At 39.7% G+C, this 72,089-nt stretch overlaps 1 protein-coding gene across 1 annotated transcript; it reads left to right on the plus strand.

Annotated features, from left to right (window-relative positions):
* The first annotated feature begins 31,643 nt into the window (after positions 1-31,643).
* On the plus strand, positions 31,644-34,264 carry LOC147614764 (protein TOPLESS-like). The gene is made up of 10 exons (XM_086779769.1): positions 31,644-31,754; positions 31,838-31,996; positions 32,087-32,261; positions 32,357-32,486; positions 32,584-32,705; positions 32,868-33,018; positions 33,112-33,221; positions 33,356-33,425; positions 33,568-33,641; positions 33,960-34,264. The coding sequence occupies exons 2-10, from the start codon at positions 31,890-31,892 to the stop codon at positions 34,164-34,166; spliced, it is 1,146 nt and encodes a 381-aa protein (XP_086635895.1). The 5' UTR covers positions 31,644-31,754; positions 31,838-31,889; the 3' UTR covers positions 34,167-34,264.
* The last annotated feature ends 37,825 nt before the right edge of the window (positions 34,265-72,089 follow it).

Here is a 72,089-nt window from a genome sequence, read left to right on the forward strand (position 1 = left end):
CCACATGCATTGCAATTCCCATTGAATTTGACCCTAAATGTGGGACATTCACTCGTGCTATGTGGTCCTAAGCACACCGAACACCATTGTTGCTCTCTCCTTGGGTACATATGGCTATTCTGAGGAGCTCGATTACCCCTAAAGTATTCTTGGAGAGCCTTAGTAAGGTCGGTCACAGACATTTCAGATATCTTGGGCTCCTTGGCAATAGGTTTCACCGTCATTGGCTCGTGCCCAGATACTTGCGAACTAACGGATCTTGTTTCTGAAGACACCTTTTTACCTGCAATCATCAAGTTGTCTTCTAACTGGATTGCATTGGCAGTGACTGCTTCCCACGTTGTAAGACCTCTAATGACTAGGCCATTGTAAATGTCCTCGTGGCGCAATCCTCGGATGAATCTATCGAGGAGTTGGTTATTATTGAAGCGTTCATCGGGAGTGCAGCGAGAATTTAGATGCTTCAATCGACTTATAAAGTCTCTCACTGACTCCCCTTCCTCGCGCTCAGCTTTTTGGAGTTGAGATGCTACCCCCCAAAGCACACCCTCACGTATGTATTCTTTCAAGAACAATCTCTTGAGAGTGGGGTAGTGAGTGCGCTCTTCAACCCTTAAGGTTCGATACCAATCTCCGGCCTTCCCACTCAAGGTTAAGCCTAAGGCTTTACACTTATGTAGCTCATTGTGCTCTTCCAAGGAATCACACACGTGTTCAAAGACTTCAATGTGCTTCCTAACGTCCTCGTTACCACTGAAGTTTTGAGTGAGCTTAGCCACTTGTACTGCCTTGCTTCTAGGTTCTCTCTCAGGCATACCCCGCATGTTTTCCGCAATAGATCGTCCGATCGTCTGAGCAAACGCTGCGAGATCACCTAGGTGAGCAGGCATAACTGGTGGAGGCACTTCTGGGATAGCCTGGCTGATAGGAGTTGGCGTTGGTCTGAGTATGTTGGCAAATGACGTAGGATATGATATGTAGCTAGGCCTAGCTCCCCTTGGATAATGGTTATGATAAGGCGGTCGTGGAGCATACGCCATTGGCATACTAAGAGGCGTAGGAGCTACCTGAGCATGAGTAGCGATAGGTACATAGGGTCGATAGGCACTGGCACGCACTGTTGTAGGTACTGTTCCACTAGGTAGCGGTGTCGTACTAACTACAGCGGTAACAGGTGCACTTTCAGCTATGCTCATCATTGGGGTAGGCATTGCGGATTCCTTAATGGAAAGTTGAGCCAAGGTTGGAAAACTAAAGTTACTACTCGTGGGCTCAACCTGCATTGAGACTCCAGGCGAAACAACATATGAAGGGTCTATGGGACTCACCGAGGGAGTCTCCAATTGTGATAGGGTTGGTTGTTTGGCCTTGCTCGTATCCAAAAACCTCATAGGGCCAGTGGAAACTAGGTCCACTCCCCTATTTTGCCTCTCAATTTGGATAATTCTATGAATCACCTCACATATCATGTGTTGTTGCTCCTCTAGATTAGTGGCGCTAGATGTAGATTGTAGGACTTCTAACCAACCTACATGGTATGTGTAACCCGTGTATAGGTCCGTTAGAGTCTCTGTGTGTAGATCATATTCCCAATTTTCATTGAGAAATATCCCATCTAGACTTGGTGTGCCAAATGGTTCTCTTGAAGTGGACGCAATGTCACTTCTTATGGATTGGCTTCTAGGGACCTCTACTTTAGGAAGAGCATCGGAATGTGGTGGCTCAGTAGGGCCCTCATTAAACGAAGTGGGTAGAATATCCACATGGACACTCTTTGGGAGGGTAGGGTCTACATAAGATGTGAATGGCGAATCTACTACCCCTCCTTCCTCATTTACTTCGCTTGTCGCATGTTCAGAGCGTGTAGCTCTACTAAAGGTCTCTTATAGACGACTAAACATGCTAGATCCGGGTTGTGGGGCCCACACTGGCATGTTTTGGCTTGTCTCCTCAGGGTTCTTGGTAGGGTGTCCTTCCATGGCTTCTGAGTCAGAAGATGAGTCACTATCCACTATTCGTGGATCTTGGGTTGCACTCCCTTGGGTTCCAGCCGAAGGCCAAGATGCCAACGTGGAGGGATGGTGTGAGCCTGCGTAGACTGAAACGCTTTCTAGTGGTTCAGGCTCTAGCACCCGACCAGAACGTAGATACATGTGACGTGGGTACCCTACGTGCGTTGGTAACTACCCTTGAAACTCACACAAGTGGTTTCTTAGGTGTTTCGCACCCCGTTTTTACTTGTTTTTGTGTTGTTTTTAACCCGTTTTCGACCCCCTTACTTACGGTCGAACTTGGACTAGGGCGTGTGATAGCTCGAAACGAGCGTATCGTTTAAAGGGTCCTAGTGTGCTTTACAGCACCGTGTTCGCCTATCTAGAGCTCCTGTAGTCCTCAAAATAGTCCGTTTCCTTTGGGGGAAAGGGGCAAAAGCCTATTTGCTTGTGGAGGAAAGAGTGAGGGCTTTATCCCACATGCTCACTTTACTCCTTGGGGAGTGGGCTACATATAGGGCACGACTTCCCATAAGCTCTCACTTGAGAGAAAGCTATGGAGGCTCACTCTCCTATATATATATATCAAAAGGCCGGGGCCGGGGCCGGGGCCGGGGCCGTGGGTCAATTGGGGTTCTTTCTTTTCAACTTTTTTTCTCCAATTAGAAAATCTTTCCTCTCCACATGTTTGGTTCTTTCTTTGAAAATAAAATTTAATTTTTTATTTTTTATTTTTTATAATTTTTTTATTTTTTATTTTCTGTTTTTTTTTTTGTGAGATAAGTTTTCTAGGGTTTCCTTAGGGTTCAGCCTTGGCCGCGGTGTAGTTCGCACACACAGCACAGATCTGGGGATTCAGAAATCCCTCTCACACGCGGAAACCAGATAACAGAATGCACGCCCACACGCGGAGCGAAAAAATAACAAAAAGAAACAGAAATGCAGAAGACAACTTGCAGAAACAGAGATTGAAAACCACAGAAACACCACAACAGCAACACAGACGCCTTTCCTACAGTAGTGTAAATTAAACTTCACGCAGCAGCAGCCGAGCTGCAAACTGGAGCTTGGTGCAGGGCAACTCCCCGGCAGCGGCGCCAAAAATGTGCGCTTTTGCCACACAGGTCGTAGCTGGGGACTTGCCAGACACCGTATTGCGAGCCACGAATGGCTACAAGCATACAACCAGGGAAGGAAGCTCAAAACAGAATGCAAAAGGTGTGTCACTCACCGCTTAACTGCTGCCTTGAAGGATTCCCGCGTCGCAGTCGTGAAGGAGGAGCCGCCGTCGCCGCTCTACCGCCTCTCCGCCGCCGCGCCGTGCCGCTACACAGTGCTCGATCGCTCTCTCTCTCTCTCTCTCTCACACACACACACGCAGGAGAAGGAAACCAAAGAGATAAGGCAAGAGCACTCTTGTATTCACAACACATGAGAATGAGGATTTTAGGGTTACATTTGACTCATATAGGTGACTTGGCCGTTCACACTTGGGCGCCCATACATGGCCGGCCGACCCTAACCCTTATCCTACTGATATCCAAGGTGCGCCTCTCATCGGCGATCACCCAATCCCTTCATCCTTAACATATGGTGCCGACAAGCCCGGCCCATGACTCAGAATATTTAAATTAATGACATAAAATATAGTACGTCGCAATGTCCGCCATGGGTTAACAGAAGGTCTTCTTATATAATAATGTTGAATATCGTGTGAAGTTCCACTGAAGAGAAATTTCAAGCTATTCAGCAACAAAGACTCAATATTTCGTATATGGAAAAAGAAAAGGATTCTTTATCCATCCAGGACACCAACTCAATAATCAACATATGGACAAATTATTTACTTGTTAATGATGAGAATCAGAAGGTCTTCTTATATAATAATGTTGAATATCGTGTGAAGTTCCATATTGCATATGTTTCAATGGCTTGTGGGACAACATTGTTTTGTAGTTGGTGGTGTATGAGGATTATCTCTCTCGAAGCTAAGTTGGTACTTCTTAGAGGGGCCAAAGTTGAGTCCAAAATTTCCCACATCAAGCCAATGGCATGCACATCCCACCAAACCACCCAAGTTTCTAAAGCTAGAATCTCATTCTTTTGAGCCTGACTAGAAGCTCGCCATGTGAAGCATCTTTGGAGTACTCATCCAACCTCTGATGATGCATTTCTCCACTCCCTCTGTGAAGATGTTTGTGCTCTTCTTGGGTGGTACTCAGACTTGATACATTTGATTCCATCCTCTAATGGCTCACAAGGTACCATAATAGAAGCTCCATCATCACAATCATGTAGCAAATTAAAGTCAAGGTTTTATAAATCAAAATCAAGGAAAAAATTAGGGACTATTTTTATCCCAATGGCTATTCTAGAGGGGTCTTTAAGATTATCGAGCTATTTCACCAAATTTTTTTTCTATCCCCTTCATATTTGTATAAAAAAGCATCCCTGAATTCTATCAACAAAATGTGTCAAATCCTCCTTGAATTGGCCACTAACATGTATACTCACCTTAACCATCTTTGGCTCATCTTCTGAACCCAAATTCAAATCTTGTAAATCATCTTCTTGAACTCTTGCACTCCTAGTTTGGTTCTCTTGTGTGATAAGCTTTTTATGCTAGGATCACAGCTTCAAATTTAGATCGATCATCGAACAACTCGACTTCAGGATCGAGTCTCGTCCATAGATAAATCTTCTTCATTCTATTCTAAATCTTCCTCATTCTATTCTACTGATTCAGCTAGCACCAATTCTTAATTGATCCCCTCGGCTATCAATGTAGTTGGTTGATCTGCATGATACCCTTGTATAATCTCATCAACAATAATCTCAAAAAACAGGTACCAATGAAGGATTAAGACTCAAAAATTGGTCTTCCTCGTCATCTTCAATCTTAGCAACCATACTAATACCCTAAGAATTCAAACGACTAATATCATCTCCCTCACAACTACCCTGGGTAACATGAAGAGCTTAATTTCCTTCTTCCTCCATCAAATGACTATAATTTTAGCTCCCCAATCCTATTTAATCTTAGCTTATTGGAACCAAGGATGACCCAATAACATCGGATAGGAACTCTCCTCATCTTCCAACCTCACCACTATAAAATTGACTGAAAAACTCCTAGAAAAAGAATTCCAGCTGCAACTATTTGCTCCCCTCAGACAATCCCCAATGGCTGGTTGCAACTCTGGCATGCCGTCTTCACTTGAAAAGGTGTGGGATCCATTTTCTACAACCCAAGTAGTTTAAACATGGATTCAAGAAGTATAGTAACACGAGATCCACCATCAAACAATGCTCCTTTGACTAGCTCACACTTAAACTCCACTTCAATGGTTGACACCCTGTAATCCACATCATCTAATGATGTCTGATAAGCATTAGAAACTCTTAGGTCCAAGGCCTCATTAGGCTCTGGCTCCTTGTTGATTCTATTATCAGGTTTCTGATACTCTGTGTGCTCAATCAAAACCCCGAAGCAACTGCTCTATAAAAACTAGTACTAATCCACTTTCATCACCAAAAGGAGGTTCTTTGTATTGTGGTTGCCAAAGTGTTAGCGGCATTTCTGCCCTTATAGAGAAAGAACAACAAAACAGAAAAGAGAACATAGAAAATCACCATTGCCACTACTATCAGGCCAAAATCCATCATCGTTGATGAATCATACAACAGCACACACACCCTCTCTACCCAGTAACTACTCAACAACTAATGTGAATGATCTGAATGCCCCCCCATATAAGATAGGTGGGCACGCCTAACTCTAGCATGCTAGCTCTATAATAAAGTACATTGTTCCACCGTCTCTGACATTCCGTCGTCTTTGACATCCAGTGGCACTGACCTAACTCAGCGGCGGTAAGGTGGCTGACCACTTGTGGGGCTGTCCGACTATGGCCAACAGATGGGAAGCGAGGGCTATTCGGCCGCCAACATATGGGAAGCAAAAATCTCCAATTAATTAGGGTGAACAGCACAAGTATGACAAGGGGTCATTGAGGAAATTTAGAAAGCACCAAAACGGGTGTAGTTTGATTTAATTCCTCTATTCCATGTGCCAAGAGTAGCTGACCTCCCATTGAAGAAGTTGGTTCTTGAAAGTGTTGTACCCGTGTGGATGGTGGAAGCGATTTTGGAAATCCCCTAATTAAGCCAAGCGGGTGTTCATTAGGGGACCAGTCAACTGATCTATATCAAGCTCTGCTGAAGACGATTGCTAATCGTCGCCGCACAGACCCCATCAACAGGATTCCAATTTCGCACCTGAAATGACGTCCGGATTTGCCACCCCAGACTCCACAGGCTTCTTCTTGGTTTCTTTTTAAAGAAGAAGATGTCATCACAAGAATATGGCATTCCCCAATTAATGGCATGCATACAGCCACAAGCTTTCACGCTGCACCCTCATGCTTGTACCATGTATGTGGCTCATGCGGAGTCCAAGGTCACAGCTCCTTGGTATGCCCACATGCATTGCTGGAGCAGTTTGAGTCTGTCCCAGCACTGATGGCTCAAGTGGAAGAATGCCCATGAAGTTGACCACCTTCTAAAGAGTAAAAAGGAGCTAAAGCAATTTCTCATAGATGTTGCCTCAGCCTTGGAATGGTATTCCCAACATCCTTGAAGAGGAGACTCCTTGTTGTACCCTTGTTGTAGAATATGGCATGGACGGTAATTGCAACGGAAACTTCTTGTCTGATGATGTCAAGCATGCAATTGCAAACCTCAAGGATGAGGAAAGTAGCAGTTCAGAGAATGACTCTGAAGCTTATGATGCTAATCCAAGAGCTGACTATGGTTGCCATGATCATGCTGCAGGTATGGTTGTGACTGACCATCCAAATGAGGATGATGATCAGCAGCATCACATTGATTATATCCCCCATATTAGTGATGGTGCATGGCATAAGCTGAATGAGCAACCTGTACCTCTTCCCAATGAGGATGATGCCGTATCAGTTCCAAAAGAAACCCATACCAATGATGAACTAGATGTATGGCACATGTTCTCGCCAAGTGAAGCAGTAGAGGTCATGAACACATGGGTTAAAAGGTTTCTAGATTCGGTCTTTGTACCTCCTACATACGGACATCCGCATGATTAATCCAGGTTGAGTTTTGGCCAAGTGTGGCCAGATGGGCAATGTTCTAATGTGGTGGATGATGATAATGGGATGATGATAATGTACGGGAAGATGACCATCCCCTGGCCAATAGCCTACCAAAGCAAACTTTTCCGGAATCTCCATCATATGCACAGTTGATGATAGATTTCCTGGATGATCCGTAGAAGGCTTGACCTAGGATACTTTCAGTTTGGTTGATGATACCCAGATGGCAATGGTAGCCCACTTGGAAATGCCCCGGATGCATGCACCAGTGGTAGATGCCCATGATATGGCTCATCATGATTCCGGTGGCCCAGACAAAACAAAGTGAAATCAACAAAAGTTGCGTGTCTCCCACATGCTCAAACATAGAAGAGGGAGGAGGAAGATGGAGATGTCTAGGCAAATACACTGTTAATCCAGAAGCCAGTTTCCCAGAATGCTATGATGTCCGAGAATGCTGATAAAGGGCTTAGTAAACAAGCATGGGATTTCTTGGAACAAGAGCAATGTGCCGTGATGGTGGAAGGAAGTGCAAAAGATTCAGAGGAAGACTTCCCATAAGGTATGGCTGCCATGGAGCAGCATGATAGGGTTGAATTGCCTATAGCCAATCTTAAACCTGTTTGTGAGATGGAAGAAGATGCCGATCTAGATACGTAGAGGTGGCTGAACAGCCTCATGGAAAAAGCTCAAGGAAGAACATGATTGCCGGATGCATGCTCAAATGAAAGAGCAGGATGAATACATTGTGGATGATCAAATGAATGAGCAGGAAGTTTGCTTTACAGATGCTCGCATGAATGAGAAGTATGTTTGTTCTCTAGATGCTCGGATGGATGAGTAGGAAAGGTTGCAACATGCACCCATGGATGAGGAAGAGGGTGAAGCAGCGGAGGAGCTGTGTGGTGGCCAAGAGAGTGCAAAAATGCCTTCATAGGTTGAGACCCCTTAGACAGATATGCTGGAGAGCATAGAGGCAACGGAGAAGCTGTGTGGCTGAGAGCCCGAAAAAGCCCTTGCATATCAAGAACCCTCGGATACATATGCCGGAGAGCATGGAGAATGATCTCCAGGATGCTTCAATGCATCAAAACAAGGGTGAGGTAGGAGAGGAGCAGAGTGGCTGCGAAAGCCTAGAAAATCCCTCACATAACAAGACCCTTTGGGTGGATAAGCAGGTGAATACCCAGAATGCAGCTTATGCTCTAGATGGTAGTCCTAGCCATGATGATGGGCTAGTTATGCTGAAGGTTGAGAGAGTATTGAAAAAGCATGAAGGCCGAAATGTTGAAATATACAAGTAAATAGGGTGTGTGCGGGAACAAGCCCTTGGTTAGAGGCTGTAAAAGAGGATGAGTAAATGTGAGAGAATTTGTAAAAAGGTGAGAAGAATCTACTGAGAGAGAATAAAGGGTAGCATGAGAAGATTTAGGAAGTGTGGAGATATTTTGGGAAAAGTGAAGAGGTGGAGAGAATCAAGCAAAAGAGGTGGAGATATTCTGGGAGGAGGTGGAGTGAATCAAGGAGAAATCAGTGGGATTTGATGCTTGGATGTAAACTCTATAAATTGAGGCATTGGCCTAATGAGAATTTGCTAGTTTTTGATTATCCATGCCTAGATTAAGCTATTTACTAATTACTCACTAATTATTTTGTTAATGATGTTGATTCTAGTATTTGCTAATTACATCCTAATTACTTTGTTAATGATGTTGATTCCAGTATTTGATCCACCATACTCATCACATTGCTCTAATTTTAACATGGTATCAGAGCCATGCCTCGAATCCATCATTTTGTGAGCCCATTATCTTGCTAATCATTTTGTTAATTAGGATTAATAGCTAATTATAATTTTTCCTCTTTTTTCAACTCACCTCTGTATTCCCAGCCAATGGAGGAGCTCCCTACATTAAGCTATTTGCTAATTACTCACTAATTACATCTTACTCACTAAATAATTACATCCTAATCACTTTGTTAATGATGTTGATTCTAGTATTTGATCCACCATAGCTCATCACATTGCTCTAATTTCAACATGGTATCAAAGCCATGCCTCGAATCTATCATTTTGTGAGCCCATTATCTTGCTAATTATTTTGCTAATTAGGATTAGTAGCTAATTATAATTTTTCCTCTTTTTTCAACTCACCTCTGTACCCCCAGCCAATGGAGGAGCTCCCTCTCCTTGCACACTTAAAATTAGGCCTATTGCTTCTAACACAACATAGCCAGCTCATAGGTGATTTAGCTCATCGAAACAGAAGCGCAAACCGCCGATGGGATAAGGAGAAATCGCGAATTTTGTCGGTGTCATTTTTTTGAGGAGATTTTGACATTGCTGCTTTATCCAATCAAATTGCTCTAATTCCTCATAGCTCTAGGGGTTTTGGTTTGATACTCCAACCATTCCGTACAAATTGGTTTAATGTAATTTCTGGTAAAATTATGTTGATAAATTTGTGATAATCATCATTTTGCATTTAACCCTTGGTTAATGCCTGTAAATCTCACTCAAATTCAAGATTATTCACAGCCAGAGTTGCATTTGGGAATGTGCATAAGAATGAATGCTATATGTATTATGTATTGGGCACATTATATCAGTGTAAAAATGGGATCAAACATTGCCCTTGTCCAGAATAAGGCAAGAGGTAAGACCTCTCACATAGATTTGGGTTTGCATAGCATAATGATACAAGATAAACATAAAAAGCCGAAAAGAACTATCAACAAAACATTTAAACATGTTGCTCACATGGAGCAAGAAGACCTGACGGACAAGCTCATGGCCCCAGCCATGAAAGAAGAAGAACATCTCCTTCCAAGGAAGATCCACACCAAGAAGAAAAGCTGAAGGAAGACATGGACATGAGAAGAGAAGCTGCCCCAAGAAGACTGAAAGAAGAGACGGACGCGTGAAGAGAAGCTGCCATGACAAGAAGACTGAAGACAAGAGAAGATATGAGGCTCCAAAGAGTGAGGATCCAAATCTCTGAGAGAGAGAGAGAGAGAGAGAGAGAGAGAGAGAGAGAGAGAGACCCCACAACCCAATGTAACCTGCCCCAACAAAGTAAAACCACCTTTGAGCCACTAATGATGTAGGCCACATGGTAGATAGATGTATGTGTGAGCACTTTAGTCAAGGTCGTGGGCAACTATAGTAAGCCTTGGACACATAGAGAGAGAAACTTAGTATAGGGTCCAGGTGTGCTAAGTTAACTTGAGGGGAGGTATGCTAGACACTGGTCTCGCGGACTATCAAGTAAGAGAGAAACTTGGTATAGGGTCCAGGTGTGCTAGGAGTATTCATTTGAGGGGAGGTGTTGAAATATACAAGTGAATAGGGTGTGTGCGGGAGAACAAGCCCTTGGTTAGAGGCTATAAAAGAGGATGAGTAAATGTGAGAGAACCTATGAAAAGGTGAGAAGAATCTATTGCGAGAGAATAAAGGGTAGCATGAGAAGATTTAGGAAGTGTGGAGATATTCTGGGAGATATTTTGGGAAAAGTGAAGAGGTGGAGAGAATCAAGCAAAAGAGGTGGAGATATTCTGGGAGAGGTGGAGTGAATCAAGGAGAAATCAGTGGGATTTGATGCTTGGATGTAAACTCTATAAATTGAGGCATTGGCCTAATGAGAATTTGCTGGTTTTTGATTATCCATGCCTACATTAAGCTATTTGCTAATTACTCACTAATTACATCTTAATTATTTGCTAATACTCACTAATTACATCTTAATTATTTACTAATCACTTTGTTAATGATGTTGATTCTAGTATTTGATCCACTATAACACCATATTGGGGAATATGAAAATTTCCCACAAGTTTGGGACATGTGGTCAAAACTTTGGATTTTCCATAACTTGAACACCATTAATCCAAAATGAGTGGTTTATGGCTCTTTAGATCCCATTTTTCAAGCGCTTTCCAATGATAGGTCACATGATAGGGCTTTGAGAAACTTACAAACATGTTATCCATGTCCCCCCTTTTTTAGTATTCAAAAATGGGAATTGGGAGATTCCCAAATTCTCTAATATGGTGTTCCATAGCTTATCACATTGCTCTAATTTCAACACAGAAGACCTAGGTGATGCCCTTGGATGTCTCTAACCTTGCATCAGGTTTCCCGCATGGTGTGGATATTCCGAAAAATCTAGTTTCTAGTTTTGGTGAAGATGACATACACTAGTTTGACATGTTTCTTGTCGATGAGACGGTGTGCCTATTCATGGTGATATCCTTGCAGAGGTTGATGCGGCTTGGTTTGACACCTTGCCTACAAGAGCAGTTGGATCATACAAATTATGCTTATACACCACATACAGTAGAGCATGGACTGAGTATTCTTGATGAGCCTACATAGCATGATGTAGATGTGGATCAAGTTCTTCATTGGTTGCTTATGCACACACTCTTGTGCTATTTAGAATATTTCTTTGGAGATGATGTGCCATGTTCATTGAGTTGAGATCGAGCTGTTGTGCTTTTTGGGGTACGTCCGCGTGTAGTAGATGCTGGAGCTTCATCGACATATCTTTTTGATGGGCAGCAGTGTTGTGCCTACCCCATGTCTACTCCATGCCAGTGGAGTCTAGACATATTGGTCACAATTTGGCTCTATGTTTTCATTTTGTATGATCATGGCTGGATGGCCTTATATCCCATGGGGTTCCCAACCCTGGCATGTTGCCATGAAATGGTTGCACGAAATGGTTGCACTGTACTTGCACTAGCTACATAGTATGTGCATGATGCTGGCATGACCCTATCATTATGGGTTTAAGTCATCGGATTGGGAATCCGACTCACCGGGCGTGCTAAGTGTTGGCGGCTAGTGGATAGCCGCAAGGAGGTCAGCCACCTTACCGAGTTGGGCCAGCGCCATTGGATGTCAAAGACAACAGAATTTTAGAGACGGTGGAATGTCAAAGACGACGGAACGGTGCACTTTATTATAGAGCAAGCGTGCCAAAGTTAGGTGTGCCCACCTACCTTATATTTGGGGGGCATTTATATCATTCACATTAGTTGTTAAGTAGTTGCTGGGGTAGAGAGGGTGTGTGTGCTATTGTATGATTCATTGACGATTATGGATTTTGGTTGATAGCAGCAATGGTGATTTTCTGTTGTTCTCTCTCTATTAGGGTAGAAATGTCACTGACACAATACTTTGATCTAGATCTTTAGCCAACCCATTGGATCGTTCCCTTTTGGATTATTTGCAGGATTGCTAATGTTTAAGGTGGTGTAATTACCCTAAAGTAGAAACTAATTATGATTCATCCTCTCTCAAAAACATCAAATAAAGATCTTCTAAAGCCATTTAAAAAATCACATTCTAACATTCCTATCCAAATACAATTATAATATCAATCAAACAATTCATTTCTTCACTCCGAATTAGGATCAAAAAAGATAAACATACACTACATAGAGATAATTTTTTGAATGTATCTGATTTTTTATTTTTGAGAATAGCTCTATTGTGCATTTTGATTCAATAATTACATATATAAGATATCCATCCATCATCCTATAACTACTTTGTGCCCACCTAAACTACCCATCCTTCAAATTATGTCCTTTAAGATCCCATGAACATTAATGTGGTAAAAGCCTAATACTAAGGTTAAGGCAAGCCTTAACAAAGCTACACCTCGATGATACCTTTCCAAAACTTTGGGATGACATGAAGAGTTTTCTTGATGACCACAAATAGAGGAATCTTCATGTCACCTCATGTACAAGTTATACTGATAAACCTTGATGTCTTTTAAATATGTGTTTGAAGAAGAGTTTCATTGCAGGTTATTTGGAACTTTACAGTTGTGGTGGATCAATTCATTATATGTGTCAATGGTTTTGCTAAGGACACCAATTCAAACTCGTTCTTGGAAGGAAATAGGTAACAAGGGATGCATGTACCCCTTTAGTTTCCAAGAAATGGAAATAGGTGTGTGGGAGTTAAATGTGTGTTCATGGTGGCTCAACTACCCACTTGGAAAAAGACATTCTATTGAAGATAATGTTAGTACGTTGAGAACACCTATATTCTCTTGCATTCACAACCTTATTTTTACCTAGCGACATTAATTATATGTACTTCATTGTAGGGTTTTTAGAGTATAAAAATTTAAAAAACACACTAGTAGCCGACAAAGATGTGGATTCACAACCTTAAGTGGAGCAAGGGTTTGCAATGAAGAAAAGGCATCAAGACAAGGCAAAGTCATCGAGAAACAGAGATGTTTGAAGCAAGCATTCTTTAGACTTTGGCTAGAGGGACGGGAGTCATGCAACACGTTCATGGACTAAGAGTACTTTCACACTATATAGTAAATGAGTTTTAAGTTACGACCTCTAACATGCACCCATTTTATTTTTTTGTAGACGTGAGCCACAACACATATGTAGAAGTGATTTCAAAAAGTGTCCTTATTTTGGTCAACAAATCTGACTTGTAAGTTGTAATCATTTATCCCAATTTACTATATTTTCACAATTAAATTTTTTAAATCTTATATAAAATACATACTCTAGGATTATCAAGCTTCTTTTGCAAGATAAATGCAAAAGATTTTTCACATAGTGGGAGTCCATGCATTGAGGTGGCCCATTTAATGTGGGCCAAATTCCCCACAAATTTGGGTGTGGAGCTGTTAGATTCACTTGAATATCCATATTGGAATCACTTCTCCCATGAACTATCTTTATCAATGGCACTTTTGGTGGATATTTTTTGCTATGGATATTTATGCATGTCAGTTTTTTTTCAATGCAAACATCTTGGTGGTTATGTATTTCTTGTAATCATGTGCATATAAATATTATCTAAAGGAAATTTTTTATTACAAAAGTGTTATTCTCATTAAATTTGACTTTTATGCATAGAAAGATGCATAAAGAAATTATTTTTATTACAAAAGTGTTATTCTTATTAAATTTGATTTTTATGCATAGAATGATGCATAAAGAAATTATTTTTATTACAAAAGTGTTATTCTTATTAAATTTGATTTTATGCATAGAAAGATGCATAAAGGAATTATTTTTATTACAAAAGTGTTATTCTTATTAAATTTGATTTTATGCATAGAAAGATGCATAAAGGATTTTTTTATTACAAAAGTGTTATTCTTATTAAATTTGATTTTAATGCATAGAAAGATGCATAAAGGAATTATTTTTATTACAAAAGTGTTATTCTTATTAAATTTGATTTTAATGCATAAAAAGATCCATAAAGGAATTATTTTTATTACAAAGTGTTATTCTTATTAAAATTGATTTTATGCATAGAAAGATGCATAAAGGAATTATTTTTATTACAAAAGTGTTATTCTTATATTAAATTTTATTTTATGCATAGAAAGATACATAAATGAATTATTTTTATTACAAAAGTGTTATTCTTATTAAATTTGATTTTTATGTATAGAAAGATGCATAAAGGAATTATTTTTATTACAAAAGTGTTATTCTTATTAAAATTGATTTTATGCATAGAAAGATCCTTAAAGGAATTATTTTTATTACAAAAGTGTAATTCTTATTAAATTTGATTTTTATGCATAGAAAGATGCATACAGGAATTATTTTTATTACAAAAGTGTTATTCTTATTAAAATTGATTTTTATGCATAAATAGATGCATAAATAAATTCTTTTTATTATAAAAGTGTTATTCCCATTGAAGTTGATTTTTATGCATAAATAGATGCATAAAAGGATTTTTTTTTAAAGTGTTATTCCCATTGAAGTTGATTTTTATGCATGAATAGATGCATAAAGAATTTTTATATCACAATTAGAATTCTCTTAAATTCTATGTTTAAATTCTATGAGTATTTGATAAATGAATAATTAAATCCTCTAAGAGAGAAATTTCTATCATTTTATATTCACACGGATTGTAAAAGGAGAATTCAGGAAATCTATCGAGATCGAAATATTCAGATAAATGATTAATCTATTCCTCATTGGAATTCATAACTAATTTAGAAATCAATGAAGTGAATATTCAAAGAAAGAAATTCAGTAAAATAGTAACTGAATTATCAAACCTTTTTGAGAAAGATAGATCAGGAAAAATCTTATCCGACTCGAACCTTGAATCAGACTATGACTGAGACCAAACTCTTTCGTCAGTTTTGAGAAAAGAAGATGTGACCAGTTTAGAAAAATACACTCAAAACTCCCGCCAAATTTGAAACTAAGTTTGAGACCCTTCGAATTGATCTGTGGATCAAGGTTATAGAATTCGAGGAATTCTCGTATGAAATTCAAAATTCCGATCAAGAAGTTTTGGGAATACTGATTCAAGAAATACTCCTTATATTCAAAAGAAAATCAAACTGAAAACTTGCATAGAAATGAGATGTGATGAGAATCAAATAGATGTGAATGAATTGATGGATATGGATGTGTATGTGATGAAAATGGATGTGAATGAATGGATGGATGTGGATGTGTATGTGATGAAAATAGATGTGAATGTGTATGTGAAGAATGGATGTGGATGTTTATGTGAATGTGAAGAATGGATGTGGATGTGTATGTGAAGAATGGATGTGAATGTGTATGTGAAGAATGGATGTGGATATGTGAAAGAATGGATGTGGATGTATGTGAAAGAATGGATGTGGATGTGTAGGTGAAAGAATGTGATGTGACATGAATATATGTGGATGTGAAGTGATAGATATGAATGTATGGATAGATGTGAGTAGTCATACATATGAACGATTGGATGGATGTGGATGAATGAGATGAGATGTGTATGAATGAGATATGATGTGGATAGAAGTGATGTGATATAATGTGGATAGAATGCATGTAATGGGATGGTTATGAGAATGAATGTGGTGGATATGAATGAATGAATGTGATGGATATGAATGAATGTGATGTGACGGATGTAAATGGATGTGATGGACGTGAATAGATGTAATCTGATGTGAATCGGGATGTGAATGAATGAGATGTGATGTCATGTGAATCACGATGTGAGTAAATGAGATGTGATGTAAATTGGGATAGATGTGATATGTGATGTGAATAAATATGATGTGATGAGTTGTGGATATGGGTAGATGCGAGTGGATGAGATCTGATACAGATAAATGAGAAAAGATGTGATGAGAATGGGAATACATATGAAATAAATGAGGATTGATGTGGATAGCATTTTGACCGTCTTGTGAATGAGGTCGTGGAGACCTATCTGCTGATAAAGTTGCAACAGTTGACGGAGAGTTAACGGAGGACGTCTCGCGTAGCAAGGTCGGCTGAGGTCTTGACCACGATTTAAATGGTCAGCCTCCAGTATGGTGGATGAGGGACTAAAGGAAGTGGCCTATGAGTGAAGCGCTAGGTGACCTGCGAAGGATCCTAGAGGGTGTTGACCATACGGTGCTCGGGCTCTGGGTCACCGAAGATAGCCACATGTGCATTGGGGAAGATATTGGAACAAGGAGTAAGAGTTGTTTTCTGAATTCGAGCATGGATGTGGTTGATTGACCTTGCTGGTCCTCAACGGATGAGTCCACGGTTCTTTTATATGGATCTGTTGGTTGATCTTGCTGATCTTCGATGGAGATTCCATTTTTATTTTTTTAAGTGAATATATTGCTGGGTACTATGAGCTAGGAACTATTGAAAAGGCCCCTGAGTGGACAGGTGGTGAGCGTTCTGGTTGCCAATGATGCCATAAGTACACCATTAAAAATTTGTTTTAAAGACAGCTGAATCTGTGAAAAAGGCAATTTCATATTGGGTGGGACTAGTTTTAAGTTTGCATGAATATCCGACTTGGGGGCCTATGAACTCTTTTCCCTGGTACTTGGGACAAAGCCTAACCAAATTCTTAAATGGATCCCATCACTATAGTGGTTGGGCGGTTGGCTAACCCACGGGACTGGATTGGGTTAGGCTGGACTGATGGATCCCTAAAATGAGACTCAATTTTGTTATGGTACGATAGATGAAGTAAATCCTCGATAAAAATTATTCTATGGAAAAGAATCAATTGCTGTGCCTCAATGAGGAAAAAAGTGTTGGTCTCTACAATCCAAGTGCAAGTCTTTTCCTTGATCTGACTATGTGACTTACGGGTTCGGTCAAATTAGTTCTGTTAGTTAAGGCTCTTGACTACGTTAGAGTAAATTTATCCTAGAGGAATCGCCCGTGCTTTCCGGGCGAGGGAAGTTTTTCCGGGTTCGATTTTGGAAGAATCGATAGATTAGTCTCTTGTCCGGATATCCGTCCAAGGCCTTGAGTGAGGGACCCTGCCTCGTGCAAGGAGTGCTACTTTCGCTGCTAGCACCCTTGAATTCGTTGTTGCACAGTGGGGACAGGAATCTTTAATAGGTCAGGGAGATTCACAAAACCTGTTTGACAGGTTGACATATGATGGTTACGTTGCTTATCATTATGCATATATGGAAAAAGTTGTGCAAGATGTTGAACCCACATATTTTGAAGCTGTTGGGAATTTAAATTGGGAGAAAGCCATGGATGAAAAAATGGTTGCATTGGATGCAAATGAGACTTGGGAATTGGTGCCATTACCTGAGGACAAGAAGGCTATTGGATGCAAGTGGGTGTACAAAATAAAGCACAACTCAGATGGAATTATTAACAGGTATAAAGAAAGATTGGTAGCCAAAGGTTATGCTCAAACTTATGGCATTGATTATGCAGAGACGTTCAGACCCATTGCCAAGATGGCAACCGTGATAGTTGTTATTATGCTGGCTGCATCAAAAGGATGGGTTTTGTAGCAAATGGATGTTAAGAATGCGTTATTGCATGGTGATTTGCAAGAAGAGGTGTATATGGATCAGCCACCAAATTATGAAGATGTGGGTTACCTTGAATTTGTATGCAAGTTGTATAAAGCCTTACATGGATTGAAACAGGAACCTAGAGCATCGCATGATACAATAGCACAATATCTTATCACTATTGGCTTTCGTGTGACAGATGCTGATCATTCACTCTATGTGTGGAAGAGTGATAGGGGCCTTGTGTTCATCACAATCTATGTGGATGACTTAATTGTTGGAGGTGACAATGGAGAGGAAGTTGAGAGTGTGAAATGTCTCCTCAAGAAGAAATTTGACATGAAGGATTTGGGTGAGTTGAGGTACTTCCTTGGCATTGAGGTTATTAGGACGACCAAGGGCATATGGCTGTCACAAAGAAAGTATGCATTGGACATGCTATCCAAATATGGTATGGCTGGATGGCTGGTTGTAAGCCAATTTCTATGCCATTAGATTCAAATGGCAAGTTGAGTGCAATTGCAGGTGAGATTTTGGAGAACCCCACTATATATAGGAAGATATTGCGTGGCTTGATTTACATGACAATCACCAGGCTAGATTTGAACTATACAGTTGGATTGCAGAGTCATTTCATGTAGGTTCCTCAGAGTCATTTCATGTAGGTTCCTCAGAACCCACATTTGGATGGTGCTATGTGAAGTCTACATTAGACTATGGTATCTTTTATGTGGCTCGTATAGAGTTGCGCAGGTGTTTGGATACACTGATGCAGATTGGGCTGGTAGTATTGCAAATAGGAGATCTACCAGTGGATTTATGTTCTCCTTTGGGAGTGGTGCTGTGACATGGAGCAGTAAGAAGCAGCCACCAATACTTGCCTTGTCAAGTATATAGGCAGAGTATAGGGGTTCTACGATGGCAATATGTGAGGTAGCTTGGTTGTACAAGCTACTTGGTGATTTGGGGGCTGCAGGTTGACAGATAGGTTGGCATCTATTATGACAATCTTAGCAGTATATAGTTGGCGAGAGGAACCCAATTTTTCATGCACGGACCAAACACATATAGGTCCACTATCACTTCATCAAAGAGAGGTTTTTAGCAGGAGACATTGATCTCATGTATGTTAGCACATAAGAGCAGGTAGATGACATTTTCATGAAAGCTTTGGGAGCAGAGAAGCTTTGCCAATTCTGGACTATGCTTGGAGTACTAGAGATGGAGTTGCGCTTGAGGGGGAGTGTTGAGATGTGAAGCTCAACACGAGCTGACACTTATGATATGCTTGGTTGACTATTTTTTCCACTTACATCACTGGCATGTTTGGTAGAAAGTTAACATGATAGATCTTTGCTAGTGATTCTACTAGACTACAACATCTACCAGCCCACCACTGACTTATGACATACTTATCTTGCCAGCTCACTCACTTAGTGTGTTCACATTATGGACCGCATAGTACTTTATTACTTATGGGTCAGGGATCCATAATAGTTTTTTAGGTTACTCTCATTGATAAACCCACCACTAGTCTCAATGCCATCAAGGGTCTTAATTCTGACTGACCATTAGATGGAGTAATTTTGATGATCCTAAATGGTCCCCATCCCCAAAGTTTTAGCTATTTCTGTTTGTTGCTCCCCATTCAATAGAGTAGCACTAAATTTTCCTCTTTAAGTTCCTTATCTTTCACATTTTGGTCAAACCATTTTTTGTCAAAGCTTCTCTACCATTATCCCCCTATGCATGGCTAACAATATGGTTTCTTAGCCTCTCAACCATATCATTTTTAGTCAAGCTCTCACTGACTACAATTCTTAAACTCAAAATTTTATATTCCATAGGAATCACATCATCAACCCCATAGGTTAACCAAAACAAGGTATGATGTTCAATAAGCACATAACATAGCAATAAGTTTATGTTCCCAGTCCTTTATACTAGCTTTGAACAATCTCTATTCAGATGCTACATCAAATTTATGCATGCTCTCTACCTGCTAGGGCCATTGGCTTGTGGATAGTACGGTGACAATTTTATGCAAACTATCATGAAGCCTTTTATGAGGCAATTACCTCATTGACAAAATGTGAATCTTTGTCACTCACTGTCTCATTGGCTTTTTTGGTAGCTCTAGCTTCCACTCACTTGGTGAAATAATCTATTGCTACTATAATAATGTAGTAAGATCAGGTTTTATGTGTGGCATGACTAATGAGTCCTACAAAATCAATTCCCCATTTCTCAAAAGGTTGTTGGACTATAACTGGAGTGAGGGGCATCCTGTCTCCATGATATGGTATAAAAAATTATTGACACGAGACCTTTAATAAATTTTGTTGCATCACCAAACAATGTGGCCACCATAGTCTTACTTGGTGAAGAACCTTCCATGCTGTCACTTTCCCAATGAAGTGTCCTCGTGCAGTCTATTGAGAAATATGGTGCCATGGAGCACATGGAAAATATGGAGTGAGTGTGAGAAGCCACATCACCTAGTGAGAATTATCCCACATGCAAGAGATGTATTCTACTCATATATAAAAGGAGGACATTTCAAGCATTGGAATACAAGCACAACATCTCAAGTCTTTTTATGAGTACAGGTTTCCATCTTGTAACCTAACTGAACTTGAGTCTAAACCTTAATTTTCACACACTCATGATGAGTTTTTTTCATTTCTATCCACCTTAGTTTAGTATTGTGATTAGTGTAAGATTAGTTTATGATAGGTAAATGTCTTGTTATTAGGATGTGTAGTTAGGAGAGCTCGATCCATGATTCTCAACATGGTATCAGAGCTTAGGTATAGCTCTCTTAGCTTCATTCTTTAGTATTAGAATCTAATTAAGGCTTTCTTAGCCTTGTGAATTAGTGTTTTTTTTTCCTCCTTAGCTTTTGCAATTAAGAGTTGTAATTGAATACCCAAGTAGCAGCCCATGCTAGACACACACTAGCAAGCTATCAAGCAAGCTACATTGTAGATCTAAGTATACACCATGGATCTGAGCACTTAAGAAGAAAAGAAGCATGTGTGTGAGAGAGAGAGAGAGAGAGAGAGAGAGAGAGAATCTCTGCTTTTGAGCACGACTTAAGCCAGGAGCTCGACTGTTTCTATGCTGATCTCTTCTCGTAGCCATGGGAGACTTCGGGGATGTGCAAAGACATGGCCCTCTCCCCCTGATTATACCAAAGCGTAGTAATGTCCAACAGTTAACTGATACGGCAAAGTCACCCTACAGTGCCTGGTCCACCTAAGTATGCTCTACCAGTTATGAAGGGAGAGACTCCAAAACAAAGAAGGGCTCGCATTTATGCCCTTCATATGGGCCAGCTCTTGCGCAGATTTACGACCACCAAAAAGAGATAAGGTTGTATTCAATTTATATATATATATGTATATGTGTGTGTGTGTATATATATATATATATATATATATACACACACACACAACTTGACGGCCATTCTCATGTGCAAAAACTCCTTATTAAGGGATTGTTCATATGGGCCTCATATTTTGTACTTGGGCTTCACCAACATGAGCATCATGGATGCCTTTGACACCATCATGGATGCATAAAATCTTTTCATACACATTATGTACTTTTGCATCTTTATCAACTTGGGCATCATTGAATCCCACAAAAGTTTTTTGTCTGACCATGAGCTGAATATGATCATTGTAAGCGGTTAAATGAGCATGCTAATGCATGTGTGTGAAAGAGAAAAGGATGCAACCAAATGAGTATGCAAGCGTAAGTATGCACAAACAAAGAATAATTTGCAACAAAAATGAAAGTAATAAGAAAAGCTACAATGAAGAAGAAAGAGGAGCCGCAAAAGTCTCATCAAAAATTCATCTCACTACCAATCTCTCAAACAAAAATTTGTTGTGAAAAAACCTACTTCCTACAAAAAGTGTTTGTATCTAGCCTTTGGGACCGAAGATGTACCCAAGCTAGAAATTTATCCGTCACCTAAGAGCCAAAGTAGCATTAAGGGGAGAAGTGCCAAAGTAGCACGTGGGCCAAAGTTGCTTATAGCACATAGGGGAATGTAGAAAGAAAAAATTCAAACAACATTATATAACCAACATCCAACCACCTTAAGTAGTTATATTGCAAACCCTAAATAGAGGGAAGCCATCTCCCTTCTCACACAATGCATAAAGCCATAATCCATAATCTACAACACACACTATGTGTTGTGTCCACACACTGCTAATCCTAGCTAATGTCCACACAACTATGACCAGCTGGACACGGTCATTTATGTCTCACACATGTTCCTACCTAACATGCCAGCACATAGTGCAACTGGCACAAGCTGACATCGAGCTTGAATCTCAACAGCCCCTCTCAAGCTCATGATGTACTGCCATAGATGAAGATGTAGATGAGCTTGGGCTATCAAGGCTCTCAACACTCCCTCTCAAGCTTATCCCATGTACTCCCAACATAGTACGGAAGTACTCAAACTTCTCCCTGCTAAGTGTCTTTGTAAAGATGTGCCACCTGCTTTCACATACTACAAATCCACTATACCATCCAACACTTTCTCTTTGGGACAAAATGATAGTGGACCTCTATGTGTTTGGTCCGCGCATGAAAAACTGGATTCTTGGGGCCAACTGTATGCTGCTCATGTTGTCACAATGAATGACAACCTTGCCATCAACAATAGGCTCACCCAAATCAGCCAAAAGACTCTTTAACCATACTCCTTCACATGTAGCAATGGGGCTGCCCCCTGTATTCAGCCTCTGTACTAGATAAAGTAACAGTAGGTTGCTTCTTGCTACTCCAACTCCCCACTGCACTTCCAAATGTAAAGGCATAACCACTTGTAGACCTCTTGTCATATAAGCTACCTGCCCAATTTGCGTTTGTGTAGCCATGTACATCCAAGCCTTTACCATGCTCATAAAAAAGACCATACTGTGCAATGGTCTTTACATATCACATAATGCGTCTCACTGCATCCAAATGAGGTTTTCTAGGGCTCTGCATAAATTGGCTTACTAGCCCCACAGCATAACTGAGATTCAGGCGTGTGATAGTCATGTAAATAAGACTACCAACCATCTTTCTATACATAGATGGATCATCCAACTCTTCACCAGAATCAGCCCGTAGCTTTACATTCTGCTCCAAAGGTGTACTCATTGGCTTACACCCTGTCATCCCATATTTTGCCAACATATCCAATGCATATTGGCATTGCACTAACCATGTACCTGCATGGTCTTTGATCACTTCAATCCCAAGAAAATATCTCAATTCACCCAAGTCTTTCATGTCAAACTGCCCACTCAATGCCTTCTTCACATGCATAATATCTGTAGCATGATCTCCTGTGACAATCAAGTCATCCACATAGATGACAAGTAAGACAATCCCATGATCTGTTTTGTTCACATAGAGTGAAGAATCTGCTGAAGAAACTTGAAATCCAAGGGAGATAAGATATCGGCTTATCTTATCACTCCAAGCACGAGATGCTTGCTTCAAACCATATAATGCTTTCTTTAATCTGCATACATGAATGGGATACCTTGGGTGTACATATCCTTCTGGCTATACCATATAAACTTCTTCTTGTAGATCACCATTTAGAAATGCATTTTTCACATCCATTTGATGCATTTCTCAACCATTTGTTGCAGCCATAGCAATTACTGCTCTCACTCTTCCCATCTTTGCAACTGGACTGAATGTTTTATCATAGTCCAAGCCTTGGGTTTGTGCATAACCCTTAGCTACCAACCACGCTTTATGGCGCTCAATGGAACCATCTGACTTGCATTTCACCTTGTAAACCCATTTGCAACCAATGACATCTTTGCCTTGTGGTAAGGCAACCAATGACATCTTTGCCTTGTGGTAAGGCAACCAAATCCCATGTTTCATTATGAACCAATGCGTCCATCTCAACATCCATTGCCTTCTCCAACACCTACTTCCCAATAGCTTCTATATAGCATGTAGGTTCCACATGCTTCACCAAAGAGGTCATATATACGTAATGCATAGCAAAGTCACGATATCCAACCTGTTAATTGGATACCTAACCCTTTGGAATCTCCGCAATGCATGTGGATCACTCTAAACACCTGTCACTCTAGCATGTGGAGACACATATCTATCCTGCCTTGCAACAGGTGTGCGTAAAATTGGTATGCCAAGTTCCTCATCCAAACGTTCTGAACTTGATGACTCATAACCTGTAATGCCAATTCCTTCAATCTTCTTTTTCCCTTTATCCACATCACTACTCCCAATGCTCACACTCTGATGTCTTAAGCATCCTGACCATGGACGTATAGTGCTACTCTCAAACTCTGCTGGCCCAGACATAGAAATAGAACTTGCTTGTGGCAAGTTCACATGCACATCAGCATCAATGGAATCAATGACACCCTCATCCTTTGCCTTGTACCAACTAGCCAGTTCATCAAACACCACATCTCATGAGATAACCACTTGCCTAGTTTGTGGATTGTAACATTTATATGCCTTGCGATCCTATGCATACCCAACAAACACACACTTTTCTGCCTTAGGATCCAACTTCTTCCTTCTCTCGTCAGGCACATGTACATAAGCTATGAAACCAAACACTTTGAGATGTCCAATGTCTGGCCTAAAACCTGTAAGCCGCATCTCTGGCGTACTTCCATGTATGGCTACTATGGGTGTCTTATTAAGTACATACACCGCAGTGGCACACGCTTCTGCCCAATAATAGTCTGGCATACTCTTTTCATTGAGCATTGCCCTAGCCACATCATAAATGACTCTATTCTTCCTCTCAGCAACATCGTTTTGCTGAGGTGTGTACGTGCAAGTTAACTGCCTTCTTATGCCATGCTTTCTCAAGAAGTTCTCAAAAGCATGTGAGGTGTATTCACCACCTCCATCTATCCTCAAACATTTTATCCAGGAACCATATTTCTTTTCTGCAAAAGCTTGGAAGTCCATAAACTTTTCCAACACTTCACTTTTCTCTCTAAGAAAGTAAATCCAAGTCATTTTGTTGAAATCATCAATGAATGTCACATAATACAAGCTGCCTTTAATGGATGGGTTTTGTGCAAGACCCCATACATCACTATGCACTATCTCAAGTGGCCTGCTACTCATGTTGCCTTCTTTAGGAAATGGCAACCTTGCTTGCTTTCCAAACTGACAAGCATCACAGACATGCATATTCCCATCATACTTGAATTCAATGCAGGGCTTACACATGAGTTGCCAATACATTAATCCTTGTCACATACATGTTCCTTTGCCAGATTGCATCTATTTTCACAATACATCACTGCTTTCAAGCTGCAATGGAAAGTTTGCAAAAACCAGAATTTTCTTTTGCTTTGGGCAACCCTGATTTGCCTTGTTTGTGATTGAATCACCTGCAATCCACTCAAGGGTGTTTAGTAGTCCTTACCTGGTAGGCCAAGCTCTCAGATTTGATAAAAATCGGTGTGATCCAAGCTTCACAGCATTTCTTCACAACTTCTTCTCCCTCTTCTCTCACTCACTCATAAACCCTAATAGAGAGCACCAGGCTATGATACCATGATGAAAAACAGGTAGAGGGAGAGGAGACACACACACAGGAGCAAACCCTATTGTATATTGCAAACCCTAACCATAGAGGGAAGCCATCTCCCTTCTCACACAATGCATAAAGCCATAATCCATAATCTACAACACACACCATGTGTTGTGTCCACACTGCTAACCCTAGCTAATGTCCACACAACTATGACCAGTTGTTTGGGCACGGCCATTTATGTCTCACACATGTTCCTACCTAACATGCCAGCACATAGTGCAACTGGCACAAGCTGACATCAAACTTGAATCTCAACAAGAATGCTATAAATGGACAAGGGATATGCACATCACAGTTATGTGCACATTGATTCATCCCAAAAGAGCTGGTGAGACCTCCTTATTGGTTGAATGAGCATATATTTTGCTCAATTTAAATTCCATCATTACTTTTTTTAAAAATTCACTAATTTTTAATGCTATTGTTTTAATCTATGTTGAAAATGCTTGCGTTTCAAGGTGTGATCCTATTGAATTTGAAAGATGTACTAGTGAATGCATCCAACATATGCAAGTGTGACATGGTGTGATCCTATCAAATTTGAAAGATGTGTTAGTGAATTCATCTAACAAATGCAAGTGTGACATGAACAGATATTTGAAGGAGTAGCCCGATGATGAGGCTAGAACTCTAGATCTTAAAAGGAAGATTGAGTCAAAAGGCTACCAACACGTGGTACCCTTTAACAAGGGATGACTTGGCAAGGATGGTGTACCATGTAATCTAATTTTTGTCCCATATCTATGAGTGAATCAAAGTTATGAATTAATTTTATAATTGAGGTTGAGTTTTTTGTTATTATAGTTTGCCATAGGCTTTTCCTTTGTAAATTAAAGGTGGAATACCTATCTGAAGTCAATGCAAAGATGGTCTAAATTGAAGGTGGAGTATCTATTTGAGGTCAATGCAAAGATGGCCCAAATTTCCAAAAAGCTAGATGTAAATGATAGATAAGGAGATACAGGCAATGAAGAGATCGAAAGAATGGAGATAGGATCACAAAGGTGGGCACCCTACTAACATAACATAATGGTTGTTTTTTTAATGTGAATTTGAGATTGATTTCTTTTTTGTAGATTTTCAACATCATAAATCCTACCCTAGGAGAGAAAAAATCTTCTCCCTTGAATTTCAGGGGAAGATTCATGGGTTGAATTGGAGAATCTTAACTTGATTGGTGCCTATTAAAAAGAAGATAATGTGGTTGACTTTGTTGGAGGGCTTTAAATCCCTTAAGTAAATGTATAACCCCAAATCCATAAATCCATTTTGGATATGAGTATTTATTATATGCTTAAGGATACCTTAGTGCAATTCTTTTTGTTGTATGTGTCATTTTTCTAATTGTTATTTTTTGTTAAGTATTGCTTAAGGATGCCTTACTGCAATTCTATTTATTGTATGTGTCATTTATCTAATTGATTTTTTTGTTAAGTTGGCTTTCTTGAGAAGTATTTCTTGAGATGATTGAAAAGTAAACCAATCAGATGGCTTCATGATTTAGTGGAGGCTTCCAGAACTTTGGTGCTACCATACTATGAGGAGGTGAAGATGGAAGGTTGAAAAATTTATATGCATCTTTGAGGAAGATTAGGGTGAAAGACATGAATGGAAATCCAGAATCATCACTACCTGATGCAGTCACATATATACGCTTCTTTAGAGGTATTCTACATTTCATTGATTATAAACATAGCTTTGGTGTTTCTGATGCTTTGCTATTATGATATTGTGGGATTTTTATTTTGTTTCCTAGGTAGATTTCTTTTGTTTCTAAAGTGTGAGAGTGTCATCGAGGAGTTTCCATTTCATCAAGGGGTGGATAGGGAATTCCAATAAAGAGGCTTTTATGTACCCTACATCCTTGGGCACACTAATTGTATATGAGTAAGTGAATTACCCATTCTGGTTGGATATGCCAAAAGGGAAAGGGATTGTGAGAAAGCGGGATGAGTACATTTCTCAAAAGGAGACCGAACCTATCCATGATAACTCATTGGATGATTTGTCTACACTAGAGAATGGAGGTAAATACCTTGGACATATTCCTATGTGTTGTTGTTGGCATTTGTTTTCATGTTTAATTTTACTATCATTGGCATGTGTTTTTTAGTATTCCATGCATCTCTACATTTTATGTGACGAGTGTAGAGAGTAGTAGAGGAAATTGAGGTGGCCACTCAGGTAGACAATCTATAGTGACTTCACATATTGTGTTGTTTAAGCATTTTTTTCAGATCCATGGTAGCTATCCATCTATTTTCTTTATCAAATGGTCATAGTTATGAAATAATATTGTTGCAAACATGAGCCTAGACTAGGTTGTCTTCATATTAGGTGACCATGTTGAGGATGAGTCATTGGATGCTGATATTGGCTGGGTGGGCCAAGTGATTTTAATTATTTTGTGATAATCTTCTTAATGACATTGTCTACTCTTGTGGTATATAAGTAAACCTGACATGGTAGAGTTGTTGTCTTGTCAGGGCTTAGAATGTCATTTTGCATACCGCTTGATTGTATCTTTATTCCTCTGGCTAGTCTTGAGGATGAACCATGTGGGAGGTCACCTTATATCTTTGGATGTTCTGTTGGTGGTTACATCACCATGGGGTTTGAATTTTCACTTGGGAAGAAAATCCCAAGTTTAGAAAAATTCATGAGTTTTTTTACCGTTGTGTCATGTTGATAGTGTCATGTTGATAGTGACATTAAATGACACGGTGCTTGAGTCCATTGGACCAGTGATTTTGTGTTGCTAGATTTGTCTATGGGGTGTGCTATGAGAGAGCATGGAGGCAACAAGCTCACTGAAGATCACGTTAGGGATGGGTGTGGTAAATGCTATGCTATCTTGTGGCACGACTGATCACAAGAATCTTTCCTTTTAGACTATACTATTACTAGCATGTCAAATCTTTGTTGATTTCTTACTATTCTCAAGTTTAGTTGATGTTGTATTATTTGGTATTGAATCCATGAGGAGATGATGAAAATTCACATATCTTGTAGGTCCTTCTGGGTCATGGGTGGAGAGGAATGATATTAGACAGGACATGGAGATCTTTTGTTGCATTGTTGTGTGAGGTAGTTTTTCATTTATACACATCACTGTCCCCATGGATTGCTTATGAAGGTGAGCTACAAACCTAAACTACTTGTGTGTCTTTTGTGGAGATGCAATCATTACCAATTATTACAATACTTTGGTCAATTTTTAAGATTTGATTCGAATAGGTGGACTTCTTTATGCTAAACATACTATAGAGTAAGGGATATAGTCCACGTCTTTGGTGGGTGGCCAAGAGTAAGGAGTGTTTTGATGACATGGGATTTGACTCCTCTTATCATGTCATGACCCACTTCTTGCATCATGGTAATAGGTGTATAGGATCTTGTTCTTCAGAGAGAAGCTTCTCTAAAGTCCAAGGTGGTGTTTAAAGAAGCATGAGCTTTGTGCGGTGCTACCTTGAGTTCTTATGCCCTCACACATGGCTTGTTATGGAGATGGGGTGTGGTACAAATCCTCTTTTGAGAGCATTCTAGGCTTCAAGTAGACTGTGCTACTCTTTTAATAGTGATGCCGACATCATTGAGGTTGTAGTCTCCCCTATTCTTGTGTAGAGTGTGGTGGTGTTTGAAGTGGATGAAGATGATGTGATAAGACCTCTAGGAAACCCTTTCGACTAGTATTGCTCTCCATGCCCTCTATTAGAACTTGGACTCAATGAGTTATGTGGACTTTTTGTCATGCTACTTTTTAGATTTTTATGATACTTGTCTATTATGTTTTCTTATATTCTTCTTTCATTGATTTGTATGTAGTGTTCTTCCATGTTATATGTGGGTTCCATGGCTAGGAATATGTCCATCGACCCTTAGTTTGATTACATTGCATGGGACCAATGTCCCGTGCCATGTCCATTTGTGGATTTAAAGCATAATGATTGATGTATACTAGAAATTATCTTTTTTTGAAGTGAATTTACATACATATTATTGGAAACTATTGATATGTATTTTGGTGGTGTATTGTTTTATTGGATTTTAATTCTAAGCTATCGTAATTTGATTGGCATGGGAATATAGATTGTTAAACTTGCTTACTTATTTATTTTGGTGGTGGATTGTTTTATTGGATTTTAATTCTAAGTTATCATAATTTGATTGGCATGGGAATATAGATTGTTAAACTTGCTTACTTATTTTGAGAGGGATTATAATCATTCAAGTATACATTATATAAGATGAGAGATGGTGTCTACAATGTTAGATGCAGGTCATGTTGAGTGTGGTCTATACACTATCCACATTGATGTTAAGGCTATTCACCATTTATTTCATGAGGCAATGTTGGCTAGAACTAAAGAGAATGTATGAGTGTATATGTTCTCGCTTGGTCCATGCTTGCTCCGTCAGTGTTTTGCCTCTAGATTTTTGTGAAAACTAGATGCATGTGTTGTCAACAATCAATGGTACTCCCTAGTTGGGGAACTAGGTACATGGATTTGGACTCAATGAAGCAAGTTACTTTGACTTCTGTCTTGGTGATAAGGGTTGGGACTATTGCTAATGGTTCAAAAACAACGTTGTCAACAAGATCTGATAATGAATCATCACCAAAAACAAAGCACATTAGAAAATGGCTAAGGAAAAAGTGCTATGAAGCTAGGTGTAGCAACATGTTATGAAGCCAATGGATAGATGCACAATTAATATATCTTGAGGCTACAATGGTGCATGAGGAGTTTTTCAAGGATTGGGCAAAGAACCCCAAAAAAAAAGATTATTGTCCATATTAAGACACAAGAGAGACCCCAATCTGCAGAAAAAGTTGAGGTGTAACTTTCTAGATCAGAAAGGCATCAAAGAAACAAAGACTTGGCAGAAGTAGATTGGGAGGCTAAGAGGATTTTGGCCCAAAACAAGGAAAATGAGGATGATGTAAATGGATTTAAGAACATTCCCTTAGCATTATAAATCATATATAGTGGGTGAACAAATAGTTATTCACCTTAGAGCCCAGCACTAAGGAAGGGCAAGAAGGAATTTCATATGATGGACCTGCTGAAGTTAAGGAAAGGTAGACTTAGCAAAATATGGGGAGGACCCCAAACAATTGATCATTCCTAAGGATATAACTCCCAAATGTGGAAAAGGAACTACTAGAATTGCTAAGAGAATTCAATGATTTCTTTGCATGGAAATACATAGACATGAAGGAAGTAATTGCTTTGCATGGAAATACATAGACATGAAGGAAGTATCGCCTGAGGTGGGTACAAAACACAATCCCTATCATAGAAGGCTCAAGACCAACAAGCAAATATACCTTATTAGGTGAATCCCAAATATTCCACCATTGTGCCCGGGGCCTCCACCTTATAGACGTGTAGGTGTAGCACGTGCGTTCAAAAGGATGGGTTTTAATATAAATCTCACTTACAGTTTTAAAAAGAAAGGAGGGGTATTACAATTGTGCCTGGGAAAAATAAAATAAGGAGTGTTTTTATTCACAAAACTTTAGAAGTAGGGTACTATTCTACTGGTATGACGTAATTTTGTTGGGGTCTAGGTAGAGGGTTCAAATCTAGTAGTGTTTTCTGGCCCCACACTTTAAAGTTCTTTTTTTGCTCCACACTCTATTTAACATTTTTTAAATTTGAAGTGAAGTGTTTTAAATTAGTTGCTGTAAAAGAGAGAAGCAATAAAGAAACATCTCACTTAATGATGCTCTCTCTTTACTACTCCCTCCTTCCTTTTGGACGCCGCTTCCCCCTTTCTCTATCTTTGTGCAGGTTAATAAAGCTGGCTAACTAAGCTTAATAAAGCTCCTTAGTTTAGGTTTTTACATTATTGGCCAAGGTTAATAATATAATGGCAGCGGGGCCTGTGGTTATTGGTGTTGATTAAGCGGAAGATTTCTAAGGTGCGCATTGTCTGTGATCTGTAGAGACATGCGCATACGCCGTTGCACCAAACATAGAACCTGGTAGATTTAATTTGCTCAGATTCAACAATTTGTCGGTTTTTTCTTACTAAAGATTTCATAGTAAAGATGAAGACTTACGTGCCTGCACTTACATACCCCTGTTTTCCGTCTCAGACAAGATAGGGGAAAGGCTGTTGACATTCTTGTGAAAGACCTCAAGATTTTTGCATCCTTCAATGAGGAATTGTACAAGGAGATCACTCAGCTACTGACCTTGGAAAATTTCAGGTGATAAGACTCTGTTTTAGTTTAATGTCTGCACAGGTATTTGTGCCTTTGTCCTCAAGTTCTGACTTTTCGATAGCTCACAGGGAGAATGAGCAGCTCTCCAAATACGGAGATACCAAGTCTACACGAGGCATCATGCTTCTAGAGCTTAAGAAGCTTATTGAGGCCAATCCCTTATTTCGCGACAAACTTGCATTTCCTGCCCTGAAGGCTTCGCGCCTGAGGACCTTAATTAACCAGAGGTAATCATTCAACCCCCTCATATAGGCACTGTGGAAAGCCTGTTAGAATGCCTGTTGCTTATTTCAGATTGCACGGTATGTTACTTGCAGCCTGAACTGGCAACATCAATTGTGCAAGAATCCTCGGCCTAATCCAGACATCAAGACCCTTTTTGTAGACCATAGCTGTGGGCCTCCAAACGGGGCTCGTGCACCGCCTCCTGCAAATAACCCGCTCGTTGGAGCACTACCAAAAGCTGGAGCTTTTCCTCCCCTCACGCACAATGTAAGTGTTTTGAAGGTCCATTTATGCACACACTTGCTTTGGGTTCAAGAACTTGCATTTTTAGCAGATGCATTTTGTTCTTTTTTGATATGCAGCCATTCCCTCCAACTGCATCTCCTGCTGCAAGTGCCTTGACTGGCTGGATGGCAAACAGCAACGCTCCAGCTCCTAATGTTGCTGTGGGTGCGGGACCTGCTGCCCTTGGAGCTCTTCCCAACCTAGGAGGTAATAGGAGGAAGTCATTAGTAATAGTAAATGAAATTGTTTTCATCACATAGGACTGTGATATACTTGACTTGTGGTTTTTGCCTACTCTCTGCAGCTGCTGCTCTTCTGAAACGACCCAGGACCCCGCCAAACAATTCGACTGCTGTTGATTACCAATCTGGGGATTCTGAGCACATTATGAAGAGATCACGCCCTGTTGGTCAAGCAATGGAGGAGGTCTGATTTACTGCTGCTTTCTATTTGTGCTGGATATATGATAGCACCTTGAGTAGGCCGTAAAAAAGTGTGGCCAGAATGTCTCTTGAGAGGATCATATAAACAATGTTTCAGGCTTAGCCTGTAGTCTAATCGGGCTCAGTGAGTTTCTAACTGTCACAGGTCAACTATCCTGTTGGACCAGTATTGATGCATCAGTCTACTAGCATGTATTCTTCTGAAGATCTGCCAAAGACAGCTGTTAGAACTTTGAATCAAGGCTCATGTGTGATGAGCATGGATTTTCACCCAGTGCAGCAGACAATACTGCTTGGTATGGTTTTCATCATCTCACGTTTGTGAGGGGGTTTAAAGGTGATTCCGACCATTGTTTACAACTAAACGTTTTCATGTATTCTCACAACAGTCGGTACGAATGTGGGTGACATTGCCGTTTGGGATGTTGGCACAAGAGATCGGCTAGCTCATAGAACCTTCAAAGTCTGGGATCTCACTGTGTGCTCAATGCCCATGCAGGTACGAGTCACTCTCGCCATTTATAGCTGTGCCACAGCCCGGATGCTTGCTAAGCCATAACCCAAATATTGATTTGAATTCAACTAGTTGCATGAGATGCTGGGAAGGTTCTAATATAATGTGTTGTATGACAGGCTACAATGGTCGAGGACCCTGCAGTTTCTGTGAACAGATGCATGTGGAGTCCAGATGGGAATTTGCTGGGTAAGGAATCCTTTATCATCAAAGAAGCAAGTATTGTATAGTCGTGTTTGTTTTACTGGTGGTGGTAGTATGTGCCCTTGTGCCACAGCAGTCCTAAAACTGGTTCCAAAGGATGCCCTATTCATCTAAATCAATCTTGCAGGTGTTGCATTTTCAAAACATGTTGTTCATGTTTATTCCTATACGGGGGGTACTGATCTTCGCCCACATCTTGAGGTGTGTTTGAAGCTTGATTGTTTTTTATAAGTAGGGTCATGGCGCATCAATAATTACAGGATGTGATGTTTGTTCATACCATGCTCACTGAGTGGAAGGTGAGGTTTGCGATTAGTATTTGCAATGAAAAATCTATGGGGTTAGTGGTGTTATGTGGCTAACAAGTAGCTGTTTCCCTCTCAAAGACCGTGCACCCTTCTTTGGCATGCTTGCATATGGGGTTAAATGCATATACAGTTATTATTCTGGGAGTTGAATGAAGTAACATTGATACATATTTGACTGAGATCACATACTTCAACCTGTCTGTTCTTGCAGATCGATGCACATGTGGGTGGCGTGAATGACCTGGCCTTCTCTCATCCCAATAAACAGCTCTGCATCATCACATGTGGGGATGACAAGTCTATTAAGGTTTGTAGTTCACCTCATGTTTTCTGGTCTGCCTTTGCAAAACGAAGGCTTAAGCAGCATGTTTGTGTAGCAAAACACATTAGAGAAATGAAACTTGCAATCTTGTTATGATTGATGATTGTCCTACCCTAGTCTAGTCACTATCTTTCCTTTTGTCTTATAAGATAACTTCAATTTAACGAGCAAGGCCTTTTATGAGGCTTACCTTAGGTGCATTCCCTGAAAGGGGTAGGGTCCCATGTCCCTAATCTACTCTAGCCTCTAGGGTATGGGGGCGGTAGGGTTGTGCCTGATCACTTGCATTTCCCCCAAGGACTACTATCAAGTCTACTGAAAGCCAACCAGAAAGAGATTCTTGATTGCATGGCAGTTCTTGATTGTTGAGTTTGCGTCATTACACCTATCCCCAAGTGCTTGTCTTCGCAGGTATGGTACTCGGAGGCAAGTTGAATGGTTTCATGCACATGGATTGCAGATGGATCATCTCCCTCCATTTCAGTACAATCTATACTCTCCACACCTCGACCTCTCATGACAGGAGATCAACCGGATTATCCGATTGATCTACGCTGCTGACACATATGCTAGATTTGGGTGTCATCTCATCAGAGATAGGGATGCAAATTGAGTTCTTCATAGAGCATTTTTTGAGACTCATTGGGGATGGATTCTTTGATATCCCGAGGTACATGCAGATGCACATGTCACATGTTATGCGTATCGCGATTGGTCAGCTCATAGTATCCTCCCACCGCTTCCGAGTAGAGATTGGGAGAGCTGAGGCATCTTACGAGTGGAGGGGATATGGAGAGTATGCTCCATGGGGAGGTAAAGGACGAGGCCCACTATATGTCTAGATGCCTAGCGTATTATGAGATACAGGGGAGATTTCACTGCCTCTTACGAGGGGTTTGGGCCACTGCCATGGGCGATGTATGATGAACCAGATGTCTCGGGAGGTACGTGATAGAGCTCAGATGACATAGGGACGGAGGATTGAGAGGACAAGCCTTGAGAGGCAAGGCCAGCCCACATAAGATGTTGCCAAGAGATCCATCATTGATTTCTTTGTGGCACGAGCTACTCCCCTTCCTCTAAGAGCTCACTCTTGAGCTCACTAAAAAGCTAGGGTAATCTCTCTGAAGAGTAGTCAATGTCTCCCATGTAGCGTCCTCCTCAACACGATCCTTCCACTTGATCTTGTATTCCGTGATAAGCGTATTACGCAATCTTCGTTCACGAAATCCAAGAATCTTTTCAGGTTCGTGCGGAACAAATTTCATGTCCTCGACATCTATAATTTCTTGAGGAGTAACTAACTGATCTGCTCCACCCAGTACTTCCTTAAGTCTACTGACATGAAATACAGGATGAACTTTCACACGAGAAGGCAAATCCAATTCATATGCAACTGAACCAATCCGTCGTGTAACACGAAATGGTCCACAGTATCTAGGGGATAATTTCAGAGATCTACCTGTCCGTAAAGTCTCGGAATCTTTCGGAACTCGCAAATATACCATCGTTCCTTCAGAGAACTCTCTGGGTGAACGATGTCTATTAGAATAAAACCTATCTCGGTCTTGAGCACTTCTAGTCTATGCTTACCGGGATTGATCACTTGATGCATATTGATGCCCGTATGATGTCTACATGTATGGAGATGCTATGTTAATGGTTTGCCATCATTTTGGCCTTGATTTAGGACTGAGAATACTCAGTTTTGAGCAGTGAATCACTGCTGACATACAGTGGGCTGAAGCTATTTTACTCATGTATGCTTATGCCTATGCTATTCGGGTTATGTCTTGGGTACATGCTTTGAGGTATTGACCATCGGGGATTGGAAAAGAGTTTGACATTGCTTCTTACTCATTGGTTGAGCTTTTGAGCTCGTACATACAGCTTTTGTGCCAGTGGGAGCATCTTTGGATGCTTGACAGACATTGAGCAGGCAAGTGTTATTTATCTGGGAGTGTTTCCGCGCTTTGGAGATACTTTGCTGAGCACTTCTAAGTGCTTGCAGGGAGTCATACACTTTATTTCTTGGTTCTATTTGCTGATATGGCTTCATCAGGAGAGAGCTCATCTTTGCTCCACATCCGGTCTGGACGGCAAGAAATTCATCTCTTCTTACCAGACGAAGGGCCTTTTTGAGTTTGTATAAGTGCCAGTGCTCCTTTTGAAATGGCTCTTCAGAACATCGGGGCCAGCGCAACCGTGATGATGCCTTCTACAGGTATAAAATGCTTAAGCTGATCACTAAGATTGAAGGCAGAGGAAATGGAATCAAGACCAATCTTGTGAACATGATCGATGTTGCAAAGGCCTTGGCTAGGGCTCCAGCCTACACTACTAAGTACTTTGGATGTGAACTTGGTGCACAGTCAAAATTTGATGAGAAAGCTGGCACTGCTATTGTGAATGGAGCACATGATACAGCAAAACTTGCAAGGCTTTTGGAAAATTTCATTAAGAAATATGTCCAGTGTTATGGATGTGGGAACCCAGAGACAGAGATAGTCATCACAAAAAGTCAGATTCACACAGATGATAATCCTGCAGATCTTCTGACGAAGAGTTTACATGCCGAGCGGTTTGCACACTGCAGATCACTCATGGGTGTTGGATGAGGCCATTTACAGATTTGTGTTGGTCTTGTATATCATTGTATACTTGCTTTTTTTTTTCTCACTCTCCTACGGGCATATTGCCTTTAAGTGGGAGGTTGTTGGGGTGTAAAGGCCCTATGTAACATTTGTAGTTTGTATACAATGTGAAACCGGTTCGTTGAACCAGTTCCACCCTAACTCTAACACATGAATAAAACTCATGGGTTGTGGTGTGCCCATTATCCATTCTTCACACCCACACATTGTTGACTCTCGTCTCCTACTCTCCCGTCAACTCTCCACTCCCGACATCAGTATTCAATTCTTTGTTTCAATAAACTTGCATTCTTACTTTCTAGGAAGACCTTGATAATCTCACTAAGTCTGCATGCTGGCCTTCTTTCAAGGCATTTAGAAAGGACATGTTCTTAAGGATCTCCCTTGTTTTCTCTTGGAATGCACAAATTCAAAGATAAGGTCAAGGTGAGAATGTGTACAACATGACGGCATCCTTCTAGATGTAGTAGTATATGCAAGTTGACAAAGGCTTATCGATTATTCTTGTGATCACCTTTTTCAATAATTGTAAGGGGCGTGATATCTTTAAATTTAAATTTACTAGAGGGGGAAAAAAATTCTATGAGCTGGAAATTTTAAAAGTACAGGAGGGTTATAATAATATATTGCAAAAGTAATAGGAGGTATGCATAAAATAGGGAAAATCAGGCTACAGAGGGGTTTTAAAATATGCCTTTGAACGCACGTGATACAAACTTTTTTGGAAGGTGGAGGCCCCGGGCCATTGTGCAAGAAGAGGTTAACAAGCTTAGTGCCGTGGGATTATTTATGAAATTGAGCACATTGAGATAGGGTATCGCCATTGTCACTGTTGTGCCAAAGAAAAATGGAAATTTGAGAGTGTGTGGGGACTTAAAAAAGTCAATGTAGCCATGCAAATAGATTGTTACCCACCATTGCTATATACTAAACATGTTTTGGAGAGAGTTATTGATGAAGCCTTCGCCTTCTTGGATGATTTCTTTGGCTATAACCAAGTGTCCATTGCACTTGAGGATCAACATAAGATTGTGTTTAACCACTATGGAAGGTATAAAACATTTGTTTTTCATAAATCCCAAGACAAGGCTAATTCCCAACTCTTCCTCAAACTTCCTATCCACTTGCACTAATGTGCATCCCATTTTGACCTCACTTCATCTGTCACCAAAATCTCTTTTCCATCATAAGAACACATAAATATGATAAACACTTCTCATTAACATAACCCTCATACTGAATATAAGTTCTAAGGGAAACCACATTCTACCTAAGTCCTCTCACCCATGCAAATGGAAATAACCTACACAAAGGAACTCATTGGGTAAGAAGACGGATCCAACAACCTACACCTTATGATCACATCCCCACCTTTCACAATATTAATATCTTTCACTAGTCTATCATTTTTTGCCAAAGCGACCTCCATTTGCATCTCTCCCTCTGGCTCCTCTACCTCAATCAATGACAAAGGAGTAATCTATTTTGCTACATCTAAAGTGGCAGCATGAAAATTTCTAAGATTAGTCTTCTTTATCTTTGGTGGCATTCTTGCTATTAAAAAAAAACAAAAACAAAACAAGAGCATCCAACTGGCAAGTTATTTCTTCATTTAGCCATGCACATATTTAAGTTCTTTAATTCTATAAGTTAACAAGCAATTGACTATGTGTAAAAATGAATTGAGGGCAATTGACTATGTGTAAAAATGAATCCATCTCTCTTTGCATATAAAAAACAAGTGACCAGGAAAGCACAAAACCATCTCTCTCTCTCCCTAGGGAAAAATACAAGCATACTCTCTACCACAAACAAAAAAGCATAGCAAAATAGAGATGATGATATTGCCTCTCCCTAGGGAAAAATACAAGCATACTCTCTACCACAAACAAAAAAGCATAGCAAAATAGAGATGATGATATTGCCTCTCTCTCTCTCTCTCTCTCTCTCTCTCTCTCTCTCTCTCTCTCTCTCTCTCTCTCTCTCTCTCTCTCTCTCTCTCTCTTCCTAGGGAATCTACAAGCATACTCTCTACTATAAATCAAAAAGTATATTGAGGCTTTTAAATTGAGAAATGATCTCTCTCTCTCTCTCTCTCTCTCTCTCTCTCTCTCTCTCTCTCTCTCTCTCTCTCTCTCTCTCTCTCTCTCTGACATTTAACCACAAAACATACTAAGGCTACTTTGAGCTTGAGAGATGATGATGCTTTCTCTCTCTCCATGGTAAAATTGGACACCCCAACCTCTTGTTATTGTTGCTAGCCTCCCCTTTTGTTTAATGGAAGAGACTACTTATTAGGTATCATAAATCCCGAAAGAAAATATGCAATTGTGATGATCAGGGTGGAATAATAGAAGACCATATTGAAGCTTCAAAATTGAGAGATAATGATGCGATGAGATAATGATGCGATGATGCTCCTCTCTCTCTCTCTCTCTCTCTCTCTCTCTCTCTCTCTCTCTCTCTCTCTCTCTCTCTCTTCAACAAACTAGGTAAGCACAAACCCATCTCTCTTTATTTGGAAAAATAGAAAGAAAACATATTGATACAACCCCCCTCTCTATTTGCTTCTCATCACATAATGTGCACTCTTTCTAAACCTACATGGGCCTAAATACTAGATGTTTTTGGGCCCCAAAAAGCTATTACATCAATTTGATCATGACATCTCAAGAATGATTAACTTGGTTGATCAATGATTGTGTTACCCTAGTCTCTAGATTTGTTGTCATACCCTTATGGATGTCTTGCTGAGCTTCTAAATCTATGGGGGTCTAAATGAGGATTTTTGGGGTGTCATGGTTGTAGGCTGTTGGTGGACCCATTACCCTATGTCAGTCCTCACATGAGGGAGACCAGATTGATGGTGTGATCCCCATCACTAACATCCATGTCCAATAGCACATCATCAATGTTTTCCTGAGTTATGTGGCAGTGTTATGATGTGTGGGGCAGTTTTATGATCTTTTCCCCTAAGGTCTTCTACTTCTTAAGTGGGGACTCCTTTGCTAGATATGTGTGTGGGGAAGAAGAGGGCTTTGGGGATCTCTTGTAAAGCCACCCTTGACACCTTATAAGAGGTCCTACTAGGGGTGGGAGCTCCAGCCATCCACAATTTAATAGAGAACCCACATGAGGATATGTGGTTACAATTTTGGTTTGGGGATGCTCACATTTGATGGAGTAGCTCCTTATGGAAGTATCCTCCCCATTGGTGAGCTTGGGTTCATTAAGCCTTGATATACCCTAGGGTGGTAAGCTAACAAGCCCCCTAAGCTTGTCCATGCTTCATGTTGTGTGGCTTGATATCATCTCAGGTGGCAAGCGTATAACAATTAGTGGTATGATAGGCAACTCTATGTCTAGCCCATTCCATGGTTAACACCATGAAGGTGTGGCCATGTAGTACATGATGACAGGCCTAAGGGTGGGCATATCAATATGACCCCCCACAACAATGCCATCTTCCTCCTTCTCACAAGTTAAATTCTACCCTTTCATGCAACTGTGTGAAATCTAATAGCTTAAGAAGAGAGAGATGGGCTTAAGTAATTAACACAACTACCTTCCCAAGAGAGAGATATGCTTAAGTAATTAACATAACTACTAGCTTCACAAGAGAGAGACATGCTTAAGTAACAAGCTCCTCAAGAGAGAGACGTGCTTAAGTAATTAACATAACTACTACCTTCCCAAGAGAGAGATGTGCTTAAGTAATTAAATGATCTAAATGAATTGTTATTTAATGATGAGTTCTATATAAGGGATAGTTATCCCAGAATTCTCTTGGGTTGACCAGAATATCAGGAACCCCAGAATCAGTTGGATCTTAAGGGAAAGAGTTGTCCTCTAGCTTGCGAGATGAGGACATCTCGCATTTTTTAAGTGGGGTAGGATGTAAGATTCCTCCCCCCAGCTTTTGAGGTGTACAGGTGTAAGAACCTCCCCTTCTGATATTGTAATTATTTCCCCTCTGAAATAAAAGAAAGATTCTGTTTTATTCTGTTTTGACCTAGAGAGAGAAAATGTCTAGAGGGAGATAGTCTAAAATTGAGATATTTTTGGATATAAAAATCCTCCTAGTGTCTAAAACGGTTTCCCCTGAAACAGAAATTCAAAAAGAACTTTCCAATGTGCAATTGGAATTAATTATAAATGGGTATAAAGGACCTTAGCCTAAGGATCTAGATTTTTAGAAAATTTTGGATTATGATCCAATTAAGGTTCCTATGGGCCAATAAGATCAATCCAAGTGTGGGGAGGAGATAAATCCAATTTATAAAAGAAAAATACCCAAAAATGAGTAAATTCCCACATAAGATGAAGAGTTGACTGAGTACAAGGTTTATTAGTAAAAAAAACTATGAGTATTACTAAAAAAATGAGATATTCTGGGTATAATGATTCATTTTTGACACATGTGTAAGGAAAAGGGGGCCCTTCAAGGAGGCATCTATTTCACATATGTGGTGGAGTTTTAAACTCAAAAATATTGTGATATTTTTATCTCTCCTCTCTCTTGGATCAAACCAAATCAAAAGGGAACCAAACTATGTCCAAATCTTGTCCAAATTCAACCAAACTGAACCTGGAAAATTCTAGAAATCAGTTGGACTTGGTTAGAGGCCTCCCTCACCTATAAATAGATCCTTAGCCCTTTGTAAACAAATATGAGAACTATACTATGCCAGTATTATGTTAAAATAATGATATTTTCTATTATCCTCTAAAAACCTCTACAAAATTGAAGAGATTGGAGCTTCTCTCTCTCTTCAATCTTCCTTGGTGACTCCTACAATATACCAAACCAATTGATTGGTTGGGGGCCTCTACTGTGATCAAAGACTGTGATCAAAGAATCAAGTAAATTAGAAGGTAAAGTGTGGATTATTGTCTTCAATTCTTATTAAAATCCAAATGATTCTCTTCTCAACCCCTCTCAAGCTTGAGAAGCTTTAATTTGAATGGCTTATGATTACTATTGAAGTTATTTTATGAATTGTAATAAAGAAACACATAAATTTTTATTTATGCTTAATTTTAATGGTTTTTAAGCATTTCTCTCTCTCTCTCTCTCTCTCTCTCTCTCTCTCTCTCTCTCTCTCTCTCTCTCTCTCTCTCTCTCTCTCTCTCCCCCCCCCCCAACGGAGGATCTCTTGCATAGCAAGGTCGGCCGAGGTCTTGACCAGCCTTAGTTCGATTTAAATGGTGAGCTTTCGGTATGGTGGATGAGGGACCAAGGAAGCGGCCTATGAGTGAAGCGCTAGGTGACTTGCGAAGGATCCTAGAGGGTGCTGACCATACGGTGCTCGGGCTCTGGGTTGCCGAAAATACCCACACGTGCGTCGTGGAAGATATTGGAACAAGGAGTAAGAGTTGTTTTCTGAAATCGGCTAGTTGATTGACCTTGTTGGTCCTCAACAGATGAGTCCATGGCTCTTTTATATGGATCTGTTGGTTGATCTTGCTGATCTTCAATGGAGATTCCATCTTGAATTTTTTTATAAGTGAATATATGGCCAGGTACTATGAGCTAGGAACTATCAGAAAGGCCCCTGTGAGTGGACAGGTGGTGGTGAGCGTTCTAGTTGCCAATGATGCCATAGATACTCCGATGAAGGAATAATTGGAAATCAAGATTCAACTGGATATTTTGGAGGATTGTGATTAGTGATACTATCGCTTCATTAAATGATTGTTTTAAAGATAGCTGAATCTATGAAGAAAGCAATTTCATATTGGGTGTGTAAGTGGTGTGACTAGCTTTAAGTTTGCATGAACATCCGGCTAGGGGGCCTGGAAACTCTTTTCCCTGGTACCCAGGAAACCTTACTAAATTCTCAATTGGATCCCATCACTACAGTGGTTGGGCGGTTGGCTAACCCATGGCTGGACTGATGGATCCGTAAAAGGAGACTCAATTTCTGTTGTAGTACGCTAGATGAAGTAAATCCCGGATAGTAATTGTTCTATGGAAAAAGGAATTAATGGCTGTGCCTCTCGATGGGGAAAAAAGCGTTGATCTCTATGATCCAAGTGCAAGTTTCTTCCTTGATCTGACCAAGTGACTTTAGGTTTGGTCGGATCAGTTTGGTCAATAATGACCTTGACTACGTTAGAGTAAAAATATCCTAGAGGAATCGCACGTGCTTTTCCAGGTAAGGGAAGTTTTCTCGAGTTCGATTTTGGAAGAACCGAGGGATTAGTCTCCTGTCCGGATATCCGTGGGCGAGGCCCCGAGTGAGAGGACCCTGCACCACACAAGGAGTGCTACTTCCACTGCTAGCAACCCTGAATCCATTGCATAGAGGGGGCAGGGATCTTTCATGGTGGGGACATAATATTGGAGAAAGGGAAGTGGCCGTGGTAGAAGTCATTCCTAAAATGATAAATCCGACGGAGATGCAGATTGTGGAAAGTTTGTTTAGTGGCAGCGGAGGATCTAGCTCGAATCCGCAACTTGAATTCATGACGGAGAACGCCGGCTGCACTAGAGTGATGAGTGCAGGACCTGCAGTCAGAAGTATTACTGCTGGCTGTGGGAGAATCAGAGAAGTCCGCCCTAGCAGAGCGGTCGGACTGCAAGTCCGGACTGCAAGTCGGATGGAGAATGTGCGGTGTGGGGCGAGCACTACAATCTGGACGAGATTGGGTAAGGAAGGAAAGGAGGCTGAAGGAGGAATGAAGAAGGTTGTGCTTCTAGTTAAAAATGTATCCACATCAGTTGGCACTATATTTATCCTACCAATGACTTTCTCTCCAAAAAGTATTTACAACATGTGAAGTTTGCCAGGTTGCCAGATATTCAGGGTGAACCTGCTCGAGTGGATCCCTCAGCAACCGCACCCACTGCAGTGGTTGCAGGAATGGCAGGAGCAGCAGGATCCGCTTGTTCGGACGCCAAGACCTCGCCCGCAGACAGTAAGAGGAGCGTCAACAAGGTGGTGCCACTGCGACATCTATGCAAGCCTCTATGAATTGACTCTAACGAGGAATATTAATTTTTGGAGTATGCAATGTGGGTTCCCGAGTCCACCGTGCATGTCAAGTGTATTGGGCGGCCATCGGTATGGACAATGAATGAATAGTCGCAACAACCAGTCAAATTGGAACGTCAAGCGGTGCTTGTACACCTACTATAAATTGTAAGAAGCACATGAATAAACCAGTGAAGTTATCTCGTCTATGATTTCTGTGTGTGCAAATCTTTGCCATGTTCTGTGTATGTTATTAGATTATATTCTTGACGATTGTCTCTCTAGAATTAAGTATTAGTTAAGCTTATGTTTAACATCATTTATCCATATTAATCTTGTCAATTAATTATGACGGATAACAATGGGCATTTGGATTTGGCAGGAAAGGAAGGTAGAGAGAGGCCGTCCAGCTTGCATTGATGAGTAGGGGCTTCTTGAGAGGCAGGGCCTTGATCATAGGGTGGACCAACAATAGTATATGGAAGTTCAATTTGGTTCTTATTTGACAAGTGTGGAGGTCAAGAGGTGGTTGCAGTAGGAGGATAAAATGCCTCAGCAAATTTGGTGTGGACCTCGTGAGTCTTTGTTGGACTTTGTGTCAGTGTTTGTAGCTTGGCTTGTAACCATGTGGTGATGACATTCAATGGGACAATGGATATCTTCCCATGTTGAATGCTCAACACGTTCAGGGATGGCATGCCTTCGACTTTGGAATGAGAAAATTATTGGCAAAGGGAAATCCTTATAGTAATGGTCAATTCCACAGACATGACATTGTGGTTGCATTGGTAGAAATTTCTTTTGAGGGCAGTTTGTCACTCTATGGGGTTCATGACAGAGAAAACACAGAAGAGGTGGTTTCCCTATGGGTGCACCTATAGTGTGCACAAGTGGTTTAGGGTCCATGTGAGGCATCGGCAGAGGGAGATGAGGTGTTACGGGTGCCTCATGGATGGCGAAGCACATGGGCTCCGTAGGTTTAGAAATGGACCTGGTTGGAATCTTTGCATGAGCAATAGGGTGTGCCTGGAGAGGCAATGACTGGAGTGGAAAGATGGGCACAGGAGAAGGTCATGGTGGTGCTTTGTGTGAGTAGTTAGCTTGGGGTGGTGCCACCAATAAGGTTTGGGGCTCAAGAGGAGATGAAGGTAACGCTATGAATGAGCTTTAGGTTTTTATTGGTGCCATGGCCAATTGCGTGGAATAGCTTTCTTGCATGTTGCCATCAAGAAAGATCACCCATTTGTAGGCCTGATAAAAGGTGGAGGAGTCCTTGACCAACAAGTGGTGACACCTTGGATTGTGCAAGCCCAAGAGGAAACGATCCATTAATTGCTTATCTCTCAAATTTTTTCTCTCTTCGCGAAATAAAGGTACTTGATGTGAGCGATCTGATGTGAGCGATGTAATTGCATAATGTTTTCTCAGGTTTTTGTTCCAATTGGAACAGTTGGATGACAAGGCTCCATTTGGGCCTCTTGGATGCAAATCCAAGAACGAAGGCCTCCCTCACTATGTTAAAAATGCTTTTGTGCCGAGGGTCTAAGGATTGGAACCATTGCATGGCCTTTCCTTCAAGGCTAAGTCCAAGGAGATGGACTTTGGTTGCATCATCAAAAATATCAAATGCCAGAAAGATTTGGTTAAAGACCTCAATGAGGAATATGGGGTCTCCAAGTCCATGGAATTTTGGGAGAAGTTTAAAATTTTTTGCCCACATACGTTTTGTATGTGATGTTTGTGGGTGCAAATGGTGTGACACTCCCCTTCCTCGAGCTTGTGCTAAGCTTGGAATGTGAAGGTGTGGCATAAGGGGAGGTGGTGCAAGGGTGGGGGGTGGGCATTGATCTATGGTGGATAGAGAAGAGGGTATGTAAATGTGAAAGTGTGGCATAAGGGGAGGTGGTGCAAGGGTGGAGGGTGGGCATTGATCTATGGTGGATAGAGAAGAGGGTATGTAAATGTGCTCAGGGTGTCTATCCATGCCAAGGTGCATGTATGGAGAGGCCCCACTAGATGAGGACTCTTCAAAGATCGTTTTGCCCTCCCGACCAAGCATGTGTGGCATGGCGACCACATGTGAATGAGCAATTAAGGCTGGGGTGTCACCGAATGATGGAGGCATTGGGGGTATGCAACCATGACCGAAAGGTTTCCATGGTGTATGGGGAAGCATCCAAAACCGAACCCGAAAAAAACTTCCCTCGCCCAGAAAGCATATGCGATTCCTTTAGGAGAAGTATTCTAACGTAGTCAAGGGCCTTAACTTTCCTTTTTCATTCCGACCGAACCTGCAGATCACATGGACGGATCAAGGTAGGAACTTGCACTTGGATCATAGAGACCAACGTTTTTTTCCTTGTCAAAGAGGCACAGCCGTTGATTCTTTTCCATAGAACAAGGATTATCCATGATTTACTTCAACTATCGTAACTTGAACAGAATTGAGTTTTAATTATAGGGATCCATCAGTCATCACCATCCAGTCCCATGGGTTAGCCAACCGCCCAAGCCAACCGCCCAAGCCAACCGCCCAACCACTGTATTGATAGGATCCATTATGAAAATTTGGTTATGTTTTGTCCCGAGTACCAGGGAAAGAGTTTCCAAGCCCCCTAGCTGGTACTCATACAAAATACAATTTAGACATACCACTTATGCACCTAATATGAAATTGCCTTTTAGAGATTCAACTGTCTTTAAAGAAGACTTGAAATGAAACCATAGTATTTCGAATCATAATCCTCCGAAATATCCAGATCTAATTTCCAACTTTTCCACTTTCCAAACCATAAAATCTAATTTCAGTCATTCCTTCCTCAGCGTACCTATGGCATCATTGGCAACCATAACGCTCACCCTCTGCTCACTCAGGGGTCTTTTGGATAGTTCCAACCCACAGTACCTAGGAGTTTAATCACAAAAAAACCATATGGACTCTCAGCTGGAGATCAACAAGATCAACTAGCAATATCTATGTAAAAGAGCCATGAACTCATCTATTGAAGACCAGCAAGGCCAATCAACCAAATTCATGCCCGTGTTCAGAAAACAGATCCAACTCATTTTTCTTCCCCAACGCATGCGTGGGTATCTTTGATGACCCACAGCCTAAGCACTGTATGGTTAGCTCCCTCTAGGCTCCTTCTTTGCAGGAGCTCACCTAGCGCTTCACTCATAGGTCGCTTCCTTGGTTCCTCATCCACCATACCAGAGGCTCACCATTTTAATCAAGGCTGGTCAAGACCTCAACCGACCTTGCCACGCGAGACGTCCTTCATTGAATCTCCGTCAACTGTTGTAACTTTTTCACTTAGGCCCCCACGACCTCATTCACAAGATGGTCAAAATGCTTCCCCGGCATTCTTGACATAAAACAATCTTTAAAAAAAAAACAGGTTTCACATACAAATACAGTTCCAAACAAAATTCCCATCTTTCCTCATCATCCCACATCATTTCTCATTGTCCCATTCCACGTCAATTCTCATTATCCCACATTTTCTACATTAACTCACATCCAATCACATCATTCCTATATCAACTCACATCCATTCACACCATTCTTACATCCACTCACATCCATTCTCATCCATTCACATCATTCTTACATGATTCCTACATTTATTCACATCCATTCTCATCATTCCTACATCTATTCGCATCCATTCACATCATTCCTACATTTATTCACATCCATTCTCATCATTCCTACATTAATTCACATCCATTCTCATCATTCCTACATTCATTCACATTCATTCACATCCATTCTCATCATTCCTACATTCATTCACATCCATTCTCATCATTCCTACATTCATTCACATCTATTCACATCATTCTCATCATTCCTACATTCATTCACATCCATTCTCATCATTCCTACATTCATTCACATCATTCTTTCTCAAATTTCTCAAAATAAAATACGCTCAATATTCTTCTTTTTGAATAAAAGATTCATGGGATTTAAAAAATCAATTATACCCATATTTTCTCTTTTAGTACAAATACTAATCCATTTATCTAAATGAATCATTTCTATAATTCTCATGAATTGAATGATTCTAAAAAATTTGTGCATAACCTTCTTTATTTTTCTGACTATTGAATAATGCTCAAAACTCATCTTTTAGCATAAAAATATCTTTGCCTAGAATATGATGGGAATTCCTCTTTTTGCTTTATTAATTTTATACATAAAAATAAGATTTATCTTTTTTTTTTGGAAAGTTTTGCCATAGCTTCGCTGCAATTTCTGAGAATGTTCAATTTTCTAAACTTGATTAAATATTCACAATTGAAATATGATAGGAACTCCTCTTTTAAGCTAAAATTTTATTATGTATACATAGCATAATTATAAATATAATTATAAGCATAATTATGAATAAATCTCTTGATTATTATAAAATAACCATTCCTCATTTCTAAAAATGTTAGCATAACCCTCTTTCAATTTAGAATGAATTAATATGATTTTTCTTACTCATAATCAAGCTAAAAAGAATTAACCATCATTTTTACTAGATTAAAAATCATAAAAATATCTAATCTCTTTCTCTAGCTTATCAAGCCTAGAGTTTTGATTAGGATACAGATATTATCATTGAGAATCATCCTTCTACCAAGGATCTAACCATAAAGATGATTAATCTTTCCAAAAGAGAGATTTATTAACAAAAAATACTATAATTAAGCATAAAATTTAGCATTAATCTAATTAAACATTATGAATCATTGGAGAGATTGATTTCAAGAGAAAACCATTCCATTGAAAGCTTCTCAAGCATTAGAGAGGTTAAGAAGAAGAAAATCATTGAGAAGAATAGAAAAAAACCATTAAATTAGGGTTTACTTTTGAGTTTGGCTTGATTCTTTGGATAGAAGTGAAGCCCACAAGCAAGTCCTTGGCCACCAAGAGGGGGGAGGGTAATCTCCAAGAGAGGATGGAGAATAAAGAAGCTCCAAAGCTCCCAAGAGAAGGGGAAAATAGAGGGATAATAGAAATTACAATAAAAATGAAGATAATACTGGCATGTAATTACTCAAAGATGAAAATACAAAGGAATGAGGGTCTATTTATAGGTGAGGGAGACCACCAACCAAGTCCAACTGGGATCTAGAGGCTTCCACCTTCAGTTTGATCCATTTTGGACAAGTTTTGGACCAGTTCAACTCACTTTATGATCCAGTTTGTAGGAGGAGAGAGGAGTGAGGAGAGATGAAATATCTTGATTTTTTTGAATTAAAAATGTCAAGTAATGATGATAAAAAAGGCACCTACTTGATGGGGCTCTCCCTCCTTACTGAGGTGTAATAAATTCATCATTTTTACTAAAATATCCCAATTTTTGACTAATAAACTCAGTCCATCTTATGTGAGCATTTACTCATTTTTGGGAGATTTTCTTTTATTCTTTGTATTTTTGTCATCCCAACACTTGGATTAATCCTATTGGCCCCTTGGTACCTTATTTGGACCTTAATCAAAAAAATTTGAAAATGTGGACCCTTAGGCTAAGGTCTCCCAATACACATATTCAGTTAATTCCTAATGCACATTGGAAAATTCATTTTGAATTTCTATTTCAGGGGAATCCATCTCAGATTTTAGAAGAAATTTTGTATCCAAAAATATCTCAATTTTGTATTACCTCACTCTAGAACATTTTCTCTCTCAAGGATAAAATAAAGAGAAAACAACATTTTCTTGCATTTAGAACTAGGGGATGATTACAGAGACTGAAGGGAAGGTTCTAACAACTTTACATCTCAAAAGTTGGGGGGAGAAATCTTACATCCATCAACATTTCAAGCTTAGGCAGCTTGTCGAGGTGGAAAAGATGGTGGAGAAAAAGAGACCTACACAAAGGAGAGGTTAGTCGAGCTCTTTATCAATGTAGGCATCTACTAACTATTGGTCATTGTCTTGAATTGCTCGTTGCTTTTTGTTTACATGTGTAAGACAAAGACAAAGTTGTGGAAGAGCAGCCAAGAGTGGACTTATTGGATGATGAGATAGACATAAATATTGAGGATTCTCATGATGATGGTAAGAAGTCATTTTCAACCTTTCTAGAATTGAGCTTGGGGATGATGATATTGATGAGCGTGTGGGATAGAATCCATATGAGTAGCGAGCATCTTGAACTACAGTGCTACATTGATGACTATTTATTTGGGTTTGTTTTTTGATGTGCTTGGGACTATTGTCACTCTATTTTGATATGGATTTAGCGGTGTTTTACAATAGGTCAATGCTTGAGGATCCAAGTTTGTGATTTTGGTTACCTTCATGCATATGTTTTAAGAATAGAACATTCAAGTTTAATCTACAATGCATAGATATACTTAAAAATGTGAATTTTCAAAACCTAAACAAATTTTATTCTTTATTTTCTATGCAGTGTTCTGCTAGTGTATGCCGAAGCAATGGCAAGAACCATGGCTAGGGATGCACGTTTTGAGAAGGACCGTGCAGAAGGACGTCACGCTCATCATGTTTTTATAGACGATGAGTGTGACTCAACTTGATTTGTTATCGAGAGATGCGTGCTGCTCTCCCAGTCTCGATCTCTAGTTGGTGTGATGAGACCCTTAGTCGCCCAATGGCTACTCTGGCTCGTGGACAATGTAACACATGGTTTTGGTGTTTGCTTTTGCAAGCCATGATTGGTGATTTTGTTTCAATCTTATTTAATGCAGATATTGTTGAGCTCTAAAAACCCTAAACCCCATTGAGAGTAGGTTATGTTCCATGCAATCACAAAATTGTAGTTGGTGTGGTATTTCAATTTTGTATGGTGATTGATGGGATCTTCTAATGTACTTCAATGATAGGAACCGTGTTGCTTCAATCAAGATTATTCTGCACGTGAATGGAAAATAATGTAACTGCTTATGCTCACTTTGCATTGTTTTTTGTTCTAAAACATTGTCAAGCTAATTCCAAATTTTTGGGGTTTGTTGCCAAGTTTCTCTGCAATTTTCAACTAGCTCGGAAAAGGTTGCTCGCTATTTGGTAAGACTCTAATGTACTGTGGACTTTATGTACCTAAGTAACTTCATAGCTGTACATCTAAATATGACTTCCTTGGGGCCTGCATAAATTGACACACCAATCCAACCAAATAGCTCAAATCTAGCCTAATGATAGTCATGTAGTAAATCAAACTACCCACTATGTGCCTGTACATAGTAGGGTTCTCTAAGAGATCACATAGATCTATAGATAACCTCATGTTTTGCTCCAATGGCACCGGGATTGGCTCACACCCTATCATCCCATACTTCTTAGACAACAACAAATCCAAAACATACTGCCCCTATACCCAAATCATATCCACGAAGTATCGCAGCTTGCCCAAATCTTTTATTTCAAACTTCTTCTTAAGAAGCACCTTCACCCCATGAAATCATCACTGTGACCTGTGAGATAACAAGTCATTAACATAGATGACCACTAGCATAATTCCCATGTCAGTCGTTCTCTCATAATAAAAATCTAGATTGTAGATATTTGAATTCTAAAAGTGACAAGGTACTTCCCTATCTTATCAAGCCATGCTCTAGGTGCGTAATTCAATCCATATAAGGCTTTGCATAAACACTACAAAGAAAATCTAGGTGTGCATGATCCTCATATCCTGGTGGCTACACCATGTGCATGATCCTCATATCCTGGCGGCTGTAGCATGTAAAATTCCTCCTATAAGTCACCATGTAAAAATGTTTTTGTTTGCATCCATCTAATATAAAGACCAAACCTTAGCTATAGCCCTAGTAGTAACTACTCTCACAATTGCAATCCTAGTAACCGGACTTAATGTCTCTTCATAGTCAATGCCATATGTTTATGCATATTGCCAATCTTGCATTGTACCCGTAAAACCATCTGAATTATGCTTCACTTTTTATACCCACTTACATCCACACCTACATCAAATTGTCTTATTTTCCTTAGGCAAAACCATATGAATTATGCTTCACTTTTTAGACCACATCCGATTGCCTTATTTTTCTTAGGCAAAAAAACCAAATCCCATGTCTCATTAGCATCTAACGTAGCCATCTCTTCATCCATAGCATCTTCCCAATGCTTATGTCCAAATGCCTCCTTAAAACATGTGGGCTCTACCTCTTATATGTAGCCTGACCATATAGGCATAATGATGGGTCTTATAGCCATCATATCTCAACGTCCCCACTAGATATCTAAATCTAGTAGACCTATGTTCTTAACACTGCTTTGGCTCTTTATACACTATGTGTAACAAGAGTTAGGATCTCTATTCTAAACCACTATCTTCATCAACAAAGTAGTGACATGCTGAAGCTTTGGTTCTTAACACTGCTTTGGCTCTTTATACACTATGTGTAACAAGAGTTAGGATCTCTATTCTAAACCACTATCTTCATCAACAAAGTAGTGACATGCTGAAGCTAGGCATTATAAAAGGTTGAGCCAACTTTTCTTTTCCCTTACATGGTACATGTGTACTTGTTGATTTTTCAACACTAGTAGTACCATTATATGACACATTAGAATGAGTAACATTCTGCCTCAACTTTCCTGATGACCAAGATCTCATAAAAGACCTATAGAGAACTCTTCTGGTCCACTATAAGTGCCAGTGATTGTTGCTTAGTATTTAAGGTGATTCTTTACTTCAGCCTCTGTAGAATCCTTCATTGACATCTTATCAAGCACAGCATCCCTGCTAATTTGCATCTCACCTGTACTAGGTTTATAGCATCTACCTTTCTGCTCAAGGAAATAACTAATAAATATACATTTTTCTACCTGGATTAATCTCACGTCTCACCTATTTTGATCAAAATATTATTTTAATATATTCTTTTATTTTGGCATATGAAAATATTATCTTAATACATTCTTTGATGTGGGCCCATAATTTTATATTAAATTACAACTTGTGTGTTAACACAAATAGAGAATAATAGCACATTTAAATGATTGCTTTGAGTATTACAAACTGCCTTCCATTCATGTGCTCATGCGAGAGAGGTTAGGTGGTAATTTGGAAAGACACCGAGATGGAGGATTGTATGCATTGTGAAAGAAGTAGAGAGCAATGAAGGTAGATCTCAAGAATAATAATTTGAATATGATGGAAGCGATTAAACACATCCATACAAAGTATGAATGTGCTCAAGCATTGTGAAAGAAGTAGAGAGCAATGAATAATAATTTGAATATGATGGAAGCTATTGAACACATCCATACAAAGTATCTAGGGATGATTGGGGATGGTTGTATGCATCAGACTCCTGTCAAGTACCCTACACTGAGTTCAAATTTTCCTAACCAATTACATCAACCATCTAGGGGTGTAGCTTCTAGACCTATCTAAAGTCATCTACGTGCCAATTCAAGCCTTGCAACCTAAGGATAAGGTTTTCAAGAAAATTTCCCTCTAACCTTATTATATTATCCTATAATTACATGTAGACTACTTGGAATAATGCTAAGTCTATACCCAAGTCATCTCTTAACCATCTGGCCAAATATGGTCTTTCCCGATTATCTAAACTAAGATCTATCAAACGTCCATGCTACTCTGTGATGATAAAGTGACTTCTCCTTATAAATTTGAGTCTTACAATATAGGGCTAGCTAATATCTATGCAATTAACATGAGGAGAGTGGAGCATCAATTTCCAACCCCCCTTCCTCTTCAATGTTCACTTGCTCTATAGGTGAACTACCTCTTTAATCTTAATACCAAGTTAATGAAGATGCCACACTAGGAGATCTCTCTATTATGGCCTATTTCTACTCTTCCAAGAACTCTACCATTCAAGCAAGTAGTGAAATAAGAAACGACCATTGTGGGGGTTCTTACCTTGTTTCTAGCCAAGATTTCTTTGACCTCTAAGCACACCAATAAAGGTTGCTAGCTCCAATCTCCCAAATATCTCTCTTCTTGTTGTCTCACCACCAAGAAGTTAGCCTCACTTCCCTACAATGACTCACCTTTCTCTCTACACTCTCTCACATAAAGCATAAAGAGGCACATGTGTAAGAAGTTGCAATCATCTCTCCCCACACACACACCAAGAGCAAAGAGCAAGAAGATAACTAGATATCACTTAGCACAAAGGGGGATTGTGTCATTATGAGAAATTCACTTATATACAAATGTCCCTTATTCACACTTGGGAACCAAAACTTAAACCTTAAACTTATTAAGCTTGATAATTTGTGATCTTTTCTCATAATATGTACAACATTTATAGTGCCTTTACATGACACTTATTGTGCTACTCCCATTTGTAGTAGGGAGTGCCTTTGTTAAGCCCAAAATGGGCTTAACATCACCCCCTATCTGATGTACATTTAGTCCATGAAACTTCTTCATAACATGAATGCCAAGTACGGAGGGGTGTCTAAAAGGATGTATCAATAGTTCTTTCTTTGTGATTGTAGCCTGAGTTCTTGTGAAGTATGGATGGGTTGTCCAAATGGATGTATCAATCATATCTTTAAAAGTTATGTGCATATATCCTGGGAAGCATTTGAAATGATGTACAAAATTTGTTGTAATATATTTCTTTTCTAGACCCTTGTTCATATCAAAACATAGGACCTCCTTCTTAAAAATTTTAATTGTATCCTTTTTCTTGTTGACTAATACCACAATTAGCTTTCATAAACCAGCATGATTCTACTATTTTTTGATCTAGTATCCTTTACTAAGCTCTAATCCACAAAAAGAGGCCTTGTGTCACTGACTCTTAATGCTATTAAAACAAGCTAGATTAAATAATGAAAAGTTATAACATGCATGAGAGTATTTATTTTTCTTAGCTTCAAATTTTACTGGGATGGACCACCTTTTGATTGGCATGAAGAGATAGGTTCCACCCATTGCATTGTGGCCATGCCCATATATAATTTTGTCCCTACTACTCCAGTTGTAAGATGTTGAGATATCGATCTCAACTAGTGCTGCTACAGGTAGACATTGATGACCCGCGCCTTGGGTGATAGATTCCACATCTACACCACTGGTATGGTTGGTGAGATTATGGGTGATATGCGGCCAGTGGGATGAAAGGTTGTGTGATAGCCATTTTGGATTACTAGAGACTGGCATAGTTATAGCGCCAGCTCATTTAGTCGGGTTCACATTATGGACCGACCCTTGTATGTGTTGTAGTAGTTGAGTACTAACCCATATAGTGTGTACTCTTCTCTTTATGTTATGTTGCAATAGAGAAGAAGAAGATATAAGAAAATTCAGCTATCCATCTCTCTCGTGTCTTGCTCTCTCTTGTGTGTGTGTGTTTGCTTGCTAGGGTTTGAATGTAAGATTCCTCCCTTCGTATTTTGAGGTGTGCAGGTGTAAGAACCTTCCCTTCTGATCTTATAATTATTCCCCTCTTTGAAATAAAAGAAAGATCCTGTTTTACCCTGTTTTGGCCTAGAGAGAGAAAATATTCTAGAGAGAGATTATTCAATTTTTAGATATTTTTGGATGGAAAAATATATTTTCTTATTAAAATAAATTCCCCCGAAATAGAAGTTCAAAAAGATTTTCAGAAAGTGCATTAGAAATTAATTATAATCTGTTCAAAAGGCCTTATCCTAAGGGTCCAGATTTTCAAAAAAAAAATTAGATTAAGGTTCTAAGGGGCCAATTAGATTAATCCAAACGTAGGGAGGAGGAGATAAATTGAAGAAATAAAGAAAATTCCCTAAAAATGAGTAAATACTCACATAAGATGAAGAGTTGACTACTAAGGACAAGGATATTAGTTAAAAAAGAAGAGATATTTAGAGAAATGATGCATTTTTGACATCTCAGTGTGGGGGAATTCCCCTCATGAAGGAGGTGCCTATTTCACATATGTGGTTGAGTTTTAAACTCACAAATAATGAGATATTTTCATCTCTCCTCTCTCCTGCTTGAACTAGATCCAAAAAGTAAGCTAAATCAACCTAAAAATGGTCAAAAATTGACCAAACTAATCTGGAAAATTTTAGAATCAGTTTGCTTGGTTAGAGGCTCACTTTTTCCTGTAAATGAAGCCTCCCACTTTGTAAATGGATAATAGTGTTTTATGCACTGTTACTCTACTTCTCTCCAAAGTCAAAAACTGTGAATTTATTAATAATTCATTAGTTTTTGACCATTCCCTCTTCTAAAGAATTGGTGGCCATTCTTGTTGCAAACAAGAGTAGATCCCTCAAACCATCAAGCCAAAGGAAAGCTCCTAGAAATTCATGTAAGTTAGAAATCTTACTTTTTCTTATTCCTTTTAATGGTTTTCTAATTTTTGTTTTGTTTTAAAATGTAAAATGATGCTATGCCTTGCTGGAAAGGCTTTCCCCCTCTCTTCTTCTTAAAATCAGCCTTTCTTTATCCTAGATAAGTAATCTAATTGTTGGAATTAAACTTTTCATATTGTTCCTCTTTTAAAAGTGGAATTTGATTAGTTTCGAATGCTTTAAACCATTTGGGGATAATTTTTAAGTAACTTAAGAATAGAAAAATTTAAAAAATGGTCAGCCATACAAAGGAGGTTATGGCAATGAGATGTGATGTAAATTGGATAGATATGAATGATAAGGGATGTGAATGAATGATAAGGGATGTGAATGAATGTGATAGCATGTGAGTCAGGATGTAAACATGTGAATCGGGATGTGAATGAATAATAAGGGATGTGAATGAATGATAAGGGATGTGAATGAATGTGATATCATGTGAATCAGGATGTAAACATGTGAATCGGGATGTGAATGAATGATATAGGATGTGAATGAATGTGTTAGTATGTGAATCGGGATGTGAATGAATGATAAGGGATGTGAATGGATGTGATGTGATGTGAATCGGGATATGTGAATGAATGCTAAGTGGTGAAGTGATGAGATGTATGGGTAGATGCAAGTGGATGAGACCTGTTGAGGATAAATGAGGAAGTAAGTGATGAGATAGAAAAAGATGTGATTAGATGAAAATGGAAATACTTATGAAATGAATGAGGATTGATGTGTAATGTGGATTGATGTGGATGGATGTATGGATGATATGGATGGATGTATGGATGATGTGGATTGATCTGGATGATGTGAATGGATGTGTGGATAATGTGGATTGATGTGGATGGATGTATGGAAGATATAGATGGATGTGTGGATAATGTGGATTGATGTGGATGGATGTATGGATGATGTGGATTGATGTGCATGATGTGAATGGATGTGTGGATAATGTGGATTGATGTGGATGGATGTATGGATGATGTGGATTTATGTGGATGATGTGAATGGATGTGTGGATAATGATGTGGATTGATGTGGATGGATGTATGGATGATGTGGATTGATGTGGTTGATGTGGATGGATGTATGGATGATGTGGATTGATGTGTGGATGATGCGATTGGATGTGATTTGATGTGGGAATGATGTGATGTGATAGGGATCAATGAAGAAAATAAAATTATAGTAAGATGAGAAAAGATGGGGACTAATGTGAAAGGATGCAGAGAGTAATGAGAAAAGATGGAAATATTGTTGGAACTGTAATTGTATGTGAAATCTGTTTTTAAATGACTGTTTTATGTCAAGAAAAATGCTGGGAAAGCATTTTGACCGTCTTGTGATTGAGGTCGTAGAGACCTATCTGTTAAAGTTGCAACTGCTAACGGAGAGTCAACGAAGGACGTCTCGTGTAGCAAGGTCAGCCGAGGTCTTGACCAGCCTCGTTTTGATTTAAATGGTGAGCTTCCAATACAGTGGATGAGGGACCAAGGAAGCGGCCTATGAGTGAAGCGCTAGGTGACCTACAAAGGATCCTAGAGGGTGCTGACCATACGGTGCTCGGGCTCTGGGGGGTCACCGAAGATACCCACAAGTACGTCGGCGAAGAAATTGGAACAAGGAGTAAGAGTTGTTTTCTGAATTCGGACATGGATCTGGTTGATTGACCTTGCTGGTCCTCAACGGATGAGTCCATGGCTCTTTTATATGGATATGTTGGTTGATCTTGCTGATCTTCAACGGAGATTCCATCTGGATATTTTTATGTGATTATATTGTCGGGTACAATGAGCTAGGAACTATTGAAAAGGCCCCTGAGTGAACAGGTGGTGAGCGTTCTGCCAATGATGCCATAGGTACACCGATGAAGGAATGAATTGGAAATAAGGATTCAACTGGATAATTAGAGGATTATGATCAGTAAACACTACGGTTTCATTAAATGATTATTTTAAAGATTGTTGAATCTGAGAAAAAGGCAAGTTCATATTGGGTGTGTAAGTGGTGTGACTAGTTTTATGTTTGTATGAATATCCGGCGAGGGGGCCTGGGAACTCTTTTCCCTGGTACCCAGGACAAAACCTAACCAGATTCCTAATTGGATTCCATCACTACAATGGTTGGGCGGTTGGCTAACCCATGGGATTTGATGGGGTTAGGCTGGACTGATGGATCCGTAAATCGAGAGTCAATTTCTATATAGTACGATAGATGAGGTAAATCCTGGATAAAAATTGTTCTATGGAAAAGAATAAAACTCCAAGCATGGAATTTGTTATTGTCAAGCTTCTCTGGAACAATCTGGTTTATTCCATCATTTAACATCTTGTCACTTACGGGTTTGGTCAGATCAGTTCAGTTAGCTCAGGCTTTTGACTACATTAGAGAAAAGTTATCCTGGAGGAATCGCCTGTGCTTTCCGGGCAAGGGAAGTCTTTCTGAGTTCGGTTTTGGAAGAACCGATGGATTAGTCTCTTGTCTGGATATCCGTGGATTAGTCTCTTGTCTGGATATCCGTGGGGTGGGCGAGGCCCCGAGTGTGGGACCCTGCCCCATGCAAGAAGTGCTACTTCTGCTGCTAGCACCCCCAAATTTGTTGCACAGTGGGGTCAGGGATCTTACATTGAAGCTCTCCCTCTCCCCCACATTCTCTTTATGGTATCAGAGCTTGGTTTGTGTGAGAGCTAAGGAGGCAAGAACAAGCAAGGAAGGAAGCGATACTACAGGGGTAAGAGCACTATCATCTCTTGCCCCTTCTTGGTTTAGGTACAACACCCCGAGAGAGGAGCTACAGTGCAGGTATATTGTCTTATTGGACGCAGGTTTTTGGGCCAGATTCACGTTTCGAGCGTGTTACGGGTCCCGTTTCATCATTGCAGGGTATTTTTGGCAGTTTTCTGAAATTTTTGTGATAGAGAACTGTTTTTGCTCGAAATCTAGTTATTACAGTGCAGCAATGCATTTTGGAAGTGCAGACAGGGTTTGCACATGTATTGTTGATACTGGGTGTATGTACATGTACTTTGGTCACATTTGGTGACACACGGGCTGTGCTGAAGTACTACTTGATGTGCAACAATTATAGGAGATATTGTTGTATTACAGGTTGCATACAAAAGTTGTCTGTTTTTGTAAGTTATTTGATTGCTACAAGAAAACATGTCTAATGGAATTAATCATATTGCTTGTGAGAAGCTAGATAAGAATTACTTCCATGCTTGGAAGTTCAGAATGACCAATTTCCTAATGGGTAAAGCATTTTGGGATTATGTAGAAGGAGATAATGAGGAGCCTCCAGAGTTATCTGAGGAGAATGCCACTCTTGTAGATATAAAGGCATTCAATGATTAGAATCAGGGTGCAAGAAAAGTCATGTACTGGCTCTCAATTAGTGTCAGTTGCATGGCAGAATCTAGTTGAGATGTTCCAGACTAACACAATGGCAAGGAAGTTGCAGTTAAAGCAAGAGTTACATAATGTGGAAAAGAAAAGCATGTCCATCAATGAATATGCCTTAAAGATCAAGGGAATTGTTGAGTCCCTTGGGTCTATCAATGTATCAGTGGAGGATGATGATTTGGTGAGTGTTTGTCTGAATGGGCTTGGCAAAGAGTACAAGCCATTCAAGACCTCCATTGCAGTTAGGGAGAATATTCCCAATTTCGGGACTTGATATATATGCTGATCATAGAAGAAAAGGCTTTAGGTGAGGATTCTTCTTCACAAAGCAAGAACACATCAGAACAGGCCTTCTACTCTAATGTAGGTAGAGGCCGTGGGGGTCGTGGGCGATAAGGAAATCAGAATTTTGGACAACAATAGAATAATGATTCACACTAGCAAGGGTGGAAGAGGGTAGTCTAGAGGTAGGGGGAGCCAAAGAGGCCAAGGTGGTGGCAAAGAAATCAAAATGCAAATAGCATAGAGTGCTATTACTGTGGCAAACCACGACACATGGCAAAGGACTACTACAAAAAGCAGAATGACATTAAAAGTGCGAAGTTGCAGCAAGGCAACTATGCATCATCTAGCAAACATGGAGGTGATGACAGAAGTAAGTAGCTGGTTGTGATGTAGCACATGCTTAGCTCCATAACAACAGGGGATGTGTCAGGATCTCAAGACATATGGTAGGTGGATTATGGCACCTCTAACCACATGATCAGTCATGCTGAGTGGTTTAGAGATATGCAAAAAATGAAAAAACTAGGTTATGTAAAAACATGTGATGATACTGCGGATCCCATTGCGCATGTTGGTAAAGTGCCATTGTCTATGCAGGATGGCAAAATGAAGTACTTGGCTGATGTACTTCATGTTCCAAATATTACAAAGAACCTAGATTCTATTGGACAGATGGTTGAGCAGGGTCTGCAAGTGAGGTTTAATCCTCAAGGATGTTTTGTGGAAGACTTCAAAAATAAGTGTCGCTTGGTTACAAAGGGTAACAGAAATGGCAGGATGTTTATTTTGGATGTGAACATGCCGGAGATAAAGGCAGCCATGTTTGTGCATGGAACAGGTGTTATTGCAGATATTGACATATGGCACAAGCGTATTGGTCATGTGAATGTATAGCGACTAAAGTCTATGTAGGCCCAAAATATTGTTGTTGCAGGTTTGCCAAAGTTTAAGGTTGACGATATGCATAAGGTATGTGAATAATTCCAACTTGGTAAGCAGGCCAAACATGCTTTCCCACATGAAAAGCATGTTAGTGCACGGCCATTGGATATTATACATTTAGATGTATGGGGACCGACCAGGACTGCAACAATTGTAGGTTACAGTCATGTACTATGTTACGTTCATTGATGACCACACTAGAAAAGTGTGGGTTTATTTCATGAAGGAGAAAATGAGGTGTTTGCTCACTTTCAGAGATTTAAAGCCTTGGTCGAGAAGGAAAAATGCATGCAAATGAAATGCCTAAGATCAGATGGTGGGGGAGAATATTTCTCCAATGAGTTCAGCGATTTCTTGAGAAAGCAGGGAATCAAGAGGCATTTTACGTGCAGGTACACTCCGCAAACAGAATGGTGTTGCAGAAAGGAAAAATAGACACATTGCAGAAGTGTCACATGCCTTGATGGGCTGAAAAGAGTATGCCACATTACTTTTGGGCAAAAGTAGTAGTAGCAATTGCTGTGTACATTATGAATAGAACACCCACTGTAGCTATTCATGGTATAACTCCTGAACAAAAGTTTACATGTAAGATTCCTCCTTAGCCTGAATAACAAGTAAGCCTCTACTTCAATCCCTTGTAATCATTCTATGTTTCTGAATACAGGAAAATATTATTTTTCCTTGTTTGGCCAAGTGAGATAAAAATTTCTAGAGGGTGATAAATCAATATTGAGATATTTTTGGATAAATAAATTCTACAAATATCAAAAAATATTTTCCTAAAACAAAAAATCAAAATAGATTTTCTAAGGTGCAATTGGAATTAATAAAAAATGATTTAGAAGACCTTAGCCTAAGGGTCAAGATTTTTTGAAAATTTTGGATTAAGGTTCCTATGGACCAATAAGATTAATCCAAGTGTTGGGATAAGATAAATCCAAAGAATAAAAGAAAATACCCAAAAATGAGTAAATGTCCACATAAGATGAAGAATTGACTGAGTACTAGATTTATTAGTTAAAAATTATGAAGTATTAATTAAAAAATGAGATATTTTAGAGTAATCACCATTCATTTTTGACACATTGGTAAGGAGAAGGGGGCCCTTCAAGGAGGTTCCTATTTCACATGTGTAGATGAGTTTTAAGCTCAAAAATAATAGGATATTTTTATCTCTCCTCTCTCCTGGATCAAACCAAATCAAAAAGGGAGCCAAACTGGTCCAAATCTTGTCCAAATTCAGCCAAACTGAAGCTGGAAAATTCTAGAACTCAGTTGGACTCAATTAGTGGCCTCCCTCACCTATAAATAGACCCTCATTCTTTTGTATTCTCATCTGTGAACTAAACTATGCCGGTATTACTCTAAGATAAGCTTATTTTCTATTATCCTCTAAAAATCCTCTACAAATTGAAGAGATTGGAGCTTCTCTCTCTCTTCAATCTTCCTTGGAGTCTTCATCAACATACCAAACCAATTGATTAGTTGGGGGCCTCTACTTTGATTAAAGAATCAAGCAATCTAGGAGGTAAAGTGTGGTTTATGGTCTTTTTTTAAAAAATCTCCAAATGTTTCCTTCTTCTCAACCCCTCTCAAGCTTGAGAAGCATTCAATTGAATGGATTTTTAATACAATTGAAGTTCTTTAATGAATTGTAGTGATAAAACACATAAATTTCTATTTATGCTTAAATTATAATGTTTTTTTTAGCATTTCTCTCTCTCCCCCAAAGAATGGTCATTCCTATGATCTATCTATATTCAAATGAAGCTTCTCATGAAGCAAATCTTTAATCTAAAAGTAATTTCTATGCTTGTCAAATTCAGACCAAATAAGTGGCTTTTTAATGCTTTTATGCTATTTAATTCATGGAAAAATTAGGAAACAAGTCCATAATTGGATATTAATCCAATTAATGGTTATTCTATCATATGATATTACTAAAATTTATGTTTTCAAAATTATTGAGAATTATCAGTAATAGCAGCGGAGCTATGGCAAAATTTCTGAAAAATTAACACATAAATCATTTTCATTCATAATATAAAAAGAGGACTTCCTACCATATTCTAGGATTAATCATCCTAAATTAATTGAATGATTTTCATTATAATCATGAAAAATTTGATTTTTATGTCTATGCATAAATAGTTAATTAGGAAAAAGAGGGATTTCTAGTAATCCATTTTTATGTTAAAAGAGTAATCCCCATGACAATGGAAATCCATGTATTCCAATGAATTAAGAAAAAAATTATGATGCTAAAATAATGTATATTTTATTTAAAAATTAAAGAAGGATTTTAGTTAAATTTATTTTTTTGCATAGATAAGTTTAAATAATGAAAGAGGAATTCCCACCATATTGGAATTCAAATATTTAAATGAGGAAAGTGTAATTCCTAATGTAAAGGAATTAATAGAGATTTTAATTTAAATTTTAAGAGAAAATTTAGTTAAATTTATCTTATTGCATAGATAAGTTTAAATGATGAAAGAGGAATTTCCACCATATTGGGATTCAAATATTTAAATGAGGAAAGTGTAATTCCTAATGTAAAGGAATTAATGGAAAATTTTATTTAAATTTTAAGAGAAAATTTAGTTAAATTTATCTTTTTGCATAGATAAGTTTAAATGATGAAAGAGGAATTCCCACCATATTGGAATTCAAATATTTAAATGAGGAAAGTGTAATTCCTAGTGTAAAGGAATTAATGGAGATTTTTATTTAAATTTTAAGAGAAAATTTAGTTAAATTTATCTTTTTGCATAGGTAAGTTTAAATGATGAAAGAGAAATTCCCACCATATTGGAATTCAAATATTTAAATGAGAAAAGTGGAATTTTTAGCTTAATGGAATTAATGGATATTTTTATGTAATTTTTTAGAAGAATTTAAAATAGATTTAATTTATAGTAAAAGAGGAATTCCCATGATAATTGGATTGCACTCATTAAAATGAGAAAAAGAGGGATTTTTTCAAAAAAAAAGGTATGATATTTAGTTAAAAAGAAAAAAATTTATGATAATTAAGAAAAGAGGGATTTGAATTAAATTTTAGTGTCAAAAGATGAATTTCCACCATAATTCTACCTAATGAATTAAGGTTTAGAAATTATATGATAGAAGGAATATCTTTAGATATTTTAATTGGTAAAATCACTAAATGGATATTTACCCAAAATTAGATGTTTATCTGAAGGGAATCCTTGTAGAACTAAATCGAATGAATTTGGTTAGACTACGAGAGGGAGAGACAGTAAACCTACTTGTCCATCTCTCAATCTGAATCAAGTAAAAACTTCGTGGACCAATTCCAGTTTCTAATCACACAAAGAATAGACTACTGGAACTAAACTAGTTTTTCCTGTCCGAACTTACCAAGAATCTAGTTGGACAATCAGACTGAATGATGGGTAGATTACCCTGATGAGAGATCAAGGATCCTCATTATGAAATTGGGAATTATGGAAAAAGGGTTTTTGGAACCAATCTCAAATTGAAATTTTACTTGCATTGGAACCCCTATTTTTTTTAATTCAAAGGACTGTTTTACACCAGAATGCTAGAGGAAGCATTTGGCTTATGTTTTTCTAAGAGGAGGTTCGTGGAACAGCTGGCGGGGAGTCATCAAGGGACGTCGCTTACGGCAAAGCCTGCCGAGGTCTTGACCAGCCTCGGTACGGTTAAAATGGTGCGAAGTGGCCCCCCCTGAGTGAAGTGCTAGGACACCTAAGGAGGATCCTAGAGGGTTCTGACTAGGCGATGCATGGGCTCGCGGTTGCTAGGACACCCATGCGTATGTCAAGGAAGATTTGGATGGACTAAAAGGAAAGATTTTTGGGAACCAAATTTTGATACTAGATCTCGTTGGTTGGCCAGCTGGTCTTCAACGGAGAGTCCAGAGGATATTATTATAATACAATGGACTCAAAATTTTGGAAAATGATGATCAGAAATATTATGATTTCTATTGAAGGATTGTTTTAAAGCCAGCCGAATCTGTTATAAATGGTAATTTCATATTGGGTGTGTACGTGGTATGTCTACCTTAATTTTTGCATGAATCGCCGGCTAGGGGGCCTGGGAACTCTTTTCCTCGGTACCCGGGCAAAAACACAACCAAATCTTTATAAAGGAAACCCACCAATACAGTGGTCGGGTGGTTGGCTAACCCATGGGCCAGATGGGGTTAGGCTAGATCGGAGGATTCCTGAGAAATAACTAGATACGATTAGTTACGTTAATTAGTTTAAATCCTGAGAAGACCTTGTTCTGTGGGAGGGGATCAGTTGGCTGTGCCTCGTAAATGAGGAAAAAAGCAGTGATTCCATGGAGACCAAGTGCAAGTCTCTTCTTGATCTGACTATGTGACTTCAGGTTCGGTTAGATCAGTTTAACTAGTTTAAGACTTTGACTCATTAGATTAATTCCCCTATTAGAAGATTTTTCCCATGGCAGAATCGCCCGTGCCTTTCCGACGAGGGGAGTCTTCCGGGCTTGGTCTCAGAGGGACCGCCCGGGCTAGCCTCTCATCTCGGACATCCGTGGTGGGCGAGGCCATGAGTGTGGATCCCCGCCCCACGCGGGAGGCCGACGCCAGCATGGGCACCGCGGAGGGGGGCACGGACCTCACATTACAGGCATAAGACCGGATGTGTCTCACTTGAAAGTGTCTAGGTGTATTGCATATGTACATGTTCCTGATGAAGTGAGAACAAAGTTGGATCCAAAGGCAGAGAAATGCATCTTCATTGGTTATGCTATGGAGACAAGAGGTTATAGATGCTATAACCCTACCACTCGTGAGATGCGAGTAAGCAGAGATGTTATCTTCGATGAGATGAGTAGTTGGTATGCACCAGTAGTGAAGGCAACAAAAGATGCAAATGTAAGAAGTGCCGATGTTGCACCACATGTAGAGTAGTGGATCCAATGTTAGCCCATGGTCAGGAAGGTTGAGGAATGATGTAGGCACACATGTATCTCACGGGAAGGGAAGGAAAAGGTAGATCAACCTTTTGTGCCTGATCTATTAGTAGGTCACTCACTCATATGTGGATGGTGACTCTAGTGGCTTTGAGCAGAGCCTTGATGAGGAGCTTGGCATTCCGTCTGTCGTTACTCTTAGTGGTGTAAGGAGAACCAGGGCTGTTTTGAGGACACCTAACAGTGATCCAGGTGTACGCAGGTCTACGAGGGTTAGATACCATGTTGACAGGTTGAGATATGATGGATATATATCCCATCATTATGCTTACATGGTAAAAGCAATACAGGATGTTGAGCCTACTTGCTTTGAGCAGGCAATTGGAAATAAGAAATGAGAAGATGCCATGGATGAGGAGATGGTAGCATTGGATGCAAATGCAACATGGGAGTTAGTGCCTTTGCCTAAGGAAAAGAAGGTTATTGGATTTAAGTGGGTGTATAAAGTCAAATGGTTTAGTGAGAAGGTACAAGGTAAGATTGGTTGCCAAGGGCTATGCGCAGACTTATGGCATAGACTATGAGGAGACATTTAGCCCGGTTGCAAGAATGGCAACCGTGAGAGCTGTCATTGCTATGGCTGCAGTGAAGGGTTGGTCTTTACATCAAATGGATGTAATTAAAGAATGCTTTCTTGCATTGTGATTTGCAAGAAGAAGTGTACATAATGCAGCCACCAGGTTATGAGAGTGATGCACATCCAAATTTTGTGTGTAGGTTACGCAAATCCTTGTATGGCTTGAAGTAGGCACCAAGAGCATGGTCAAACAAGATCAGGGAGTATCTTGTTACCATTGGATTTCAGATATCCAATGTAGATTTTTCACTATATGTAAAAAAGATAGATAGACGGATCATGCTATTTGTCATCTATGTGGATGACTTGATTATCACTGGTGATAGTGATGCAGACATACATGACGTCAGGATGATTTTGAAGCAGAAATTTGAGATGAAGGATTTGGGTGAGCTGCGGTATTTCTTGGGCATAGAGGTGGTGAGATCACCTCATGGCATTTTGCTATTACAGAGGCAGTATGGCTTGGACATGTCGTCCAAGTATGGTATGACAGGCTATAAGCCTATTTTAGTGCTATTGGAGCAGAACACAAAGCCGCAGATACAGGTGAGCTTTTGGAGGACCCCACTACATATAGGCACATAGTGGGTAGTTTGATCTACATGACCATTACAAGGCCAGACTTGAACTATGATGTTGGACTTGTGAGCCAGTTTATGCACGCCCCTAGGAAGCCACACTTGGATGTGGCTAGACGGATCCTTAGGTACATAAAGTTCACAGTTGATTATGGTCTTTTCTATGAGGTTGGTATAGAGATATAGCTGCATGGGTACATAGATGCTAATTGGGCTAGTAGTATTACAGACAAGAGATCTACCAGTGGTTTTATGTTCTCATTTGGGAGTGCTACTGTGAGTTGGAGCAATAAGAAGTAGCCAACAGTTGCCTTGTCGAGTACAGAGGCAGAGTACAGGGGTGTTGTTATGGCAGCTTGTGAGGTAGCTTGGTTTCAGAACTTACTTGGTGACATGGGAGAGCCCGTGGATAGGGCAATTGTCATATATTGTGACAACATGAGTAGCATACAGCTGGCTAGTAACCCAGTATATCATGCTAGAATAAAGCACATTGAGGTGCATTATCACTTTGTGAGGGAGAAGGTTCTAACAGGAGATGTAGATCTGGTATATGTCAGCACACACAGAGGATCCGGTGGTGGCTGACATCTTCACAAAGGCATTAGGCACAGAGAAGCTCCACAGGTTTAGGAGCTTACTTGGAGTGCAATGTGAGGAGTTGAGCTCGAGGGGGAGTGTTGAGACATCGAGCTTAACTAGTGCTACGGAGGACATTGATGACCCACTTGGGTGATAGCTTCCGCATCTACATCATTGGCATGGTTGGTGAGATTATGGGTGATATGCGACCAGTGGGATGACAGGCTGTGTGACATCCATTTTGGATTACTAGAGACTGGCATAGTTATAGTGCTAGCTCATTTAGAGAAGTAGCCAACAGTTGCCTTGTCAAGTACAAAGAGTACAGGGGTGTTGTTATGGTGGCTTGTGAGGTAGCTTGGTTTCAGAACTTACTTGGTGACATGGGAGAGCCTGTGGATAGGGCAATTGTCATATATTGTGACAACATGATTAGCATACAGTTGGCTAGTAACCCAGTATATCATGCTAGAATGAAGCACATTGAGGTGCATTATCACTTTGTGAGGGAGAAGGTTCTAGCAGGAGATGTAGATCTGGTATATGTCGGCACACACAGAGGATCCGGTGGCTGACATCTTCACAAAGGCTTTAGGCACAGAGAAGCTCCACAAGTTTAGGAGCTTACTTGGACTGTAGTGTGTGGAGTTGAGCTCGAGGGGGAGTGTTGAGAGATCAAGCTTAACTAGTGCTAGGGAGGACATTGATGACCCACTTGGGTGATAGCTTCCGCATCTACACCATTGGCATGGTTGGTGAGATTATGGGTGATATGGCATGGTTGGTGAGATTATGGGTGATATGCGACCAGTGGGATGACAGGCTGTGTGACATCCATTTTGGATTACTAGAGACTGGCATAGTTATAGTGCTAGCTCATTTAGTCAGGTTCACATTATGGACCGACCCTTGTATGTTGTAGTAGTTGAGTGCTAACCCATATAGTGTGTACTCTTATCTTTATGTTATGTTGGTTGAATTAAATATACCTCTCACTTCCAAACCATCCCTTTTTATGAACCTTTTCCTGACACAACTGACACTAAGCCCCACTAAGGTAGCTTCTTCTTCACTACATTTTGATTTTCCTATTGACACGGTCACCCCTGAGGAGTAACTACTATACAAGATCAAAGCCTACTGCTGTAAGAGGCCTCACTGAGCTGACACCACAACATGCTGCTTTACTAGAATACTATGATAATTAAGATGTTTTGGAGCAACTCAACGTAATATAGTATGAAGATCTTATCAAGATTGGGAATCCAATAATGTGTCCCAAGGTCTTTTCCAAGGTGTTGATGAAGATAAAACCCCTAAATCCAGCAACAAAGGTTGTTCTTGAAGCTTAAAGTATAGCTTCTTAAAGCTTCCCATACACGCCATATCTAATGCTGGAATGGGAAGAGCTTATGCCAATGGAAGGAGAAGGAAATCTATCACCATCATAGAACAAAGCTTGCAAATCCTTAGTTACACAATTTTCTTGAGTTTCGACTAGTCACATATATGATAGCATTCATAGGCATATAGTTATAGGAGAGATGGAAGAAAGAGAAACCCCTATAAACACAAGGTGGCTACTTAAAGGTAGAGACATATGAGGCCAATCCAAAATCAAAGATTTTGGCATACAACCCGAATGGCACAAAGGGATTCTTATAAAGAGAATGTGGGGGAGAGGGAGAGCTTCAAACCCTAGCAAGCAAACACACGTTGGGGGTGGTGAGGTCTTAGTGTAATAAAGCCTAACTAAGACCATGAATACTCAAACCAAGGCTAGTCAAGACCTCTGCCGACCTTGCTATGCAAGACGTCCTCCATTGACTCTCCGTCAGCTGTTGCAACTTTATCACGTAGGTCACGTAGGTCTCCATGACCTTATTCACAAAATGGTAAAAATGCTTCCCTAGCATTCTTGACAAAAAATCGTCATTTCAAAACAGGTCATAAATACAATTTACGAATCTCATCTTTCCACATTGTTCCACATCATTTCTCATTATTCCACATTCTTCTAAATTAATTCACTTTGCTTATTCCTCATCCAATCATATCTATTCCCATCATCCTTCATCCATTCTCATCCAGTCACATCATATTACATCTCATCTCATCACACACATTCTTGAGCTATCTGAAATTAATCTTATCTTCTGGCTTGAGGGTATAGAACCATTGATGAGCTTTTCCTTATAGGGTCAGTGAGAAGGCATGAATCATGGTTACATCACTTACTCGCCCACAGGTTTTGCATGTGGACTTAAATATCTCTACATGATGAATCGGATCCCCATCCCCAAAGAACTTTTGTATGAGCTTTGAAATGATGTGTGTCTTCATTTTCCATTTCTAACTAGGCCATTGTCTGGACCATAAATGTGTAACCTGGAAACATCATGCCACTGAATGTCTTGACACGATCCCAAGCCCAATTAGGGGACAAAGGCAAGAACCCAGCAGATGCAACCACTTCTAGAACCTGTAGGAGGAGGATGAAAAAAGTGGGTGTTGTTGAGAAATATCATTATCGGAGATGCTCTAGTTCCTTTCTTGAGTTTTTGGAATCTCATTTTCCAACCACTAGTTTTTTCCTCTAGTTTGTTCTTACCTTTATCACCGACGAGCCTTACCTTTGATGGATTTGGTTCTTTAATCTCCATTTGGACAATTTCTTCATTTTTGTCAATAGAGTGAGGTGATGCTTGCACATTCTTCCTCAAAATAAGTGTCTATGTTCTATCTATGGTTACCTTCCCCCTTGCTGCTCTTGGTTCCTTTTTTTCCTGCTATGCTTGGCTTTTGGTGTTCTTGTGTTCTTGACCTTATTATTTTTTGGCTCTTGAATCCTTTTAAGCATCTAGATCTTTGTGGTTCCCTTGTAGTCTCCTTGTGTTATCAGCATAGCCTTTAGTTTACCCAAACAACTTTGGCCCTAGTTTTTTGGTTTACTTTTTCACTATGGTCGTCCAGTGTCGAGTCAGTGTCATTAACATTGTGAAATTCGTGCTATAGATTTCTTCTCCTTCTGCTTAGGTATCCAAACTTATTTATTCCCTTCATAATAGCCTTGTGTCTTTAGGAGATTCATAGGAACCCACTCCCTTCTAGTTGGTTAATTTGAAAGGTGGCATTTCTTGGGAGTGATTAGAAATTTTATCCTAATTGGCCTTTTCTTAGTGAAAACATGGCTCCTTTGATCATTCTATGTGTTGGGGAAACTTTGAGATACTTTTGAAGATGAGAATTTAAAAGAACTTTAACTTGGGGAGACAAAAGTGGTGTTGAAATTAGAACATTGTGATAGCATGGATACTCAAAAACCAGCAAATTCTCATTAGGGCAATGCCTCAATTTATAGAGTTTACATCAAGCATCAAATCCCACTGATTTCTCCATGATTCACTCCACCTTTTTTCCCTAATTCTCTCCACCTCTTCACTTTTCCCAGAATATCTCCCAGAATATCTCCACACTTCCAAAAATATCTCCACACTTCCTAAATCTTCTCATGCTACCCTTTATTCTCTCCCAGTAGATTCTTCTCACCTTTTCACAGGTTCTTTCACATTTACATATTCTCTTTTACAGCCTCTAACCAAGGGCTTGTTCCTGCACACACCCTATTCACTTGTATATTTCAACACCTCCCCTCAAGTGAATACTCCTAGTACACCTAGACCCTATACCAAGTTTGCGTCCCCTTACTTGATAGTCCACGACTAGTGTCTACTCCTCGCCTCAAGTTAACTTAGTACACCTGGACCCTGTACCAAGTTTCTCTCTTACTTGATAGCCCGCGACTAGTGCCTCAAGTCCCTAAACTCCATAGTCCTTGACACTCTCTCTCTCTCTCTATGTGTCCAAGGCTACTATAAGTGCCCGCGACCTTGACTAAAGTGCTCACACATACATCTACCACGTGGCCTACATCATCGGTGGCTCAAAGGTGGTTTTACTTTGTTGGGGCAGGTTACATTGGGTTGTGGGGTCTCTCTCTCTCTCTCTCTCTCTCTCTCTCTCTCTCTCTCTCTCTCTCTCTCTCTCTCTCTCTCTCAGAAAAGATGATCCGACTCCACTTCCTTTGGAGCCTCCATGAAGTTTGCCGATGTCGTTCCTTCTCCATTGGGTTTGTTGTAGCAGTCTCTTGCCATGTGTCCTGGCTTTCCACATTTGTGGCAAATGAAGATCCTTCCTCCTACTCTACCTCTTCCTCGTCCTCGTCCTCGTCCTCGTCCTCGTCCTCGTCCTCGAGAGAATCCTCCTCGGGTGAAGAATGCCTTTTCTTCTCCTACTGTTGAGTCAAGCCATTTCTTCTCTTTGCCTCTGCTCTCTTGCTCTAGAAGAGCTACTTCTATTCGTATAGCTTCAATTTAGGTACATTCTTTAGTGTTGCTACAATGTTTTCATATTCTCCTTTGTCCACACTCTTTAGAAGTACAGGTAGTGCCTCATCATCTTCTACCTTTTTGCCAATAGTAGCTGCCAATTGTTGCTTAATGCTTTTATATCTATTCAAGTGTGTGATTAAAGGTTCACTTTCCTTCATGTCCAATTTGTAGAATTGCATTAACAGATTTATCTTTGAATTCTTAGCTTGTGTGCCAAATAATTTATTGAGTTCATCCCATGCATCTTTTGCCCATTGTATCCCTGTGATGTGATGAATGATTTCATCATTTAAACTGAGTGCAATAAGTCCCAATGCTTTTTCATTCCTGCTCTT

Source organism: Cibotium barometz, chromosome 41 (genome assembly GCF_041138505.1).
Source record: "Cibotium barometz isolate CiBa-2024 chromosome 41, ASM4113850v1, whole genome shotgun sequence".
Taxonomy (NCBI): domain Eukaryota; kingdom Viridiplantae; phylum Streptophyta; class Polypodiopsida; order Cyatheales; family Cibotiaceae; genus Cibotium; species Cibotium barometz.

What these genes read in the sequence shown, in the direction of transcription:
- LOC147614764 (XM_086779769.1), top strand. Translation starts at nt 31,890, where the DNA reads ATGCTTCTAGAGCTTAAGAAGCTTATTGAGGCCAATCCCTTATTTCGC. An exon ending in AGCTCTTCCCAACCTAGGAG is followed by an intron (nt 32,487 to 32,583) that starts GTAATAGGAGGA and finishes TACTCTCTGCAG; the next exon opens with CTGCTGCTCTTCTGAAACGA. An exon ending in TTGGTCAAGCAATGGAGGAG is followed by an intron (nt 32,706 to 32,867) that starts GTCTGATTTACT and finishes TAACTGTCACAG; the next exon opens with GTCAACTATCCTGTTGGACC.